Source organism: Hakea prostrata, chromosome 8 (assembly GCF_041222555.1).
Source record: "Hakea prostrata isolate BN-2017 chromosome 8, UWA_Hpros_2, whole genome shotgun sequence".
In the NCBI taxonomy this organism is placed as follows: domain Eukaryota; kingdom Viridiplantae; phylum Streptophyta; class Magnoliopsida; order Proteales; family Proteaceae; genus Hakea; species Hakea prostrata.
The window spans coordinates 45,368,183-45,438,873 of record NC_142607.1 but is presented as its reverse complement, the minus strand read 5'-3'; the positions used below and the strand labels follow the sequence as shown (position 1 = coordinate 45,438,873).

At 36.8% G+C, this 70,691-nt stretch overlaps 5 protein-coding genes across 10 annotated transcripts; 2 read left to right on the top strand and 3 right to left on the bottom strand.

The window, feature by feature from the left end:
• Positions 1-16,700: 16,700 nt before the first annotated feature.
• Positions 16,701-24,568, top strand: LOC149008162 (F-box protein PP2-A15-like). 2 transcript variants are annotated; one of them, XM_089165767.1, is made up of 3 exons: positions 16,701-17,592; positions 17,719-17,837; positions 23,410-23,555. In XM_089165767.1, exons 1-3 carry the CDS (start codon positions 17,281-17,283, stop codon positions 23,429-23,431), a joined length of 453 nt encoding a protein of 150 aa, XP_089021893.1. In that variant the 5' UTR covers positions 16,701-17,280; the 3' UTR covers positions 23,432-23,555. The 2 variants fall into 2 exon arrangements, with proteins under 2 accessions (XP_089021893.1, XP_089021891.1); XM_089165765.1 differs by having other exon boundaries at positions 16,702-17,592; positions 23,466-24,568.
• A 5,257-nt stretch (positions 24,569-29,825) lies between these two features.
• LOC149008161 (homeobox-leucine zipper protein ATHB-22-like) lies at positions 29,826-31,422 on the top strand. The gene is made up of 3 exons (XM_089167208.1): positions 29,826-29,922; positions 30,048-30,382; positions 31,132-31,422. Exons 1-3 carry the CDS (start codon positions 29,826-29,828, stop codon positions 31,420-31,422), a joined length of 723 nt encoding a protein of 240 aa, XP_089023334.1.
• Positions 31,423-34,036: 2,614 nt separating this feature from the next.
• On the bottom strand, positions 34,037-43,207 carry LOC149008160 (3-phosphoinositide-dependent protein kinase 2-like). The gene is made up of 12 exons (XM_089166904.1): positions 42,270-43,207; positions 41,992-42,201; positions 40,188-40,368; positions 39,921-39,973; positions 39,720-39,821; positions 39,543-39,651; positions 39,381-39,459; positions 39,086-39,251; positions 35,421-35,555; positions 35,136-35,284; positions 34,718-34,949; positions 34,037-34,637 (listed from the first exon to the last, which is right to left on the bottom strand). Exons 1-12 carry the CDS (start codon positions 42,360-42,362, stop codon positions 34,554-34,556), a joined length of 1,593 nt encoding a protein of 530 aa, XP_089023030.1. The 5' UTR covers positions 42,363-43,207; the 3' UTR covers positions 34,037-34,553.
• Positions 43,208-44,374: 1,167 nt separating this feature from the next.
• On the bottom strand, positions 44,375-49,834 carry LOC149008159 (glucosamine inositolphosphorylceramide transferase 1-like). The gene is made up of 4 exons (XM_089166800.1): positions 49,149-49,834; positions 48,876-48,998; positions 46,395-46,562; positions 44,375-46,308 (listed from the first exon to the last, which is right to left on the bottom strand). Exons 1-4 carry the CDS (start codon positions 49,455-49,457, stop codon positions 44,620-44,622), a joined length of 2,289 nt encoding a protein of 762 aa, XP_089022926.1. The 5' UTR covers positions 49,458-49,834; the 3' UTR covers positions 44,375-44,619.
• Positions 49,835-57,856: 8,022 nt separating this feature from the next.
• On the bottom strand, positions 57,857-63,084 carry LOC149008158 (toll/interleukin-1 receptor-like protein). Of its 5 annotated transcripts, none has more exons than XM_089166516.1 (5): positions 62,456-63,084; positions 60,410-62,059; positions 59,272-60,332; positions 58,919-59,150; positions 57,857-58,810 (listed from the first exon to the last, which is right to left on the bottom strand). In XM_089166516.1, exons 1-2 carry the CDS (start codon positions 62,920-62,922, stop codon positions 61,684-61,686), a joined length of 843 nt encoding a protein of 280 aa, XP_089022642.1. In that variant the 5' UTR covers positions 62,923-63,084; the 3' UTR covers positions 57,857-58,810; positions 58,919-59,150; positions 59,272-60,332; positions 60,410-61,683. The 5 variants fall into 5 exon arrangements, with proteins under 5 accessions (XP_089022642.1, XP_089022639.1, XP_089022638.1 ...); XM_089166513.1 differs by having other exon boundaries at positions 57,857-59,150; positions 60,410-60,697; positions 60,963-62,059; XM_089166515.1 differs by having other exon boundaries at positions 57,858-59,150; positions 60,410-60,582; positions 60,963-62,059.
• Between the last annotated feature and the right edge of the window lie 7,607 nt (positions 63,085-70,691).

The window sequence follows — 70,691 nt, the reverse complement described above, 5'->3', positions numbered from 1 at the left end:
GTAGTGCTTTTTCTATCCCAATAGAACCTCCAATTTAAATTTATTTTCTTTATTGGGGGGGGGGGGGGGGAATACAAGGGAGTTGTTGTATAGGATTAGGATTTTCTCCACCCGAATGCACGGTGCACCCAACTTTCTTTTCTCACAGGCCACCTGACATAGGCCACCACTATGAGAGGGAAAGCTAAGTGGATCTAGACTCATTTATATATAGGAGATGGAAATATTACATATGCCATCAGTAAGAATTGAATCTATAGCTTCTTCACTAAGAGGTGTTGATCTTACCAACTAAAACAACCTTGCATTGGAAGAATCCCCAGATTTTCTTTTTGGCAATCATAGAACCACCAGTCGATGTTTAATAGATTCGCACGCGACAAGAACCCAGTAATTCTCAGGAGTGCAACATACTTCCAAATTCCAATGCTTGACCAAATCTGATTGTATGGGTTCAAAAGTCTAGATCCTCTACTCTGACGAGTCAAGGTCTATATTTCCCTCACATCTTTTATTACATAGGAGAGGGACCTACATCTGAATTCTGATAAAGAAAAAAAAAAGAGGTAGGCTCCACAATGGGCCCCGAGTCTTGATCACCTCTCCGTCAGGAGACAACAATGTGTTCTTTGATGCTTTTGAACCACATAATAGAGGGTGGGCCCACTCGTAAATATAAAAAAAAAATATATGGGAATTTTAATGGGTCTCATGCCCTGTTTTGTGGTTCAAAAGCATTATGGAGCATATCATTCTACCCTAGTAGGGAGCTGATATGGATTCATGGCCCTCCTCCTAATGTATGATAAAGAAGTATGAGGCTTTGACTTCTCTTCACCTCCCCGCCTACTTCAACTTTTCTTTTTTCTTTTTGGGTTGGAGGGGGGGGGGGCTGAAACTCATGCCTCAACTTGGTAAGTAGAGATGAACCCCAAAACCGAACTTGTGTGACTTCCTGGGTAGAAGAGTGGATTTCTAAGATGATCCCTCCCCTTCACCCCTCCACCTCTCCCTCCCTATTCCCCTTCCCGTCAAACTTCTGCATTTTTCTTTGTCTTCAGTTTTCTCTTGCAAGTTAAGGGACCCACCTGGGGGTCATGGAGCTGGGGTAAGCCATTGCTGCTCGCCTAAGGGGTGCATGGTAGTAAGTTGTTGTTGGTGACTCGTGCATGGAGATGTAGTGGTATGTGTGGACATCTCATCTACTAGAACTACCAACAACCATTTCACATCAAATGTTTTTAACCATTTAAGTAAAGCTTTTCAAAACCTACCCCCCTACCACTTACCTTGGTTCTCTCTTAATCGAACTCCTTTGAACTCACTGTAATTCCAAAAATTCTCTACTTTCCTCTATTGTCTCTCTTATGAGTTCTATCCCCATCTCTGGTCCCCATCCAAACATTTTTGGCTTTTCTCAGATACTCTCAACTAGCCTCTCAAATAATGAACTGTCAAAATGGTTGTCTTTTGCCTTCAAACCCACCCACTCGTCACACTAATGTGCTAGGCTCCCCTACTGCAAGTGGTTCTTGTCACACTCCACACACCGGTATCGATCTCGCCCGACAACCCGTGGGTGCATTCCACAGTCACGAGATCTATGATTTACCCATCAATGATAATTAATATACAGAGCAAGAATAATCTAAATAATTAAATAATGGGATAATACACGAGTCCAAATACTTAATGAAAGAAGCAAGAAAAAAGAATAACATAATTATGTTCCAAAAATGATAGAGTTTCAGCGGAAGTAAACTAAGATCTCTCATCGACGATGGTATTTTCTTTTAGTTTTTCAATGAAGGGAGTCATCCAGCCTTCTTCCATCGACTTCTCAAAGTGACACACTACCTGCCTCCTCCTACCATCAATGGGTGCTATAAGGCACTTCAAGCATCCGTATGTGGCTTCATGACATACATATCCACTTCCCATTGGCGCCTCTATAGCTTCTTCACTAGGGTCATTCCAGTCACACGAAAATCCTCCTTATCTAACATACCCATATGTATAATATAAATTCAACACACAAAAAGGGATGAGTTATGACAAACTCAGTAAGGAAACACATCTCACATACATATCGACATCGTATCATGGTAAACAACATATATAAAGAATAATATACATGTATATAAATGCAACTATAAATCTAACTATGCAAGTCTCTAATATGGCAAACATTCTTTAAGATATAACACCAGCCCCCTCTTCTAGGTAGATCTAGTCACTCTGATCCCTCACGGACTGATTACCTCTGTTGGGATCTCGGGCAAGGGGTTCAGTCCTTGTCAATCAACCATGGTTGGGGTTTAAGTCCACACTCTTTCACCACAACCATTAGCTTGAATACTAGCGCATGTCAAGGTTTCTAATCCAATACAAGGTCATACAGTGACATTCTACATATAGTCCAAATATTTCCCCTATGGCACCAACCAACTTGGTTCGATATCCTTCTCTACCTGAATGAGTACAAATCTTTTAATATGTTTCAAGGAATCAAGGTAGCGAGAAGAGCACAAAAGATATCTCACCTTTTTTTTCCCGACAATATCTTTCTCTTTTGTCAAGCGGAAAAAAATGATGTATTAGCTTCGAAAGCAGTCATAGAGCTATTTTCTAACATCACAGGACTAGAAATCAACTTTAAAAAAAAAGTGGAGATTTCTTTATTAGAAATGTGAGACAGCAAGACTAGAACATGGTTTTTCCAACCATGCGTCTTGTAAATGAATAAGATGCAGTGTACCTAGGTACAAATTTGTTTCATGGGAGAGCTAAAATAAAGACATTGCAAATAAGATGGCCTCATGGAAAGCATCGAACCTCTCCTTTGCAAGAAGATATGAATTGATGCAATTACTGCTCCAACCCCAATCCTTATATCAAATGCAGTGCTTCAAATTCTCATCTAGAGTATGTAAGAAGATTGACTCCCTTTGCTAAAAATTATAGCTTGGAAATCCAACCAAAAATAAACAACTCACCCTCTAAAAAATAGAAGACATCAATTTGGATGGCATTTACTAAACAATCCAGATGGCCTTTGGGATCAGATATTGAAAGCAAAAAACTTCCCCTCATCTACACCTTTTGCCCCTTAAGTCAAACATAGAAAAGGATCTTGGACATGGAATAGCATTTGCAGTATCCTTCCAACTCTGGAGAAAATGGTCCTATGAATGGTAGGTAATGGTTTGGATACATCCTTATGGTTTGGCTACATCCTTGATATTGAACCACTTGTTGAATCGTGGCAAAGATTGGCAACTGTTGCACAAGTGGCAAACTCTACACTTGTCCATGATAGGGAGTCACTCTCTAACCAAAATCAGCAAAGTGTATGGAATAGGATGATCATTTTACACGTTGAAGCTTTATGATAGTGCATGATATTGAAGGTTCATGATAGTGCCTTAGAAAATATCAAGTAAATGGTAATTTATACTTTTCATGGGGATTTTTTTTTTTTTTTTTTTTTTGGTATCTGCTCATCTAGCCAGCTTGCGCGTACCTTGATTACATCTTCAGGGGAGATGCTTGTCGTCTACAAGGGTCGAACCCATGACCTCTCCACTGAGAAGTATGGATCTTACCACTCTACCAACCCTGCATTGACAGGATTCGTTTTTTTATCGAAAGAGAAATTTTATTAGGCTCTCTAAATGAAGTCTAAAGGCATTAAAACCTGTTTGGACAAAAAATAGTGGTGGAAACTACCACCAAACGTGACTGAACTTGATGAACTTATTCGCATAACAAAAAAATTACTTGGAAACATGTTTTTAAACCTATTAAATCTCTCACAATACTTTCACTTGCCCAATCTAGATGTTGGGGCACCCATTAAGGACATTAGTAGCAGCTAAACTATCAGAGTAAATAACAATGTGAGCGAGATTAGGAAAATTAACTAGTAATAAGGATAAAGCTGAATAACGAAAGCAAGCAACTAATCATGCAATAACAAAACCAGCTATGGGGTCCCAAACAATGCTTCCCTGACATCTTGATTAACAATCATTTACCCTTTCATCATTGAATATAAAAATATAATACCTCTCCCAATCCCATAAAAATGTTTCTCTTTTATTTTAATAAAAACGTGAAACATAAGGAACTAAAAATGTATCTTTCATTCGTAGAAAAAGTATGCTCCTAATTATCTTTTAGAATCTAGATAGAATTCAAAGTGGAAGTTGACATAATAATAACATAAAGTTGGTAAGAAAAGAAAAAAATCACGCAGTATCGACATAAAATATTTGCAAAGCTAGGTAGCTATCCGCTTAGAGATGTAGATATATATATATATATATATATATATATATATATATATATATATATTTAGTTTAAAGCATGACCACTTGGCACTTTAAGAGGAGCCATGTATGTGAATGGGAAAAAAATTCTCTGCTGTGCACATCTCTCTGTTGTGCACAATAGTGCATTTTTGTACTAAATGATTGGTTGAGATTAAAATTTTCATTTTAAATTTTAAAAATCATATATATGTACACTGCTGTGCACAGTAAATGATGTTTTTCTATGTGAATATGCTTCTGATACAATGGTGACAATCTCTTATGTAAAGACAATAAAATTAAGGATAATTTTCATATGGATCTCCTGAGGTTTGGTCTCTGTCATTTTTAGGTCCAAAAAAATTGAGACTTTGCATATTCCTCCCCTGTGCTATAGAAAAAGTCAATTTAAGGACAAATTATCTTTTCTATGACCAATTTACCTTTTTTTTTTTGGAGAAATTTCATTTCGACCCCCTGAGGTTTGGTTTATGTTATTTTTAGTCTAAAAATACTGAAACTTTGCATTTGTCTCCCCTATACTATAGAATATGTCAATTTAAGAACAAATTATCACTTTTATGACCAATTTTGTCCTTATTCTTTTTTTTTTTTTTTTTGAGAAATTTCATTTGGACCTCCTGAGGTTTGGTTTATGTAATTTTTAGTCCAAAAAAGCCGAAACTTTGCATTTGCCTCTCTTGTACCATAGAAAATGTCAATTTAAAGACAAATTATCACTTTTATGACCAATTTGCCCTTATTTTTTTTTTTTTTTTTTTTTAATTTAATTTTTTGCATATACATCTTACCTACCATGAAACTCATGACTCCCCCTTTTAGTCCAAAAATTATAGAAAATGCTTAAAATTTAAATAAATTTTAAAATATGGCTAAAATACATTTATGTATTAAAATCACTCAAGTACCCTTAGCTTAAACCCTATTTTTGGACTAAAAGGGAGTCACGAGTTTCATGGTAGGTAGGATGTATATGTAAAAAATTTAAATTAAAAAAATAATAAGGGAAACTGTTTATAAAAGTGATAATTTGTCTTTCAATTGATCTTTCTATAATACATTTCTATAATACAGGGGAGGCAAATGCAAAGTCTCAGCTTTTTTGGATTAAAAATGACATAAACCAAACCTCAAGGGGTTCAAACGAAATTTGTCAAAAAAAAAAAAAAGAATAAAAACAAATTGATCATAGAAATGATAATTTGTCTTTAAATTATTTTTTTTATAGTACAGGAGAGGCATATGCAAAGTCTCAATTTTTTAGTAATTTTTTTGAACTAAAAATGACATTAACCAAATCTCAGGGGTCCATATGAAAATTACCCTAAAATTAAAAAGGCCTCATATTTGAATCTCCATAATTTAAAAACCTTCCCCCAACCCAAAACCCCAATTCCTTGGGCGTATAGGCCTTCCATTTGTAATTGACAAAAAAACAACAAAAGGCCTTGTAATTGAGGATATATATATTGAATATTTTTCCTATTATAAAAATGCCTTGAAAATGAAAAGACCTTACAATAATTTGTGTCCAAAGTCCAAACTCCAAACTCCAAATCTGACACGCCAGAAGAAAATAATAACAAGAACTTCCGTCCAAAAAACAGTGTTTTAAACACATTATATAATCTACCAAAAAAAAACAAAAAAACAAAAAAACAAAAACATTATATAATGCTCATTTTGAGCAACTCACATTTTAAAGGCGGTTGATAGAACTTGAAAGCAATTGATTTCACAGCTCAAATCTTAAATATCGAAAAATTAAGTTTGAGATAAAAAAAAAAAATCATCTTTTTCTTTTTGGAAAAAGGTAGCTGTGTATTAGAAAGAAAAGAAAAAGTTACAATCCGAAATAAGTCTTCCCTTCAGCGTCATCTTTTATAATACGAGACAACGCTTCAGGTAAAGAATGAGGAGAGAAAGAAATTTCATGACGATGGGTAAAGCCCAACCAAAAATCAGCTCCAAGATTAAGCCACGGACAACAGATGAAGCCCAATTGGCAAACCATCTCAATGAGTCTCGGATATCACGGATATCCTCGGCTACCATGGTATGGTAAACCGACCTAAAATTATCGCAATAGCACTCGATGAATCGGGAACGGACCTCGGATAGAATGTCCAAAGCTAGTACTAGTCCTCGACGAATGGTCGTGAGCTCCATGCAAATAACATTTGTTTCCGGACATCTACCAGCAGAAGCGAACGCACCCATCTCATTTCTCGCAAGAATCCCATATCCTCCTTGATTCCCCATGCGAGCCGTCACAATTGAGAGAAACCCATTCGCATGTGGTTTATTCCAAGTTAGAGCATGTGGTCTTGAAATCCTATATTGCACCTTGATCTTCCAACGATGAAACAAAGACCGATTGCGATCATTATCTATGCGGAATCTCTGTCCCAAGGAATCTCAACCTCGTATCATAAATGATACGGTTTAAAACACGGTGAGTCTCGACTTCCCCGAAAAATGCGATTATTCCTCTCTATCCAAAGACGACGAGAAAGCAACAAAAACCGAACCGAAATAGTTTACCCATCAAATCCGGTTGTTGAAATGAGAAGCCGCCGCCGTCAACCTCTCGCCACTAGATCTATCACTTGGCTTAAAACCATGTAATCGAAGAATCGAATTCCGGATCCGCTTTGAATATACGCGACAAAAAATAAATGGTCATGGCGCGCAAGAAGAAAAGGGGAGCAACACAAAAAGACCCAGGAGCCGAGATGAGTAGCCACCAAGTAACAAACATAAACAGTGGGAGGACCACACAGAGACACCAAACGGGAGCAGAGGGGAAACAACACGCAAGAAAAAAGAAAGAAACCAAGAGGAACAAGGCCATTTTGACCCCCACACACAAAAAAGGACATGCAAGGGTGAACAGCGAAAGATTTAGATCGCATCATGATGTCCACGACCAATGGCTTCCACAATAAAAAATCATCTTATTAGAACTTGTATTACTTAAAAAGTTCACGTGCCTTTAATTTTTGACCAAATCACACGTCGACTCCTTTTAGTTAGATAATATCATTTACCGCTCCTCTTAAATGGCAAAGTTATCAAACACCTCATTTTGTTAATTTTTTTTTTTCGTTAAATTTTACTTTTACCCTTTAACCATTTGTTTAAAAACCACAAATTATCCTCATTGAGAATAATTTTAATTTAATTGTAAATTACTTTTAATTACTACACTAGTTAAAATCTTAAATACTCTCAGTTAATATTATTATTAAAACATAAAAATACGCTCAATTATTTTAGTAGTTAAAATCTTAAATTACCCTCAATTAGTTTTAAACGTCTTTCTTATGTTTCATTTTCCTTTTTCTTTTTCTTTCATAATAAAAGAAATGTATCTAGATTAAAAGACATGGGGATATTTGTGAGTCTTGGAATAAAATTAATTAAGGGCAATTTAATGTATTTTTTGTTGGATACAAAATGGGGTCAAATGACCTAAAAAACATAACCAAACGAAATCAAACTAAAGTACCACTCTTTAGAAAATCCTCTCTAAGGATGTCTGTCATTTCTGCAGGAGAGCATTGAAAAATATCAGACCCTCTCTTCCATTTAGCCCCTTCTTAAACAGTCAATCAGCAGCCATATTATTTTGACACCTTACATGACCAAATTTAACATGGGCCTCGAGAAGCATATAGCAGGTTACGAATTTCAACAATTAATGTTTTAACTACTAAAGTAATTAAGGATATTTTGAAATTTTAATAATAATATTACTTAGGGGTAATTTGGAATTTAAATTTAAATATTTTTTTTTAATTTAAGGTAGTTTGAAATTTTGTAAAAATATTTAACGGTAGAGTTAGAACTTAATGAAAAAAAACCTAACAAAAAGGAAGCATTTGATAACTTTAATAGGTAAAAGAGGAAGTAAGTGATATTATCCAACTAAGAGGGGGTTCAAATGTCATTTGGTCAACTAAGAGGGAAGGTAGTAATATTTCCGTCTATTTCAATTGTTTTAAGAATCTAAAAAAAAAAAAAAAAAAAAAGGGATTGTTTCACCCTCTTGACAAATAATATGCATAAATTTCAATTCCCTGTCTTCAAAATAACGAAAAACTAAACATGCTTATCAAATGGCATTGGAGCAAAATTTATGTTTTTCCCAGAGCAAGAAACACTAAAATAGTCATCAAACAGGTCTCTTGAGAGAAAAAATGACTATTTTCATGTCTAATGTGAAATCAACCAAATACAGCTTTATATTCTGAACTCTCAATCTGGAATCCATTATCAGTTTAAGCCCGGCCCAACTGCTTGGGCTTCTACTGATCATTTCAAAGGGCTTTAACAAGGCCGAGAAGAAGCCTTAAATATTTAAGCCCAAATACTAATCCTGTTCAGAATGGTGACGCGGACTAGATGGAATGGGTACTTTGAAATTTGAATATTATAGAACTTGAATCTTGGGGACTAATATCCTGTCCATTTCTGACAAGAAAATAGATGGACTTGTATCCTAACATCACATCAAAAGGTTAATGTCTATTTACAAGTTATATAATTTTTTTTTAATTTAATCACAATTATTTGATGTGACTTATAAATATACTTCAACTATTTGATGTGATGTTGGGACACATGTCATACATTTACAATTAAATTGATGGTCCATTTCTAACTAGGTAATGGCACTAGATAAATATTCGTATCATGGGACCATCAATCGGATCACAGTTGTGTGGCGAGTCTTGGTTGGTCAAGCAAAATTTGTTCCCAAGAGTAAACAATCAGAGTGGGCCGACAAATATGGTTGGGTTGGTAGTCGCCTCCAATGTTCAAGTCAGATTAGAAAACCCAAATAATGCTTTATCAACTCAAGCCTTGTGATCAGTCTCGATCGGTCTCTCTTGGGGGCAACAATTGTAATGGTTGGTGCTCAAAATGAGACACATTCCCGAGCATTTGGACAAGTGTTTTTTTTTTTATTGATTCTCATGGTCTACTTGAACCATGTCTTGAACTTGTACTTCGATCCGAGGTCAAGCACCCCAGCTAGGTGTTTACCTGATTAGACATGAACCCTTAAGTCCAATCACTGATTTAAAATCGACCTCAATGTCTTGTAAAAATACAACAAGTTAGAAAATAATAGACATAATTTATTGCCGAAGCTATGTTGAGCATTAAAAGAAATGAAATATAGAAGCATTGGAAATGGAAGTTGGAAAATATTAAAGGGCCATGAATAGATCTTCTACTTGTCAAAGTAGAGGTTTGTGCTTCTCTCACGTCTCTTCACATTTTAGGAGAGGGGTTCACTTTCTAGTTATGATAAAACTAATTAATGGTGGGACCTACAATAAATTTCTGTGACTCTCCTTTTAATGTATGGTGGAAAAAAAATGAAAAGAAAAGTCAGAAAAACAATGAGAAGAGCACCCACCTCTCCCCTTACAGATATATAAAAAATCCACACTCCAAGAACATTCACATATAGTTGAAGTACTTTATTGAGAATTGATAACATAAGGTCCACCACCAACCAAGTTAATGTCAAAAGACTGGCTTCAAGGACCACAGAGTGATGGGATGTTTATAGAAACGAAGTTACTGATTTCTAGAATGGTTGGTTACAACTTACAACTTTTTTATTTGGTAAATGGTTGGTTACAACTTACAAGCTCTCTTTTCTTGGGTTCAGGGTTATACTTGATGGGATGTTTATAATTGCAAAAGTTACTGAATTTTAGAATAGTTGGTTAAAGCTCTCTTTCCTTGGGTTCAGGGTTTACCTGATGGGATGTTTATAATCGCGATAGTTACTGAATTTTAGAATAGTTGGTTAAAGCTCTCTTTTCTAAGTCCAGCTCATCTCCAACGGCTTTACAATCACAAGCTACTGGGGTCCACAAGATAAGGTGATAAGAATTTTTTTTTAAAATTTTATTATTTTTTACTTGTGGGCCTCACATAATTTGTAGTTGTAAAATCGTCAGAGTCTGTGCTTCTTGGATAGGAAAATGATCCGGACTCTTTTCTTAGGTTCAAGATTTTTTTTTTTAAATTTTATTATTTTTTAATTGTAGGCCCCACATAATTTGTGGTTGTAAAATTGTCGAAGTCTATGCTTCCCCGACAGGAAAATGATCCGGACCCATTTATTAGGTTTAAGCTTGTACCAACTCTATATCAATGGTTTTAGAGATCTATGCTTCCCCGACAGGAAAATGATCCGGACTCATTTCTTAGGTTCAAGCTTGTACCAACTCTATATCAATGGTTTTAGAGATTTATTTATTTATTATTATTATTTTCCCCGAGGCATCTGGACTAGAAAATGATCCGATTACATCTTTTAGGAGCTTTTTATATTAATGCCGCCAAATGGGTGCGAACCCAAGACCTCTCCTAGGGAAGTTGGGCCTTTAACCGCTTTAACATTCCATCATTGACAAGTTGACAATAGTTATAATTTTTTTTTGTGTGTCTACAATTTAACTATATTAAGAGTTGGTTTTTTCATATTAATAATAATAATAAAAAAGGCTTCATTTATCTACAAAATCTATTAATCTAAAAAAGTCTTTAAATAATTAAATTCTTTTTAAGGATATCCAAAACTATGTCAAATTAGCAATACTTCTCAAAATGATTCTTAAATTTGCATAGTGATGTATTCCATTAGTAAATTGTGTTAAGTTATGGTTAGCTAATTTCATAATTTGTAAATCGCCCTTAATCTCTCCTGACTTACAATGTTACCTTTAGTAAAATAAAATCAAAGATTTCACCATCTTTTTTTCATGAATTCTTTCTTCTTCTTTTGTTTGTTATTTTATATTATGAGATTATAATTATACAAATATGAGTATATTAACCATATGCTTTAAGAAACCCATGGTTCTAATGGAAGAAGGGACGATTATTACTTTAGTATCCTTCTAAGATGTCTATGTCTTTTGAAATTAGCTTGGGGGCATTCTTGAAAAATTTCCTCAAATAATTTGAGCCAAAAAAAAAGAAAAGGAAAAAAAATAGAAAGATGAAGTGATTAGTAGCATTCACCAACACATCCTTATACTTTTTCAAGCTCTCTAGCTGCCATGTTTTAGGTATCTGTAGAAGATACTTCCCAGTTCCCACTCTTGTTTCCAATCTCAAACGTAGATTCACGGTAATAATGATAGAGAATAAATCACAACATGAACACCAATGATTTGCTTTGTTTGCGTCTTTGGATCCCAAATCCAATGCAGAGGTATAACCTCTAGTCATCCACTCAAACAAGAATAAGTACACCTTAAACTCGCACACAATACGAAGCTCTCTTTACAAGGATTACAAACCATAAACCTAGAGACACTAATAAGAGAATAAACAAAGAGAAAATTACATGTCTTAGCAGACCAACAGAGGCTTGCAACACTACAGTCGAGAGAGATGAAGAATAACAAATTGTAAAAACCCCTCAACATGGCAGCCTAAAACCATATGTTAAAAGCCCGAAACATTAAACCTGGTAAAATGATCAATATGCTCTCACTCTAATGCACACGGTTTTTAGGCCATATTATAATAAGTATTCATATTGAACTCAAGTCAATATTGTATTCATGTACTATATCACGGTAAAACATATCGTCGAAATTCGACAACCATCGATATTTATGTGGATCGAAATCGAAACAGCCCACTTTTTGATGATATATCACAAAAAATTGTCGATTTTCAGGCAAACTGGCTGGAAATCTTCCAAATTTCACAAAACTTCGCGCGTGACGACATCTTCAGTGGTGAACTTCCCCTTGCGACGGTGGATCTGTTAACCTTCTCCCTTGTGAATGCTTTACAAGAATGATTCACTGTGACGGTAGACCTAAACCACCTTACCTTCTCTTCCTCTATTAGTTCCCTCACTACCTGCACCTCGTCGTATTTTCTCATGGGAACGGACCTCACGTTATACTTGTTTCTTAAGTCCGATGAGAGAAGAACCTTTATCAGCAGCTAGCGGAGGCTAGAAAGGGTGGTGAAGGGTGCCTTTTGGCACTTGCACCTGGAGCATTCAACGGAAGAGAAGAATAGAAGTGAAGGTTGTGAAGCAGTTGACCAAAATAAAAAAAACATAAATGTTATTAATAACCCAGTTCCCTCATTGAACCCAAGAATTTCTCCCCCACACCCGTGACACCCTCATCCACAATATCAAAGTAAGTGATGATGTGATTCATGGGAATATGGCATCTTCAAACTTAGATGTCCGTAGAGGGTGGGTGAAAATTAATACACAACACCTACAACAAAGTTGATCTCAATTGTCTATTTTCGAAAGTTGTTAAACACATTTTTGCGAAATGATCCCAACCGTATGCAATGCAATGTTGTGTATTAATTGTACAACACTGAAACACGACCCAAAAGAGCATGCGTGTCGATTAGGGGACCAATTTTATTCTGTGTTGTCACGAAATGTCCAGCTAACCATGCTGTCCAAAGAAAGGACGATATTTTGGCCTTAGATGGCGGAGCAGGCCCGCCGTCATTTCGGGGCTGTGTCACCGCGCACATGAGAGTATGAGACATGACAAATGCTGCGCTCGCCTCTCCCAAACACTGATGATGGCCTTTCTCCAACTTTGTGATGCTATCCTGCTATTGTTGATGTGGTGTTGGCAATTGGCATTAACTCATTGTCAAACAGAGAGCTTGTCAATGCTTTCACACTTTCTTCAAAGACAAATGAACGTACAATCCGCCCCTGAATCTGGTTGTCAAGAATGAAACTTCATGTTTCCATAAATGCAGAAAGAGCAAATGCACCCTTAAATGGAGAAACATTATCCGTTGTTCATTGGTTATGCACATTTCTCTGCCTTGCACGGCAATGCACTTTTGTATCAAATGGTTGGCTGAAAAAGCAAAGCAAATACAAGAATATTGAAAATTTTAAAATTTTAAAATTAAGCTTTTAATCTCAGCCAACCATTTGGTACAAAAGTGCACATTTTTCTGACACTCCCACTTTATGTTTAAAAAATACAAAAATATCAATTTATTAAACACATTAGTCTGTTAGTGAAACAATTAACCCACTATTTATTTTTCTTTAATTCCAAAAATGCTCTTACCAAAATCTGAGGAGAAAAAACAAAAAAATTCAAAAACAATGTCTTCATCAAGTAAGATTCGTAGGTGGAAGAATGTCTTTTATTATAAGAGTATAACAGTCTTTGTGACAATATAACTAACCATTCTAACAGAATAGGACCTATGCATTTTTTAAACATAAAGTGGGGTGTCAGTGCCAGTGCAATTTGCTCATGCAAAAAAGAGTTCAAGCATATACATTGCAAGAGGGAGATTGAGTTGCAAATCGGTTTGCCATGAATTATAGGGTTCAATTTTAGTGCTTAATGCATAGCATTGTGCTGCCAATGGTCGAGATCGAAATCTAAACCTAGATTTTGATCTCAACCATCAACAAGAGGTGCTACTCATTTAATGTGTATCATTCAAGTCTACCTTGGAATTTTATTAGGTCCATTTTTGAAATAGATCATCCATTTTTCTCTAGATGAATGACATGTGTCCATTAATCACATTCAAAAATTCATATTAAATTAATCTTCTAAATCTTACTTGAACCTTTGGATGTGACTGATAGACACATGTCCTTCATCTAGAGGAAATAGATGGTCTATTTCTTTATTAGAAATTGACCTGATAAAATTTCAATTGTATTATTGGATAACTTGGGATGTTGTAAACAATATAATAGTTTTTATGTTGAAATAAATTCATATTTTACCAAAGAATGGAAAGGAAAAATGAGGGAATATAATTCTTGTTAGTAGCCAACACAGAGTTGTTCTAGCAGTTAAACCCATGCTTTTTAGTGAAGAGGTTGTGGGTTCGATTCTCAACGAGGCATCTCCTCTGAGGATGTAGTCGAGATGTGCACAAGTTGGCCTAGATGAACCTTGGCTCAAAAAAAAAAAAAAATTTGTTCTTATTATATTACAAGAGGGTTTAGATGTCATTAGGTTAAATGTTACTGACATTTGTATGAAAGCATTTCTCCATATTGAGCCTATACTAAATACATGTTAGTATAATATAATAGAGAAGTTTGACATGAAGAGTAGATTTACTAAATGCATTTTTCCTTCCTATTGATAAGGAGGAGATTATTAAAATTCAGTTGGTTTTTTTTTCTCAAGTTGACTAGTTGGAGTGGGGAGTTTCTCTATTAGATCAGTGATCATATTCTAAAACATAGGAATAATTTTATTTCCAGTAGCCGGCTTTCTTTTCACATAATCACTCTTTCGATTATTTGATGATAAATTCTTATTGGAAGAGAATATAGAATGCCTATATTTTACCTAAAATTAGAATGTTTATACTTTATACGGAAGACTTGTGTAAATGGAATTGCATCTGGTGAAAATTTGTTTATCAGTGAAATTCATTTCTTTAAATATTTTTTGTGTGAGGTGTGGTTGTGAACTTCAGACTGCTAAGCATATTTTCCTCGGATGTTATTTCTCCAAGACTGTTTGATTTGAATTGTTACTTTCCTTTTTCTCCTCAAGGCAAAGCATTAATAAATTTTTGTTTGGTGGGATCCAATTTAGGGCTGATGAAAAGAAGCCAGTAATCAGTTTTTTCTGACATTTTTTTTTGGGTGTTGAAGCATTCAGATGCGTTCAGAAAATGTTAAGCCTCCAGATTCCTTGACAATGGCTTGCAAAATAGAGTTAGATGTGGCCCGACTGTGGGGGTCGAGAGGCCACCTTCGAAGCTTAAGTCAGTTACTGAACTAATCACCAAGTCTCTAGCAAGTTGCAGAGCATAATAATGAATACGTAATTGAGGAACGATTTAGATACCTCTGGAGTAAGTTGATCATTTGTTTATATAGACCTTACCTCCAATTCTCGACCGTTGAGTTAAGTCTCGATCTCTTTCGATGGCCGTTCGATCGAGGGTTTCCTTCTAGATATTTGGAATTGCAAATAGTTATCAATCTCGGCATGATTCCCTCATTGCTTTGCTGATAGTTGCCTCCTACAAGTCAGTTTCGTCTACCGGAAGGTTCGGGAGATCTTACCGAACTGATAACCGAAATGCGGCACCTTTATGATCATTAAATTAGGTTTTGGTGGGTCCCGACTACGGTCTAACCTAGAGGAAGATTATAAACCCGGTCCAAAGGTTTGGTGCAATTTTCAGGCTTGTACTTGTCCACCCGGTCTCGTATTGGTTGACTCAGGCTTGTACTTGTCCACCCTCATTTGATCAACATTCCATGAATAAATCTTTAGTTAAGAAATATATAAATATATAAATAAATAAATAAATAAATAAATAAAAGCAATGATTCCTCTTGGTTGGAAGAGGAAAAAGAAGGGAACTTCATTTCAAGTTACTCTTGTAGAATTGTTGTAGATTAAACCATTCTAGGAGAAGCTTTAGTAATAAAAGCAGCAAGTTTACTTCATGTAGTGAATTTGAAATTGAACAATATTATTTGTTGAATTAGATTGCTTGCAGCTATCTATCAAATTAATCATGGTCATGCTGATATGTTGGCGCTGAATACTATAATCTTTAACATTTCTCAGATATAATAATTATTTTCTTTTCTCTCATGTTATAACTTATAAGTAACAAAATTTTTAGCCCTCTAGATTTGGTGGTATGAGACACTAATTTAAGACTTTTATTTTGACCATTTTCTTATGGATGAATGACACTATGTTCATGAGAGAGGGTTTGATGTAAGATTTAAAAGATAAAATATATTTTATTTTAATTCAATCTTAATCTTTTGATGTGATTTATATACCGATGTCATTTATCCATTCTTGATCGGAAATGGATAGGATAAAATTCCCACCAATTGAGAATTCGGAACAGCACATGTGACCGCTTTACCACCACAAAACATGTGGAGCCCACAGGGGTTGAATGATGTTTTTTTAAATTTTTTATTGTTTTTAACCTATGGGCCCCACATGTTTTGTGTTGGTAAAGTTGTCGGGGAGCACAAAGTGCTCTCCTGACGGGGTACTGATCCTGATTCACCAGTTGATGCCTCCAAAAAATCTATTTGAAGAGGATATCATTACTTGTAGTGAAATTGCTTGGGTCATGCGTGTTAAATGCGTATGATTCTCAACTCGAGATTTCAGACTATTAGATCCAAAATTTCGGTCGAAATTAAATCTCAACCATTGAATTTTAATGGTCTGAGATCGAAAATTTAGATCTAAAAAGTCCAAAATCTCGGGTTGACAATGATAGGCATTTAATGTGGAGGACCCAAGCAAGACCTATTTGTAATGCCTTATTAGAGAATGCATCTTGAAATATGATATGCTATCTGTCCGATAAACTATTCCGGTATGTTGAAACTTTCCCTAGATGGCGAAAAACTGAAAACTCTGGTTCGCTCGACGGCTGAACTACCCCACTTCACTTCACCCCTTCCAAACACGACAGTTGGAAAATGGAAACAGTGAATGAGACTGTGAGACCAGTCACGCTAAGATGCCGGTCTCAAACGGCAAGTGGGACCCGCAAAACAATGGGCGCCTGAGTTGGGAATGTTAAAGCCGGTCTCGTCTCGCCTCCACTTCGTCTGTCTTTGTTTTGTTCTTCGCTTATTTTCTACGGCCGAGAAGACACGAAATCGAATAAATAGCTTTTCTGTCTCACGCGGCTTCATACGGTTTTACGAGACTCTGAAGATCCAACGATGAAATTCTCCAGTGGAAAAGAACAAAATCTTTCATTCAGTTCAGGTGACGTCTTACTTCCGTAATCATCGCAACCTTCCGCTACAACCAGTGATACTAGCGCCGCCGCCTCTGCAACCACCACCTGAAGCTGGGATTTACAGAGTTTGTAGTGCAGCGATGGAGGTGAAGGTGAAGTGAAAGGGAAGAATAAAATGGGGGCAACGCTCTCCAACCTAACGGAAGGGGCGAATTGTTGCACCGACCGTCCAGGTTTAGGGGATATACCAGAGAATTGTGTGGCTTGTGTATTCATGCACTTGACGCCACCAGAAATATGCAATCTTGCTCGCCTTAACTGGGCTTTTCGTGGTGCTGCTTCTTCTGATTTAGTCTGGGAAGCTAAATTGCCCCCTAGGTACCACAGCCTGCTCGATTTGTTTCCCCCTGAAAGATACCAGAATCTATGCAAGAAAGATATCTTTGCCCTCATCTCTCGTCCCATCCCTTTCGACAATGGAAACAAGGTTCTATTTCTCTTCTTTCTTCACTTTCTATTCGGTCCATCCTATTTTTTTTTTCAGCTTAGGGTTGGAAGCAACAAGAATGTTTTTTTTTTTTTATATATTTTTTTATGTGGGATTCTTCTGCAGGAGGTTTGGGTGGACAGGGTTACTGGGGGTGTTTGTATGTCGATCTCGGCCAAAGCCCTGTCGATTACTGGAATCGAAGATCGGAGATACTGGAACTGGATTCCTACTGAAGAATCTAGGTTTGTTTATGTCTATAAATTCGGTGGCAATGAACTTTTAAGTTCACCCGTAGAGTGCATTTTGTAAATTGTTGCCGTGGAAATTCCATTTTCGTATGTGCTACCCTGTCTTTCTGTTTTGTGGAATGTTACTTCCCCGCCCCCCCCCCCCCCTGTGTCCCCCCTTCTCCCCTTCCTTTTTGGTAGTTTGTGGCCCCTCTCTCTTTTCCTGACGGGCAGTGTGATGCTAGTTTCTAAGTTTTTATGGTCCCTCTATCGGCTTTTCCCGTTAAGTTGTCTTATCCCATTGTGTCCTGTGGTAGTTTTTGATAAGTGCTGTATGCTGAGAATTCTGGGAAAAGGTTATTGCTAGCAAATTGTGGTGGCCTTAATGCCTATATGACGGTTATTCTTTTATGGGAAGAACTTTGTGACGAATATAGCTTGCACGCCCTGCAAGGAGTAAGATGAAGTGTAGTTTATTTTGTTCTTCATTCTATGTCATAGTGGAAAGGACGGGATTAGGTTCAGGTGTTAATATCCTGTTTTCTTTTGGGCATGGGCCGAGCTACTTGAGTTTTTATTTTTTCTTTTTGTTTTTCAAAATAATGAGAGAGGGATCAAAGGATAGGAAGGGTTTATGGGCATTTTACATGCCTAGCTCTTTATTTATTTATTTATTTTTGGGGGAGGGGGGGGGGGGGGGAGAAGGGGGAGAGGAAACAGGAGAAGAAGACAGGGCATTTCTTTCTGGGTTTGTGTACATTATGTAGATTTATACTTCCTAATTATTAAGGAGAAAGAGGAAAGTGAATGTCAGTGTCTATGAGAGGGCATGTAGTGTACAATGTTTCTCTTCTTCTTCTTCTTTTTTTAATAAATAAATCCCTTAAGTTTGTAAAGGGGAATTATTTTGAGACAGTAATATTGTGTTGTGGAACCTTGCTTTTACTGTTTGTGAGGCAGTGTGGAAGAAAAATGCATATTTTGCTTCAAATGATTGCAGATCATGTAAGGCTCATTGTGTTGGTGGGAGGCAGGGTGAGATTGATAGTAAACCTTTCCCTTCCAGGGGAAGGGGTTGTGGTTAGGATGGGTCAATCACATGGCAGCATGTATTACCTATCTTTTTTTTTCCTCTCCCCCCCCCCCCCCCCACCAACCGGTAATGGCGTGCAATACCTATCTTATTCCAACTTTCTTGTCTCCAAATTGTTCACTATTGCTCCTGATTGACATAATGACATTAATGATCATTGATTCCAGGCTTTCAAGTCTACTCTTTTAGGTTGGTCAGATGATCTTCTTTGCTTGAAGAGGTCATTAGACATTTACCCCTCCTACAGTTTATTGATAGTTGTTGTGAGGGACTCGAACTTGTCCTGTGCTAGCTTGTGCTGGCGCAAGTAATTGGGGAGAGTCCTAATTGAATTAGGACTCCCTCTCCTTATCCTTTTAGGACTTTTTAAGTTCTTTCTTCATTTCCTAATAATAATCTGTTTTATACTACTATTCCTTCTCTAAGTTAGTTCTAAATTATAAATAGTTCTAAACTATGAAGTGTAAATCTATTAATACCCTATTAGGTTGAATCATCTATGGAGTGCAATCTTCTCTCTGTTTTCTAGAATAGTCTTCTGCGGTGAATTCACTCAATTAAGATGCTAATAAAAGTAGCCAAAAGCTAATGTTATTCAGTTTATGGAAGGATACTGGTTGGCGAAAGAATGCATGCTTCTCCATCCCCACAGGTTTTCTCTGTAAAGATTATCGGTAAATGAACCCGTCTAATTGCAAGCTGCTGAATGTAGACTTAGGGAAGATAAAAAGGAGTTTTTGGATACCTGCCATTTCAGTTAGTATGAAGTACATATGGTAGGCAAGATAGTCCAGAGGTGATGATGGTCCATGAAGTGGTTGCTGCTTGTTTTTCTATGAGGTGCTTAAAGGTGGATTAGGGTTCTGCTGTTTCAGCCAAAATACATCAACGAGAAGGCCAACAAAAAAAAAAAACAACAACAGGTGGATTTGCAAGTCGGGTTAAGATTTAAAATTGCCACCTTGACAAATTTCCCTGCTACAAGCTATCTAGTTGTGGGCATCCCAATGTGATTGTTTTGTATTTCTTCCAATGGATGATTGTCTTTCAGTTCCCATGGTGGGTCATTTGTTGTTGGTTATGCAGCTTATAAATATGTGTTTCATTGTTCTGGGGTGGTGTTCAGTTTTTTGTTGGTTTTCTGTAGGAGGTTCTTTCTGTTTCAGATGCTAAATGCATGAGCATTGCAAGCATAGCCTTTTAATACGCTTGAATTATATGTCATTCATAAGCAATTTAGACAGTCAAAGATCACATATGAAATAAAACAAATAATATGTGAAGAGATACATGATAGCTGAGGGGCTCTGTTAATGATTTTAGAAGATAAATTTGAAGTCTTACCATGATGGCAATGGCATTATTTTGGGTTATACAGCATTTCCCCATCTTTTCATAGTTTTAGGCATCCTCATCATGTGCCTGTGGATGGGCTTCATAACCCAAAATATATCCTTTGGGTAAGAGTAATGATATGATGATACATGCACATCATGGACTTGAAATCTTTGGTGTGTACCCCAAGCCTCTATTTGTATTCTTTAATGCTTGTCTTGAGGCATCAGAGCAGAAACGATGCAGTATCTAGGCACGGGTGGCAATATTAGTGAAAGAAGAGTAGTTTGTGGTTATACAAATTTCAGAATTCCTGTTTTGTATGGTAATCCTATACTTATTTTACTCTGAATTTCTATTTACATGGACTTATATATATTTTCAGTTTCTTTACCAATTTCTATTATTTTTTGCATATCCTAGTTGAAGCTAACTTGGAAATCTACCAGTCCAGTCCTTTTATGCATAATTTTTGTTTCATTATATCAACTCTTGGTTGGGTTAGGACTCCAAAGAAGCTAGAGGTTGTTGAGTTGGTTTCAGAGTTTTATTAAGTCTTTATTTGTCAATTCTATTAAGGCTGTTTTGGTATGATTTTTTTTTTTTGGGGGGGGGGGGGGGGGGGTTGGGGGTAAGAGCTGTTTTGGTATGGTTGCTGTTAAAATCTTAGGGAAGACTACCGAAAATTGCTTGCTTTAAATTTTGGACCCTATTGTTTGGTCTGATGTTGCTGTTGCTTATACGATATTTTAGATTGCTGATGGTGACTTTTTATTGCATATGTTGTTTGTTTTTGTTGGTTTTTTTTGACAGTATTTCAGCTACTGATGTTTCTGATGATTGTTGTGCTTGAGTTGATATTTATGCCTAAAGGAAATTCTCTCCATCTTCCTTGATGTCTCTATTAAGCTAGACAGGGAGTATTAAGATATTTGTCATGATTAGGGGGTTATTCTCAATCATGATTAGTTATCTTTGGTTTTATTCTTCCCTAGTGACTACTGTTTACTTTCCCTTTTTCTTTTTTTTGGGATGAATGAAATAATCACTAACCAAAACCTTGAAAGGGGAAATATATGTGGACTACAATTTGGATTTCCTTCTGTAATTTGTTCTGATATTGTAAATATATCAAGATGGGGACTGCATCCTGACCTATCGCTTGTTATTTTTAGCAGTCCCTTCTCTTTTTCTTGCTCAGTATTTTCCCCCCATTCTCTTCTCTCTTCAACTTGCAGGTACTGGTTCCAGTTTTTGGGTTTGTCACAGTTACATTATGTTTCCTCATATATGGATATTTATACTTACCCTGTATCGATGACTGACCTGGAGTACCACCAAAGTTAAGCTTATTTGTTATTTGCATCAAGATCCATGAGCTACAATCGGAGATGACATTAGGAAGACGAAATGTTTGCTTCATTTCCAGCCTTCGCATCATTAACAATAGGTATACTGCTCTATTAAGAATAAACTGTGAGTTAACACTTCAATGTTCCACTTTATTAACCAAATATATCGTTTTAATAATGATTTTGTCAATGAGGCATGGACTAGATATTTAGATGTCTCTCAACAACCTTGCCTCTCTTTGCCTTCCATATGTTCGAAAGAATGACCTGAATCAATACCCACAGGAACTTCCCAGTCCAGCAAAATTGGTGGATGTTTGCCTGTATAAACCATTGTCACTTTTCTATCAACAAACTAGTAGAACCGCCTCCACCCCAACCAATGCATGTACATGCATGCATACACAAACACAAACACACACACACACATACACAAAAAGAGCCTGAGAATAATGGGTATAGAATGAGAAGTTCACATTGATATCAGGAATTCACACTGGGTGAGGAGCTGGTTGGCGAACTCCTGTGTCAACCCATGCACACCGACTATAGACATGGAGACAGACAGTTGTACTTTCACCTTTTCTGTTGCATTCTCCTGGTTAACTTACTATAAACCATCTGCAAAGTGCTCCAACTGAGGGTGGTACAATGAAATTCAGAGGATCTAATATAGAAAGAAGTACTCCTCTTGAGGGTTTGAAAATAGGATGTCGTCTTAACACTTTGCTAGCACCTTGTTGGGTATGCATGTCTAGCAAACTTCATGCAGGGTATTCCATTGTTATGTTCTATATTGTCACTTGACCTCTTTGCTGTCGTTTGTAAGTAATCTGCACAAAACTAATGATTTGCTTTGGCAAGAATAGTGGGCTTCCATGTGATGTTTAGACATTTCCTTTTAGGGTTTGAGTTCAGAATTTTAGGTAATATATTTAGATAAGAAAAGAACCATTACATTCGAAAGCAACACTTCTTTTTCTTGTTACATGCTGGTTCTGAAGCATGAAGTAGAATTTGACAATGCACAAGAGGATGAACTAAAAATCCAGCGCTGGCCTATCCTCCAATTCCATGAGCAATTGGTATATGTTCTTTGAAGATTTAATCTAGCAGTCCAATAGGCCACTTCAGGTCTTTAGCTATAGTGGTAGTGTCTTTGAATAATCTCATGTGAAGTCTAGAGAATTGCCATTCATTGGTTTTTCTATTTTCTACGAGTTTCTCCAGGGAGGACCAAATATATGTAGTTTCACTTAAGATCATGTCTCATGGTTGGGAAAATAGGACCTATAGATGCTATGAAGACAAATTTTTGTGCACATGATGCAAAATATATTGTAAAGGCATTGTGTAGATGAATCTCTAGACTATATAGAACATGACACATTGTTTTCGTTGCCCTTAGTTTTAATCCCAGCAAGTTCTTTAAGTTGAGGGTGCAGTAGGGTTCTAAAATAATTTGAAAGTACTTCTAACATTATGTGATTACCAAATGCTGTCCATGTCTTTCCTGTAAGGTAAGGTTACAGATTATTTGACACCCAAGGGGGGTGCCAATAAGAAACTCCCTTTTGAAGAGACATTTCTGGGCCAATCAATAAGAGATCCTTTTGAAAAAAGATCTCATTTTTTTATTGACCTTGTTATTATTGAGTAATATCTGACAGTAATCACCTTGACTGATGGTTTCTTTATATGTGCATGTATTCCTTCAGTAGCTTATTCCTTTTGGATTTAGTGACCAACAGTATTTATAGTTTGATATATATTAATTTTTTCCCCCGTGTGTTGCTCTGGATTGCAGGAGACTAGGAGTTATTACATGACTGACTTGTCATAGTATTGCCATATCATTTTCAGGTTCCATGAAGTGGCCTTTTTGCAGCAAATATGGTGGTTTGAAGTGGATGGCTTGGTTAAGTTTCCTTTCCCACCCGGTGTGTATACCCTCTCATTCAGAATTCATCTGGGAAAATTTTTCAAACGACTGGGTCGACGGGCCTGTAGTTTTGAACACACTCACGGTTGGGATATAAAGCCTGTACGTTTTGAATTGTCTACTTCAGATGGTCAGCAAGCATCATGTAATTGCTTTTTAGATGAATCTGAAATGGATGATGCAAATGCCAACCGCAAACGTGGGCATTGGATAGAGTACAAAGTAGGAGAGTTCACTGTCAACGATTCAGAAGATGCAACAGAAGTTAGATTTTCCATGAAACAGATTGATTGTACACATTCTAAAGGTGGGCTTTGTGTAGATTCTGTGTTTATTTTCCCTAGTAATCGAAGAGAGAAGAAGAAGAAGAAAAGCTTTGATGTAGCAGCAGCCGGTACATGATGTATCGGCTAGATCCTAATGTGGATGTGTTAACATAACTCATACATGTGAAGGTTTTGGTGTTTGGAGGATGTCCTGTGCGTCTTCACTGCCACTTTTTCAAATATGCTTGTTCTTCTGGTCTTTTTGACATGTTTTTCTTCTCACTGTATTTTGTCAATTCCTGTTTGTTCTGTAAGTGTCCCAGACAGGTTAAATAGAATGTGCTCAGTTAATGAGTTAGTTAGCTATGCTCCAGTATTGCATTAATGTTCTATTAAGTTCTATATGTATTGCTGTAGTTTGATTGCAGGTATGTTTCAGTTCATTAATTTGGGATAATTTTGGGCAAGGTTCAGAAGAACATGGTATAACTTAGGATATACACAATTGAGTTTTGTTTAATTAATTTGGGGTGATTTTGCTGAAGGTTCAGGGATTACATGGTATGATCGGAACAAGGAGCAGCAATGCTACGGGGCAATTGGTGTAGATGGGAAAGTAGTATTAAAACCCATTTAGTTCTAATGGGAGAATACAAGAGACTTCTACCACACTGGCAGCTTCGAGTGCTCTTATTTTTATGTAGGGTTTAAAGTATCGGTATCAAGTATCATATTGGCCAGATGATTTTAGGAGACGTATTTTCTTGTATTGAGTATTATATCACATTGGTCACATTGGGTTTGATTAAAAATAAGAAATGCAAAAAATTGTTTTTTTTTTTTTTAATAATTTAATCTTAAAACAGAAAGGTAAGAACAGAAAGCAAAGATGAAATTCATATATAAAACGATCAAGCCTTTGATTTTATCAATTCAAATCAATACATGTTAAGCATTGTATTTGACTCCAATCATTGATGGATTCTAGAATGCTAAACCTAAACCTACATTATATGCAATAGTATGTAGAATTATTACTGGAAAAATATAAAAATATATAAAAAATCTTGGTTAAATTCTTTTCTTTCTCCTATTGTTTAGGAGATGTAAGATATGAATCATGGTGTGTGGGGGTGTATTGGAGTTGTGGGTTGTGGAGAATTGTCCGTGTGACTAAATTTTATTTTCACAGTGATTTTCTTTGGTTGTTTTAGTTGTTTTTGGACAACGGCTGTGGTTTTTCTCTTGTTTAGAGTTTTTTGCGTAAATTTTCATGTTTAGTCATTTTTCTTCTTCGAAGTTGTGCATCCATTGTTCAACACTTCAATACATTTTAGTGTAATTCAATATGTCCTTTGTATTGTATGGATTGTATCCAATTTGATATGTATTATATCATAAAATACTTCAAACTTTGTTTTTATGATAGTTATAATGAATCATCATATTTTCCAAGACTGGACCTCTTCTTCAGAGCACCCAAGAAGGAAAAAGAAACATATGGAAAAGTTGTTGCTTTTCAGGAATGCCTGTCTATGTCCGTTTTTATGGCGTGTTAGTTGTAATAGAGGATACGTATGTCGTATTCTTTGAGCTTAAATGTTATTGTGGTTATCACAACCACCTTCCTAAGGGTTTGGGCTCGACCCATTCTTTAGCCAGGATGACCGTGTCTATTGCATGTATGACATTTGGTCAATTTCCACTCCTTGGTTCGGATCGAACCTTGTGTTTCATGCAGTTATCTTTTGTATTTTTTTCCTTTCTTTGCTGTGTCTGTAGTTTCTTTCAAGTTCATGAATGAAGCTCTTCAGTTTCGTTAAAAAAAAAATGAAGGAAGGGCAGCAACAGAAGGTAGAAGGAATTTGCCTTCCTTTCTTAGAAGGATTAAGGGGAAACGTTGATGATCTTTTGTTCCAAGGGAATGCACGGGCACTTTTTCGTTTTCCTTTTTGCTTTATGGTTGAGCTTTTAGCAGATTGTCTCCTCCTTTTTGAAGAGGAGTTCCTCTACCAGCAAAGGAAAGGCAGACAAGCAACTTCCACCTTTTGCTTGTTGTTCAGTTCGATTTCAAAAGAAAGGGAAATTAGCAGAAGATAATTAGAAGTTATGTCTAATTCTTGAAAGCATTATTAACATGGAGGATAATGTTCCTCATGACATTTTGCATTTGCGAGTTCAAAGCAGCTCTATGTATACTTGAGAGTAATCACTTCTATATTTTGTTGATAATCAAATTAGTTACAAGGACTCGGACCTCAAAGGTTTAGGGGATGGAAAGAGGTGGAGGGAGGGAGACAAAGATGTACATGAATAGAGTTTTGAATCCAAAACATCTTTGGTCCTATGCTTATACATAAGAACCCCCATTATGTTAGAACCACAATCAAAAATACCAAATAATTTACAGTCTAGATCATCTTCTAGTCAAGGGAGAACAATGGCTCACTTGATGCGTATCCATCACAAAATAGGGATGGGGCCCACATGAGACTTATTGGGAATCTCACTTTTGATTTATTTAATTAATATTCACTCATAAACCCCATCACTATTTTTTTTTTTTGGTATGAAGCTGAAAAACTTCATTCATGAATTTGAAAGGAAATACAGACACACATCAAAGAAAAGAAAGAAATATAAAGATAAATGCATGAAAACACAAGGTTGGGTCCAAACGAAGGAAATGAAATTGATCAAATGTCATACATGCAATAGACAAGGTCATTTTGGCTAAGGAATGGGTCGAGCTCAATAAGCCCTTAGAATAATGGTTGTAACAACCACAACAACAATTAAGCACAAGGAATACGACATACGTATTCTCTATCACAAACGCCCAAAGAGGCGATATGCCACAAAGGCGGACATAGACACACCACAAGGATGGAAATACACGCCATAAGGGCGGAGAGATAACACACCTCAATGGTGAAAACGACAGCCACAACGGCGAAGACACATCGATGGCGACTAGCAACACAAGACTCTCGCAGCAGCAAAGCTTCCAGATCCAGGGAAGGCACTTTCAGCTCCAATATAAAACCTTTAGATCTGTGGAATGCATGGCTGGATCTCGCATCTACTTGAGTTTTTTATTTTTTTTTCTTCGATAACCATAAACTTCCACCGGTTGGGGAAAAAGAGAAACTAGAGAGAGAGACGGAGAGAAAGATAAATTGAGAACAATTTTTTTCCCATTGAGAAAAGTTTTCCCCCCCCCCCCCCTAATTTGAAACTTCACAAGCGTGGGAAAGACAGAGAACAAGAGAAGCAGAGAGATAGAGACACTGAGAAAGGAGAGGATCGGGGAGAAAGATGCGAAGAGGAACGAAGTGGAGAAAGAAACAAAGGGGAAATAAGAGAGAGAGAGAGGACGAGACATATTAAGAATAGAGCCAAAAAAAAAAAAAACACTAGAGAAAGCAAGAAGAAAAGGCAGAGAGAGGGAGAAAGGAGGCAAGGAAGCAGAAGCAGGGGTGGAGGTGGAGAGACAGAGGCTCTCCACCTCAAAGCACGACGACAGTCGGTTTCCTCAGAGCGGCGCTTTCACTAGGGTTTTTCCTCAGTTTGTTTTCTCAATCACTATTGTGTAATGAAAAACGTCGGAGGAATACAATGTTCTATCATGATAGCAAGGTTTAAAGTATCCCATGATACGATTATTCTACCCTGACAACAAGGTCTAAAGTATCCCATAATACAACTCAATACTATCTGATACATATTGATATCTATAGCTACGTCTCTATATTGAATTGCACTAAAATACATTACATAATAAGATACAATACTTTGCTATAAAATGATGTCTCTTAAAACCACCTAATCCATATATAGAATACCAACATTTTAAACCTTACCTGACAACAAGGTGGTCCAAACTCAATAATTAATTTACTACTACGTGTTTGTAACTAAAGATATGATCTTTCATGACTGATAAGGAAAGAACACCTTCACCAAGGTCAAATGAGTTGGAAACTGGGTTGAGCCTAAATTCGTAATAGGTTCATTTTCTTTTGTTTGCAAAGAAAGTTTGATTAGGCAGATTTTTATTAGATCTGGCACCCCAAAATACTCTCCCAGTAAAATTAGATCTGGAGATGTCGAGATGTGAATGTGCCAGCAGGAAGTTAATGCAATGTAATTGATTAGGTCGTTGCAGCTAGGAACCATGTATTAATGGTCCCTGAACCCTAAAATAAAAATATGTAGGAATGGTCCCAATTTTGTCACATTACGCCCAGAATGGAAAATTGGTTCCCAATTTTGCATCTGATTCAACTTCCCTTTTTTGCTTTTTGGGGAAAAGAGAGTGGTGTTGATTGACACATTTTGTCCCATACCATTTTGTGTTGTGCAATTATTCTGCAACACCTTCTCGAATGTTTGAGATCTCAATCTTGACTGTTCGCAGCACAGTGTTGCACAATTAATTAATGCGCAATACTGAAGTTGAACCCCTATTGTATCTTATCAAAGAAAATCCAAAAATAACTTTTTTCTTTCAACTCATTTTTGTGTTTGAGTGAGAGAGGGATTCACATTAATTAGTCAAGATTTAAAGTATTGGTATCGAGTATTGTATCAGTCAGGTTATTTTAAGAGATGTATCGTCTCATATCAAGTATTATATTGACCAATAGATTTTAGAGCAATTCAATAGAGAGATAAAGTGATATGTATCATATCAGTTGTATCCAATATGAATACTTGTCAGCTAATATAGTATGGTACATGAAACCATCCTCTGCTGTGCACAACAGTACACTTATATGCTAAATGTTGAGGCTTTTTTCAATTTAAATCAAGTCTTTAATCACAGAGTTCTATTTAAGGGTGTCAATTGCTTACCGAAACCATTTAACCATACCGAACTGCGCCGTCTAAAACCGCACCGTTCAAAATTCGATACGGTACGTACCGAAACCGAATTTCTTCGGTATGATTCGGTTTTAGGTACTCATACCGTCGATATATATCGAAACCATACCGAATTGGTACCATACCAAATTAAGGGATATAAATATGATTTTACAATTAAAACACTTTACATTTACCCTATCCCTAATTCCTTTATTCAATTTTTTGTTTTGTCCTTCATTCCTCTTTGTAGATTTACTTGCTTTGTCTCTATTAATTAAATTTACTTACTTTTTGTCTCAGTTAACATTAGATTCTATCGATTGTTTGATCGTAATTTCATTATGATCTTAATGAACTAATAACAAAAGTGGCATGGATACCAAATTTTTGCCGCACTAAATACCGTGTTTAAACATTTTTCCCGTAGCGATTTAATACCAAAACCATAATGAATCGTTTTTGCGAGTTGCGACACTAAAACAGTACTGTACCGTGTAAGGTTATAGTTTTAAGTACTAAAGTTGATACCATATTAAATTACCGAAATTGTACTGATTGACACCCTTAGTTCTATTTAGCATATAAATGCACTACTCTGCACAATAGAGAAATGTGCACAACACAACAAAGGATTTTTTCCCGTATGATATCGTGAAATACTTTAAACTTTGACGTAGTTATTGAAACTAGAGATAGAGAGAGAAATCCCCATCTGCTCCCCTCCCCACAACGCTCCAAGCTCCAATGGACCCAGCAACATGCGTCTTTTCCCTTCTGGAGTACTTTTTTTTGGCTAAACCCTTCTGGAGTACTGAAAACTGAATTTCTGACTACTGCTTCTCTCTCCAGAAATGGTTCTCACCCGGTTATGTTACAGTGCCAACGTCTTCTCAGAAACCATACACTTTTATTGCTCCCTAAACCCTGAACAGTTTACTGGGTTTTTCCTCCTTTCCCGTGTCTCCGTGTCTTTACTCTCCATGTATATTATGTCATCATCTCACTCCCTCATCTAGTAATTCTTAACGTTTAAAACCTGTGCCTCTCCTTAGGCTTACTATGAAGAGCATACACACAGAGCTGAAACTTTTGGTGTTAATTTTGTTGTAATAGGGAGACAGATCGACCAAGGAAGACCATACAGAAATGGCATGGAGTGGAAGCTTTAAACCCTTTACATCCCAACCCCCACAGCTTCCCACTTTCTCTTTTTTATACAACTGTGACTATGTTCCATTTCCTGGTGGGTCATGCAATATCCTCTCTCTCTCTCTCTCTCTCTCTCTCTCTCTCTCTCTCTCTCTCTCTCCTCCCCCCTCTTGTGTGCATGTGTCTCTAGTATATAACTTTGTTTTTTTGACCTGTTAGGAGAAGAGGGAGTGAAGTTTGGTTCAGAAGCAGATCAGTTGGGGAATGAGAAGAGTAGTTGTGAAGAAAAGACTTACATGGGGAATAAGAATAAGAGAAGGTTGAGGAATGATCAGACAGAGATGTTAGAGAGAAGCTTCCAGGAAGAGATAAAGCTGGAACCTGAGAGGAAGATGAAGTTGGCAAAGGAGCTTGACTTACATCCTCGTCAGGTGGCTGTTTGGTTCCAAAACAGGCGTTCCAGGTGGAAGACTCAACAGATGCACCAAGTCTATGATGCTCTTAAGCTGGATTATGAAGCCATCTCAGCAGAAAACCAGAAGCTCCAAGAAGAGGTTCTCTCCAACTCTCTCTCTCTCTCTCGCATGGAGTTTCACTATACGTTACTATTGAAGATTCCTTCTATGTATGCAACATATAGAAGTGTGAAGATAAGCAACTGCAACCCTATTTTCAAACAATCTTGTCAAACCACATACCTTGGTAGTTTTCGATTGTGTAATTATTTGTTTTTATTTTTATTTTTTATTACTGTTCATTTCCTCATCCATCACCTAAGTTCTCTTCTATCTACATTTTTTTTTTCTAACCAGTGAAACTCTGTAGGTTATTAAACCGAAAGCTAGATAATAACTGTTCCTTGTTTTTCTTCATTGTGTTACGTTCTTACTCTGAGTTCTTGTACCCGACTTGAAAGATAAAGCCACACCGATATATTTTGGTGGGCAACTGGATTCATAAGGTCTTTGGTGAAAGCAGAGGGTTTGGGTCGACCTTATATATTATCCAATTAAAATTTATAAATATGTTTCTTATGTTAACCCATTAGATCGTTGTAAAATTTGAGATTTTTGCCCTAGGATTTTGGGTGATAGTTTTTATAATGCCATTTTGACAATTGATTGAGATATCTTTATATTATCTTCTTCTACATAGAAAAAAAAAAAAAATTCTTTTTTGCTCATGAATGTAGAGCACAACATTTGTGTGCGACCCCATTAAACCTCTGCACCTTTTCGTTTTGTTGTTTCCTCAGTATCCGTTGTAACATTATTGTTTTGGTATTTGTTTCTAAAATATGTAGGTAGTAAGACTAAAAGCTAAGCTAGCAGCGGCATTGAAGCAAGGCTCCACAGGTTCTCCAGAAGTCTCCCTTGAAGAAACAGTCGAAAGTACAGCGGCTGTGAATCGCAAATTGAGCGAAAACAAGAACAGCACCGCCACTATATCAGATGGCATAGCGACAGCTGAAACAACAAGAACAGATTTTTGCGAAGACCATCAAGAGATACCAGAGTGCAACGATCTCTTCAACATAGATGATTACAATCCAGCTTTGCCACCTTACTGGGCTGTCTTTCCTGGTTATCCTTAGAACTTGAAAGCAGTTTCCTTGTTCATAGTATCATCAAATGGAGCAGAACACTCAATTGAAAACAATTTGAACTGTTCATTCTTGAAGATTGATTAGAGGTTTAGATCTACCCATTTTAGCATTCCTTTGACATCATTCTCCTTCTCCTTTGTTCTTTAGATACAATGTGTCAGCCAAGCCATATCAGATTGGTGGTCCCAAATACTTTTTCTTCTGTAGTCATTATACTGAAAAATTGCAGTGCTAGTGGTCATACATCTGAGATTTTTGGTTGGTTGTCCATATGTTATTAAGCTACACAAAGTCCAATACATGTCCTGAGCTTAAACGGCTGCCCCTTTAATTGGCTCTCTGCAACAGTGTACGGAATTGCTGCTCCAAAGATAGGTAGAGGTCCTCACTGGGATTTTTGTTATCCGCAGCCTCAGATTTTTGACATCTGTTGAGCTATTCATCTAATAGTTTCAATTAACTACATTTTTTGTTTTAGGTTGGAAACTTTTACAAATTTACACTCACAAACCCTTCATGCAAAGAAAATTCACAAAAAAAACCAAGCAAGTTTTGGGATGGTAAAAAATGATTTAGATTCAACCAAACCCTAACCCAACTATCCTCCTCTCTACTGTCTCCGATAATCTAATCCATCTTCTCCGTCAGGTGAAGCTCTAACCTACTCTGGTGACTCTTTCTAACCAGAAGAACCTCTCTGCTTGAGCCATTTTCGGAGCAAATTTAGCAGAAGCTATTTGATATAGATTCTTGAGTTCTTCCTGAGTTTGACACAGTTCGGGTTTCACAAGCCAAGAACGCGAGTTCCCGACTTCTTTTGTTGCAACAAATCCGACTTCTTTTGTTGCAACAAATCAGGCTCAAACCCTATGGGTAATCGCCATTGAAACTCCCATTTTGGATTTCGATTAACAATGAGTCAATAATGACGATAATATTGGAAATCAGAGACAATGCTTGAGAGTTAAGGAAATAAAAATGATAGATAAAGAAAAAGAAACTGTAGATGCAAATTTCGGTTCATTCATGGTCACTGAAATAACTGAAAATTTGGATATTTCAAGTCTTGGTCCATTTTGTTCATCAACATCAAATTGAAGCAGAGTTGTGTAGGTGTTTAGTGATATACTGAAAGAGAAAATATATTGTTGAGATTCACGATCGGGTTTAGGGTTTGATATTGATTTTCTTCTTCATTCCATGTTCTCTGTTCTGTTGGAAAATTTGGTTAAGATTTGAAGCTTTGGTAGAGCTCGCCATTTGCGGGGCTTGATAACATCTGGTTTTTGTGGAAATGGCACATCTTTTTTTTTTTGGTAGAAAACAAGACTATATTGAAGGAGACATAGGCTCTGGCTGAGGAATAGGCTCCTTCAGCCAGACAATGGAATTTTGCCAAACCAGTGCAATCTCAAGCACTAGGGCTTCCTGAGCCAAGGAATGAGCCACAGAGTTGGCTTCTCTTGGAGTAAAACAAAAAACACATGTACTCCTTCTCTTGGAAATGGCACATCTTGGTACCGTTTATGCAAGTTGAGGGTTTTGTCTATTTGGAAAAAAAAAAGATTGATATTGTAAATTTGAAAACTTTCAGGGGTAGGTAATTGTAATATTTAAGACTTTTTAAATGTTAAATTCAATCAAGTAAATCGGAGTCGTTAGTTGTCTCCACAGCTACGTGTCCAAATCTCGCAAACGCGAACAAAAATCCGTTCTCACTGAGTCTCGATCTTTATCCTGATAGGGGTCCGTATTCTCTTCATACTTATCTATCACACATTAGAAAGGAGTACAGTTGGAAATCCAACTCTAATTCCTCTACCTTGTTAGGCTGCGTTTGTTTGCAAAGTTGGGGTGGAAAAAGAGGTGGAAAAAAAAAACGTGCGGACCCATATGTAATGGGATGAAGGAGAAGGACATGAAAGGAATGGATTTTGTAGAAAAGTGTTAACTGTGAGTCCCACTTGTTGATTTTTTATACTTTTCCACAAAATTCCACATATTTTATGGAGTTAAAAAAAAACATGGAGTAAAAAAGTTAACTTACCACCTCACTAGACAAGTTTCTAACTTCTCTTCCCCAAGCAACCAAACAAATTACACTTTTAGGATCTAAAGGGAAAATTTGTTTTTTCAAAAATTTTCAAAACAAAAATTTTCCCACCCCACCTTTATTCCAGCAAACAAGCGCAGCGTTAGAGACTCGCCTCCACTTCCCTATCACCAACTGCAAAGTTGTAACAATATATTGTTCATGAATGCCCCATTGCCCACCATTGGTTTACCATTACCATTAATATTTGTGCAACAAATTTAGGTGTTTACAGCCATGTCAGAAGTTTTTCAGACTCGGCAGGATGGCCATCCGAATTCATAATCCCAATCAAACTAAGGCTGTGTTGCTACCTTCTAAGCAGATCATGGTCTCTAACCAACCCGACAACAGAAGATTGACATGAACCAGTAGCTGCTAAAACTAGACAGAAATCAAATAATGGTTAAAAAAAAGTGCAAACTAACACAACACCACCCAAATAGGCCTGCTCCAAATTCCTATTGCAAAAAACGTGATAACCAGTTCAGTAAGGGATGAATTAAGACACTATTAGATTAGCCTTGAGATGGAGCACTTTTCAGGCTGAAGATTTTAAGACACTAGTCCATATTACAGGATTAATGGTAAGCAAATGGAATGATGTATCCTAGAGTAGACCCCCAAAATTTCTATAACAGATGAATGGAAAACTCATCTTGTATCACACGAATGTTTCACAAGGTAATGAAAATTTGACAGATGCTAAACAATTTAATACTACAATAGTTGATGAGCCACCTGGATGTACAAACCCTCCACCCCTACACAGACTCAACGCATGATGAGTGCTTCTGGTGACATAACCATACATGAGGGATTCTTGCAAAGCTGTCATGGGCCTTGAAACAATTCGGAGAGTGAAAGGAGGGGTGCACCCTAAAATGGTGGCACTGCAATAACTCTATTTCTCTTTACATGAAAAAAGGAGGAAAATTATCTGAAGCACCTGATCCTTTTTTTCGATCCTAGGTTCCTCAGTCTCCCGACATCCAAAGAATATGTTCTTAAAGACACCAACCAGATATTACCGGTTCTGAAGTCCCTCGATTGCTCTCTTCCACATATAAGCTCTTTGTTTTGAATCTTCAAATGTCATCATCTTCTTTGGCTGAACATTCAACAAACCTAATTCAGATGAAGTGAAAAGGAAGTTCATAGGAAGAAAGACAGACATAAGAGGAATCTTACTGTACAAATCTTGAAGCTTGACACACTTGATACTTGGATACTGAGGTCATTAGGGTTATCAGACCAAAGTATGGTCCCTTTGACCCCCTTTACTGTCATCTTTGAAGGATCCACATAAATCAATTTTGGTTTGTCAGTGAGGATAAGTTGCACCTTCTTGTTTGTTAGCTTCCGTATTTTCTTCACCATTGAAATCATAATGACAGACTCCCCAGGCTCCAGAAACTGCTGCCTGTTAACAAAATAAAGGAAATGATTGCATTTAAGCAAGGCTGGATTTTGTAACTAGATAAAAGACAATGAATGCACATCAACAAAGTTTGAAATTTCACACAAAAAGAATAACAATAATTATTCATTTTGCTTTTTTTTTTTTTTTGGGGGGGGGGGGGGGAGTAGGAAACATATGTGGAAATACCATCTGGAATCAAAAGAGTCAATAGAAGCAAGTCTGGTCACATGACCAGTTGATTCAGAAGATGATGTTGCTCCAATCCCCTCATAAGCTCTCGTAGAACCTTCCTGCAAAGGTTTCCATGAAGAATCCTGAACATCAGCCTGAGCAGCCTTGAAACCAACAAGAAATGCGAGCATAGACTTTCTGATCACTTTCGAACACCTGGCAATAGCTAGGTGCCCAAAGTACAAGAAAGGTAAACTTGTACCCCTTTTCAAATTATTTGTTTGGAAAACAGTATCATACATTAGACTCCAAAGTAAGATTTGGAGGAGTCTGATTTCTTAAATTTTTCCAGTCTATTCCCCTGAAAAATGGATGCATTTTGAGTGCAGTGTAGCCATCAGGTGCAGCACCAGGTCTTTTGCTTGGGTTTATATCCTGTATCACAGAAGCAAAGTTCATTAAACCTTATAGTTTATCAAACAATGTTGGCTTACGGCCTAAGCAGGAAGTTCTTTGAAATTAACGCTAGTGTACCATAAGGCAAGAAACAAAATGCTTAGATCAAAATACCCTAAGCCGGAAAAAAGGTAGATCATTGCAAATAATGGAGGATATTGAGATAGATTAGTAGCAAAACTAGTAAGGATGAAGTAAGAAATAATCACATTAAGCTGGGTTGGGAGTTGCTCCAATACACAGCAAGCTACAACAAAGTAATCTGAGGTGGAATGGGCATTGTTCGATGGAGGCCTTTAGATGCTACAATATGGAGGAGTGATTTAATCCAGATTGAAGGAACTATAAGAGATAGTGGTAGACATAAAATAGTCTTAGGATAAGCGATGAGAAAAAGCATGCATGGCTTAGGGCTAGCATCCAATATGACCTTGAATAGAACTGACTGGAAAGCAAGGATCCATGTAGGCAATCTAATTTAGTTGGGATAAGTCTGAGTAGTTGTTTTGTTGTATTGCACATAATGGAGGACCAAGCACCAACTTCAAGAAATACAAAGCAAGTTAAGGTTACTTTTATATAAGAGGTGAGACTTAAAGAAGGGAAACAAACCTTGATGGAAACCCCATGAAGATTCCACTATTTCAAGGCTAAAAAAATAATGCAAGGTCTTTCATTTGTAACTTAAGAAATTCAGGATAGAAGGACAAAGAAAACCTAAATTCCAAATCTAATTTGAGACGGAAAGGAAAAGAAAACCTTGACCTTGCACCCACCCCCTGGAAAAAAGGAAAGCAGGGCATAAATGCTATACAGATGTCATGTACGTTTGTTTAGGCATGGGAACCTGGTTAGAAGTCTGACACATAATATATTAGAGTTTCAAAAATGATAGGCAGTCTCAGCTAATGTGGATCCCACAACAAGTTATGAGTGCATGAAAGTTATATTGTCGAAATAGCAAACAACTTAGCAATCTAGCACGCAATATTCGATTTACAACATGGTATTTAGAACTAAAAAGTGGATAGTTTACTTAAAAAAATCATTGTTTAGGGTTAAAACAACAAAACAGAAAAACTCAGCTTTACCCAACTTAATAGGGTTGGCTACATGGAACCTAAAAGAGAAAGAAAATCAATATAGAAGCAAAGTGAAGAGCCCCATAAAATCAAGTATTCTGAGCTATGTACCACTTCTTAACTGCCTGAAATTCTGCTCCAGGCCTTGAAAATGGACTTTATTACACAACAACATGGCAACATGAGTTCAACTGAATGGGGTAACCCAAATGGATCTTGCTCTCCCCTCAACTCTATTTGAAGTTATCCTAGGGGAAAGGCCTAAACTAAGCTTGTCTATTTCATAGTCGAGGGGGTGGATTCATGTGAAGAAGGATTTCCTAAAACAAAAACAGAAGGCCAGGGGGGAGGGAGAAAAGAGACGATGGCTTAGATCAGATCCTGTCACCCTGTACAAGCTTCCCAAGCTTTCCTTGTGCAGGCGGATGCTTGTGGAAGACTATCCCATTGTCAAGGTCAGGATAAAGTGGTCCAAACACAAGAACTAGCAACTGGACTTACTCAACCCCAGACAATCTCTCTCAGAAAGGAAGGCAGCAGCCAACAACAAGATCAAACAAGCAATTTTCAAATTCAACAATCAACGTTGACTTTTCTCTCCTATGATTTTGGTTGATTTTTCTTTTCTTTTTTTTTTTTTTTGGGGGGGGGGGGGGGGGGGAGGAGTGGGGGGTTTTAATAAAAATGCTGTAATCAGCTCTTTACAATCTCACTTTCCTTATGAAATAAAACTCCGACTCTAATCTTACCACAGATTCAGTTGTTGGGGGAAAAAAGTACTAACTAATAGCTGACCAGAACTATTTCCAATTCAATCCCCTTTTGAAAAAGAGTTCCTAATTACTAGCTAGAGGACCCAAACAAACTACCTAACTTTAGGAAGCTAACTCACTCAAAACAAAATTTAACTCTAACCTCAATGACAACCCACTTCATGTGTCTTTTAAGTGGTCGTATGACCTCTAAAGTAAACCAAAATAAAACAGGAAATTCTATATACTGAAATTTGCACTCAGCCATGTACCCATGTTTTAGATCAAACAAGTTGGCTATTACAATGCGTTATGAAGGCCCAACCCATATATACATCAACACTATGTTCACTCCACAGAAAAGCAGGCCCAATTTGGTTCTGTACCTGCAGCAACTTCCTACCTACTGGACCAGAATCCCACTGTCCAGTGGGCTTCACACCATGACTGAATCACACAGCTAGCTGCACAAACTAACTGCAGTTACTCTTCAATCATATGGAGCTCTTGCCTCTCCAAACTAATGTAAAACAAAAATAAATCCATCCTTAATCTGACTAGGAAATAAGATCCTACTCTTACTATGAAAATATTCCTATTGCAAATACCAAATTATAAACCTACCTACCTAATAACTAGGAAATACCAAATACCAAATGAGCATAGTTCAACTAGGAAAAGTAACTTGAAAGTTAAACCTACCTACCTAATAACTACAAAGACAACAAATGAGCTGGAATCCCCTAGCTTGAACTACCCCTTCATCTGGCACTGGGGGCTGGCTTTTCCTTAACTTGCAGTTAGGTAATGTACTCCTGCCCTGCATCAATTATAGTTCATGGAGCAAGGGCTATTCGTCAAACTACCATCCATTATTACTATGAATTTTTCTTTTACCTTTTTTACCTTCCCAACTCTATGTTAATGAGTGGGAATTGATGTAATTTTAGCAAATATAGGGGAGAAATTGATTCTCTCCCCAAGCATTCCTACATACTCTTCACTTCTCTCATCATATTTCCTTTTATAACTTAGAACGGGTACCTGCATTTCGTGTTAATTTGACCATGTTATGATGTGCATGATATAGTTCAGGAGTTGGTTAATACCATCTCTGCATAAATTGTCTTAGACAGTCACTGCCAATCGGCTTTTGTGTGCTTTGATTCTGGTTTCTCTGTTGCTAACTGGATTCTTTATCTAGTAAACTTGTTAACTGCAGTCTGAATGGAACATATGGGCACCAAATCTTCAGACACGGATCTCATATACAGATCAAAAGGAAAGGAAAGAGCATTAAAGGAGGAAGGAAAATTTTGATGTCAGATCAGTAAGTAATAAGACCCTTCAAGGAACATTGCTCAAAGCCTTGAACAGCAGCATATATGGTTGCACATATGATAAACAAGAAGAATACTTCACTTTAACAGTATATTTGAATTTACAGTTAAAAATCCCAATGTACAACAGTTAAGTTGAAGAAAACATGTCCAGGCTATGATTGTCTGTCAACAAAAACAAACTTTCCACAGCAATAGGTGCTTCATCTTCCCTAACTTTTCTCCCCTGTTGGGGGAAGTGAAATGGGGAGTAAATTAGTGGTTCAGGGTAAAAACTCTTGGCTACAAGCTCTGAAACCAAACCAAATCCAATCTGCAGATAACTTATGACTCACCATTAATCCATCAATAAGGTCTTTAGCTTCTACAGAGAAGTAGTCCGGAAATCTAATATCTCTGGCGATAATTCTTTGAAAAATGAGCCATTCACTCGCATCTTTGAATGGAGAAGTTCCTGAAAGCATCTGATATATGGTGCATCCAACAGCCCAAAGATCATTTCTGTTTTTGACATAAGTCAATGCATTATGTCATAATTTGTAATTTCCATATAAAAGAGGATGTCATATATGTTCACTTTCTACATTTTGAAACTTCTGATACATTGTGCACATGTCCGGTGTCCCTTACCCAAAAGTTGCAGGGGAAGAATTAAGGACTTCAGGTGGAACATATGCAGCTGTTCCCACAAAGGTGCAAGCTTTGTCGTCTGCATCGCACAGAAGGAAATATTAAATCTCATCCAACAAGTTCAGTTCAAATGATTGCCTCAGGATAACATCATGAACTCACCTGAGGAAGCATTTGGAAGGACAGTAATTCGGCTGTCTTGCATAGGCTTTACACTACCAAAATCAGCAATTTTGAGATGTCCTTCTGTGGTAAGCAGCAGGTTCTCTGGCTGTCATTAGAAAAATTGTCAGCATGCTTGACATACCATGAGGCAGAACAAAAAGTAACTGGAAGTACCTTAATGTCTCGATGGATCAATCCAACACTGTGTATGTACTCAAGAGCATCCACAACTTCTGCTGCATAAAAGCGAGCTTCATCCTCTGACAGACGACCTTTCTGCATGCAACAAAAATTAATCATATGCCTTGAAAGGACAAAAACAGCAGGCATCAAAATGATAAAAGAAATTAATGTTTCCCCGTATGTGAAATTTACCCTGGTTATCTGATCAAAAAGTTCTCCACCTTCACAAGATTCAAGCGCCATATCTTAAGATAACAATGAATTGGACCATCAGATTACCAAGTAAAGGAAAAACACTAACAAAATATTACAAAGTAAACAAGCTTGTGTTCATTTGGAAGAAAAACGACATCTCTTCAGAAGTAGCCAATAAATCCAGCAAAAAATAAATTAATTATAAACTATTTAAAAAGGGAAAAAGAGGGTAAGGGGGGGGGGGGGAGGAACCAAAATACCTACACAGAGAAAAGGTGTCTTGAAATGTGAAAAATAGCTTGACAATGCCAGAATGGTCTAACTGATCAAGAACAATACGTTCGAGCTTCACATATGATGTCTTATTTTCTTTGGTGATGAATTTTTTGTCCATAATCTTCAAAGCATATACAATTCCTGTGTCCTTCTTCTTTGCCCTGACAACCTGATCATAAATTACTAAATATTCACACTAAATTCATCCCCAAAAAAAAAAAAAAAAATTCACACTCAAATTCTGAACACATTCTATCATAATATATCACAATAAGGGAATCTGACACTCAAGCCAGCATATTTGAGCTGCTGCCAATAACCCAAGATTATGACAAATTTCAGAAGTAACAAGCAATTTACTTTTGGAAATGAGCAACGGAAATTGTAAGCCACCACATATGAAATAGGAAAACAATCAAGTACTCCAAAGTTCAGTGGCCATCAAGGAATTGAGGAATGAGAACAAGAATAGATAAGATTAACTTCACAAGCACAGCAATCATAATAAGGTTCACGATGTTCATATATTTAAAGAGAGAGAAAATGCAGAAAAATAGTTGTCAGTACTTCAGAAGCAGGCAGTTGGAGTGATCTCTCTGGTGATAACATTAGTTTTAAATCTTTGGACGTTAGGCAGATCTCTTTGACAAAGGATGTGGAATTAAATGATCTCTGGTTGGAGTGAGATTCCAAACTTCCTAAGATGGATTTAAGTTACAGTTGAGACCATTGAATACTTTGCCTCATCCTAATCAAATAATTGAATGATATATTTTTTTTTTTTTGGTATTCAGTACTGCATTTCTGATTTTTTGGTGGATCAAATTCACAGTGGAGTAACACTAACTAGAATGTCATCCTTCACATTTAAGGAGATCTTCTCCGCCAAAAAATTGACATACCTAGGTTCTCAATGCATGCTCCAATTTAAGTTAGTGTTCTCTGCCGAATGGTATGATTCACACAGTTTTGAAAGCTTCACAAGGCAGATTTTTAACACATTAGTATCAAGATTGGGAATTGTGGGTAACTCAGACCACAAAACCCTTTATTAACCAATCTAACTATACATCCAAATTTCCTTCCAGGCAGCAACTGTTGAAAATACTCATTAAGAAACAGTTAGTTCCTTCAGTATCCATCTCATTACGAAATTTTATCAGACTTCGCCACTTCGGTGGAAACCTTCCCAACTATTTTATTTCATTCCACAATTCCATGTGATCCAAATGATGTTAAAATGATCATGCATAGCACCAGGAGAGGTGGAATCCCATTTCATACATATGAGAATGGAATGAGCCATGGTTGGCATCCGACACCCACCAGGAGAGCAGTATCCTTATGGATACCTTCTCACTTCATTGCACCTCCATTTATAATTATTAACGGTCTCGGGTCACCATTTGATGTAATGAAAGAAATACAGAGCAATGAAAAAGGCAACTGGTTTGTGGAGTCTCCAGAACTAGGCAAATAATTGATTAGATCAGGGAAATCCTGGAGTGTCTGTCCACCATCCCCAAACCTTTCCCTTGGAAAATAAAAAAAATATAGAGTTGGTCCTCTTCACACACAGTTTCAGGAGCCGGTAATGGATTTTCTAACTAGAACCCTGAATTCATCTCAAACAAAGAGTGGGGTTTTTTCCTCTTATTCATTCCAACCCAATGAAAAGTGGGGGCAAGGACGAAGATAACAATACGATATTTCATCAAGAAAGGGCCATTAAAGACTACCCACAATCGAAGCCAATTATCAAATCAAATAGAGATAGAATCAGAGAGGAAACCTTGGAATAAGAACCAACGCCGTAGATCTTTCCCAATTCAAAGTCATTGATGCTGAAATTCTCTTGAGGGGCCTTAAACTTGAAGCTCTTAGATCGCTGAACGGTAGAATTAGAATTCTGAAGACGAATCTTAGTGTCGGAATCCTTCTCCATTGTTGTCTCAGATGTTCTGCCACCTTCACCAATACCCATTGCCAACATTTCACCACTCTATCAACCTGAACCTCTCTCTCTTTCTCTCGCTCTTTAAATTAGTTACTCTCTAGAAAGGAGAGAACCAGAGAACCTCTTCCTGCTTCTTCGTCACGGCGTCCAACGAAGTGAAGATGGTCAACGAGGACAAGTAAATAACCCATCAGATTCCTTTCCATGTCCGTCTGGTAAAGCCATAAAAAACCTCAATTGCTCCAGCTGCTACTTCTCACTCCGCTTACCCAGAATTTTTTTTTTCTTCCTTCCGTTCATTTATTTTTCATTTTTAAAGCAAGACCACCCTCACCCTACTGAATCTTAGAAGTCGAGAGAATAATAAGAAGCAGAAACATAAGAGGAAAGAACAAAATAAAAAATGGTTACGATGATGACAGAGTAAAAGTAGTTGTTCTCTTCTCCTTTTTCATTAAATCCTAAAAAAAAGATAATGTTTTTCTCTTTCTTATAAATTATCTGTATCTCCTACTACTGGTTCCATCCCAATAATAATCAAAAAATGACTAATGGATATTGATAGACGACATGGATGGTGTTATGGGGAAAGGAAGCACATGGGATTGAATGATGGAGGTCATTTTCCCAACCCTAAAAGCTCGGTCGATCGCTCCAATGCTTGCTGCTAATGATTGGGAAACCGAAGTCCTCGTCCGCCACCTGTGATTCTCTCCATCTTTCACTCTGTTTCTCTCTGTTTCTGGCTCTGGGTAGCAATAGTTTCTTTCCATTTGCTTTTCTTGGTTAAATTCTAGTCAATGCAGAGATGAGAGAAGAAATGATCGCAGTGGATCTGCAACTCAAGTAAATCTGAATCAGATAATAGTAAGGTTTGTTATGCATTTACCTATAGAAAGTACTTGTCTGTTCAACCGACATTTTTGAGCTCTTTGGCTATGGATTACATCCAATCTCCGAGATTTCTGGCCGTGCGTGGAAACCGACCGCTTTGCGCACTTGCGCCTCCTACCTGGCTTCTCAAGATCCCAACTTCCACTCCTGGCGGGGATTTCATACCAACCTGCTAAGTGTTTTTGAAAATGAAAAATATTTTACGGGAAAACATTCTCCGCTGTGCACGTATATACCAAATTTACCAAATGATTGAGTAAGAAAATAAAATAAATTACAGAGAAGATTATTGAGAATTTTTAAAATTTAAAATTAAAATTTTAATTTCAACCAATCATTTGGTTAAAAAATGCAGTGCATATTGCACAGCAGAGGATTTTTTTTTTCTCATTTTCAACACCACCCCTGACTTAACCCTTAAATTAATGCCATTCTTGCGGTTAGAAAAACCCCTGCACGAAAAATCCTATAGTCAACTCGTCTTTTTCTTGATCAATCTTTACCATTTGTGATTTCTCTAATCCCACGATTGTCTTTTCATTTTTCTCCCTTTTATCATCTTTCCTTAAAATATCAGGATAACGTTACAAATGAATAAGTAAAAAGTAATAGGGACTAACACTGTTGTAATAGGGTCTGAGGCTCTGAATCGATATGAAGGTTTTTTTGTTATTAAAGAACAGATAAGTGAGAAAAAATGGTGTGAAGAAATATGTTTTGTCTAGGGAATAAAAAAAATTTAATAAGTTCTTTTTTTTTCAAAGATTGTATACCCATTTGAGAAATATTTTTAAAATGAGCTCATTAAAGTTTTCAAATAAAAATGGTCTCTTAATATAAAAACAGGTGTAATTTACAATGCTAAAACCAACCCCTTTATCACATAGCCCCCGGGGGTTTCTTGGCAAATTTGAAAATCTAGAGGAACATTTGTAATTAAAAAAAATTTAAATAGATATAATAGTTTGTAATTAAATCTAATTTATTCATTATTTTATCATAATTATTTTCATACAAATGTAAATAAACATATTTGACAAAAGATTTTGTATAAGATTCCCTCGTCAAACCAACTAGACATTTTTTTTTTTGGGAATTAGCCTCAACAAGCAAAACCTCTCCAGATATGCTCACCAAGAAGGAAATGAAACCACCCCTGAATCCACATTGGCTGGACTCCATTACAGCAGTTGCTTCTACATCAGTTCTAAATTTTTAAAGATCCTCAAAGAGACCAGTTTTTCTTTTAGAAACAAAACCTCGCCACAAGCAGATCCCCGGGAACTTGTGACATGTGAATATCAACCTAGCCTAATGCAGTCATAGTAGTTACGCCTGAGAACCTGATTTGTATGTCAAGAGTCACAAATTTGCCAAAAGATCCATATATTTTCTTGTTTACACACCTAAGTTACATAGCCCAAATCCACAATCGGCCAGAGACAAGGCTAACTACCCCGGGGGGGGGGGAAGGAAGAACAGTTTGCAAAAGAAAAACTATTTCAAAGCTACAACAGATAAGGTATACAGAACAAAAGTGGTGTTTAATGACCTGCTATTGTAATCTCTCTATACATCCCAACGATCCTTCCGGTGACCAAATTCTTGTTTTCGATCAGCCAGACTCCCATAGATCTCTGAAAACTTGAGAAGACACTTACTTCTTATTTGGTAGTGCACCTGTGTGTTTCGGCTGATTGCAGCCCCAGAGAACTTTGATGTGTCAACTGCCCATGCTGGCTTTACATACTCCACAGTCTGTGATGAACTAGCATTTGCATACAAGAAATTCAGTAGCACATCCTCACAGTTGAAATACTTATCCACCACCTCCCTCCCTGCCCTTGCTGCTTCACTCCAGTACCTCTCAAATGCTACTTTGCTATCAATAAAAGCAGCCCCAGTCAATATCATGTTATACGCCTTGTGAGTTCGAGCATATTTCTCAGACCTGTATTTCAATGGACTACCAGTGATGAGACGTGGGTAATACCCAACTATCCTATCCGAATGTTCCCGCCATAACCGGAAACCTCGTTCAATGTCATTACATGTCATCATGATGTCATCATCAAGCTCAAGAACAGCACGTGTTTTTATCAGTGGATCCACCTTGAATCGGTTGTTCAGTGAATTGTGCTTCTCTACCCTGATTCTAATTGGTACAACAGAGTCTAATTCACTTTGTTCAGGAGGTTGCCCTTTGTTCCACACCACGACAATCTCTTTAACTGATGGACACCTCGAATAATGTTGTACATACATCTTCAGATTCCATAGACGAGCATCATAAGTCATTGTTAGTAGTGTAAACTGCGAATAGGAACCCTTGTATGGGTAGGCTGCTTCTGCACCATTCCCACCAAATATATAGCTGACCCCAAGGCACATTAGTGCCACTCCTACTACAAATATTAAGGAGAGAACAAATTTTCCAGCACAAGTGTTGGGCTTTATCCGGCCTCTTATAATTATACTTGCTCTGTTCACATGAGTAAAGAGTCGCCCCAGCTTGGCAGAGAATAAATGTGAGCGCTCCCAATCCCAGGCTGAGAAAGCATCACTTCTCTTCATTGAGCTATGGGGACACCAGCTGAGGGGTAAAATACACTTAACAGCACCCAACAACAGTCCAACTAGTAGAATGAGTAAAACTACAAAACCCACTGCAACAGAACCAAGTATTAATCTCCGAAAAGAATCTCCTGAAGGAACCCGATCTCCATCCATTACCCCAACCCACTCTCCTGAGCTTAGCTGTTGCACATCTAGGTGATGGTAACGAGCACCATTCCAAGCATTTCGACCCTTCTTGGCCTCTTCTATGCCCAGTGGAACTTCAACCTCTTTGTATTCATCCTTATTAAGAACCTCCACCTTGAAGACACGCACTCGCCGCCCATATGTTTCACCACAATCTTGACCAACACGGTAAAGGTTTCCATCGTAAACAAATGGCCTGCCCCCATTCCGAGCACCCAAGCTCTTACCGGTGTTGTAAATAGGGTTCTGTTTGTGCGGTTTCCAAGGTCCCAATGGCGAGTTACTATACCAGATTTCCAACTCTCCATTCTTCTTGGCACCAAAGCCACTGTGATCTGATCCAAAGAGCCAGTAATTACCATTATGGTTTATAATGAAGGAATCCACTAGGGGCTTCTTCATGATAACCCTTTCTAGTGTCCACTGCAGAGGAAAGTTAACAGCTCTATACAGGCGCAGTTCCTCTTTCTGACTGCTCTCAGGCATCATGTATATCTGCCAATACAAAACTTAGTATTGTCAAGAGTTGAAAAACAAGAACCAGGCAACTAAGACAAATAATCCAAAGGCTCTCATCTTACTTGACCATGGTAGCTGAAAATATAAGGATAAGAAAGATGCCAATCCTCATCCAAGGCAATACCTAATTGCTGCCATGTTGCACCATTATCGATACTTTTTGCAACACCGATGTCTCCTTGCATGGTGACAGAGTTCTTTGTCTCATAAAACAAATAGAGTGCATCTTCCTGAATAACATTGACAGTTCGGTTGCAAGAGTTGTTAAGAAATTTATGAGGAAAAAGACCAAGAGCTAATTCTTTCATAAGATTAAATTGCTTAAGATATTTAAACATAAGCAAGGACTGCAAACGTGAGGAAGAAAGAAGAGCATATTCATTTAAGACTTTAAGATTTTATAGAAATGAAATTTCTTTCCATAATCTTTCAACTAATTCATTTATATATATGATTATGGAATTCTACATCAATCCCAGATACCATCCTAAAGGCACTAAAATTTATCATAAAGAATTCATGGCATGAAAACCTTGTCACGTTTCTTTTTCCTTTCAATAAACTTTTTGCCCATGAACTATTTCTGATTAGGGAAAAGTACACAATCAAAAATGGATTAATACTTTCTTCTCTTTTTTTTTTTTTGGGGGGGGGGGGGTTGTCTGGTAGGAAAGTGAATTGACAATTTGATTCAAAAAATTTAGCACCAATGGTGCAGGGGAGGGGGGTGTTTAGGAAAGTGGATTAACAATTTGATTCAAAAAATTTAGCACCAGTGGCACTCTCTTCCCCTATTTCATCCCCCCTACCCTCAAAAAAAAAAAAAGAGTTTAGCTTCATTTCTTTCTTTCTTATTTTCTTTCCATGGGGTGGGGATGTTGGGGGGGAGAGAGAGAGAGAGAGAGAGAGAGGAAGCAACAAATTTATCCAATTTGATTTTCTGTAAGTGCACATAATCCGAACTGACATCCTTACTAATAGAAGGAGAATCTCCTAGAGAAGTGGCCTCTATATGTTTTAGTAGTTCAAATATATGGAAATGCACGGAAAATTTAAAGGAAGTGAAGCAGCTCAGAAAAACAATAACGCCAGCAGCAAACCAAGCCATCAAGCTTAACTAAGAAAGAGCTAACATGTTCAATTTAGAGTGAGGATCAATATCTCGGTTCTGAAGCTGGTTTTGACGGCCAAAAACTGAGATGTGACCATGATGTGATGAAACCATGTTGAAACCAGGGATCCTGTCATGAGTATGAAGGTGTACAAGCGGTGTAATGGTGTGACATGGCAGCACAGGTGATATGACATAATCACGGGTGTTCTAGCAAAGTTGGTTGATGGTGCAAACTTCAGGACATATGGCAGCATGGCAATGATACAGACGGTTCAAGACTCATGCTATGTGTATGAAGACAATTGGCAATACCAACAGCATCATTAACTGGTTGGCAGCATGTCACTGCATTGGATACAATGCGCATACAACTTCCGTGGTACCTTGACAAGTTCATGTTACGGGATAAACTATGAAGCCAATTTGGGCATGCCAAGTAGCTGTACTAGGAGAGGACATCTAACAGAGCAGTGTAGCGTTTAAGGTACACTTTCCAGTGCAACTGAGATTGTTGGATTTTGAGGTCAGGTGAAGAAGGTTTGCAGTTTTCCATACCATCGCAAAAAAGAAGCAGAATGGGGGGGGGGGGGGATCAAGTGCTAGTCCCCAGTACTGATGATGTGGCAATGTACAGGGACCATACAAGGTCACATGTTGCATGTAGGTGGAAGCCTTGGTGGCAACTCTAGCTTGATGGCAGCCAAGGCATGAGGGGCCCCATGAGCTTGGCAGCTAGGCCATTCTGTGTTGGTCCAGCAGCTTCATGGAACTTCTTAAATCCCTTCTAGTCAGAATCTAAAGGGGTGTGAAACACAAAAAGTGAAGATACCTAAGTCAGCTTTCGGGAAATTTGAATCAGAACACACTGAGATCGGAGTGGGAAGTTACTACATGATCTTGAAGTCCTCTTCCCCCCACCCCTCTCTTCCTCCCTCTTCCAGTGCTCATGAAATCCTAAGACAAGATTGTTTACACCCAGAAATCCAGATCAAAACGTTTGGGAAACAAGAAAGTTCTAGATATTTTCTTTTCTACTCCATACTGGTTGGTGAGGTGGAAATTTGGGACACTTCAAAAACCAACAATACCAAAGAAACTTATGAGGCTTGAAAATCAGAAAATTCTACCACTCATGAGGAAGTGGGTCGATTCAAGAAACTAAAAGAAAAATAATTGTACTCTCTATCTAGACTGACACCCCTGGCTCCTTGATTACTTGACGAGGGAGACATTCTCCCAACCAGCAAAATTTCATTTTTAAATGTTACAGAAAATAACTAAACCTTCAAATCCGCTCCACAGATTGATCAGTTGCAGTATCTTCTGGGAAAACATGCCCTAATCAAAATTTAAATAGGCAAGATTGACAATTAAGGGGCCAACGAAAGGAAAGGAAAGTGCGAGCCCTGATGAGGGAAAAAAAGAATACCTGAACATACAGAAAAGGATCAGCCACAAAATTGCTGGGGAAACCAGCATCTGTCAAAGATGCGCATGTAACTACAGGGTTTGCAATAGGCCAAGCCGTGCTCTCATCTTTAAACACATTCTTCTGTTACCACACAAAGAAGCCAATGAACAAAACCCAGAGAGAAAAAAGAACGAAAATTCAATCAACCCCAGAAAAAAAAAGCAAACAAATAAATAGAAATGAAGGAAAACCAAACACAGTAGAGTAAAGAAAAAAACAGAGAGGACTTACAGACTCAATGGGTTTCAAAGAGAAGGGTGAGTCACCATAGTAAATGCCGATCGACCATGATCCTTCATTATCTTCTTGACAACCGAGCGAATAGAGAGCAGGGCGTTCATAAGGTGAGAAAGTAAGCCAAGCGAAGAAGGTGGCAGCAGAACCTAGTAGTAAAAATGAACAGAGGAAGAAGATAAAAGTGGAGGAAAGGAAACACTGATCCCATTTCCATCTGCACCAACACTTCAGGGTCATGTCGCAACAACTACGACTGTTGCTGCTGATAATACTGCTACTACCCACAACAGGACTGAAACCCATAAGAAGAACCCAACTATATATAACTTCAACAAGACGACCTCAAGAGCATGAGCGTAAAACTACATCATTAAAGGGTATGTAATATCAGCATTGGAGAGGAAGACTTCCAAATGCAGGTCAGATTGAGATTGAGATGGGTTTGATTCTTCCCCGGTTGCACCTTTTTTCTTCACTCTCTGAAAGTGATTCTCGCTCTGCCCTGCCGTGGGTAAAACGTTTCTGCCGTGTGCTCCAAGGCTTCTTTCCCTGGTTGAATCGAAAGAAGATATGGTAGTTTTTTTCTGTCTTGTTATATTTGATCTTTCTTCGTTGTGGAATTATTCAATTTGCTGTTTTTGTCGATGCTCTCAAGACTTAGCCGTCTAGGGTCATTGTAAAGAAGAAAATTCGAACTGGGGTAGGATTTCGCAAGCACCGCTAAATTGAATACTTTTTGGGTGGTCTTCACTTTTCATTAAAAAAGGAAAAATGTTCTTCTTTTTAAAGTTGTAGTCGAGTCCGTCAGTCTATGTGCCCGGCCAAATGCAAGCTGCTCCTAGATTATCTCAACGAAGATGTAATCATATAATTTATAGTGAAGTTTCTAAAAAATTTCTTATTATGCCAATTTGTGATATTCGTTGCTGGGTTGGTTTGGTCAAATTAGATCAACAAGTTGGAGAAAATGCACCTGGGGAAGATAGTACGTGGGGTAAGGGTTTTCTCACATTCAAATGCTATAAAATTCCTCATTCCAAAGGAAAATAAGTAGACCAGACTATTTAAATTCTATAAAATTTCTTATTTTAAATAAAAATAAGTAAAAAAAAAAAAAAAAGAGTTGAATAAGCCTCAAGAACATGTTCAAACAGATAAACGTGAGAACGAGGTTGACCACAGAGGTTGGGCTCGACAATTAAATCATTCAATTATGATACCACTCTGAAGATGGGATTTTAAAACTTCGAGCTAAGCAAGTAAAGAGCAATAGGGGGGTAAATGAACATTTAAAGTGAAGTAGGGGAGAGGTATTTAATTGTTTTAGTGTAACTTGATCGATTGGGTTTGTCAGATAGTCCAATTGGCTTGGATCTCCTCTAAGTTCGACACATCGGATGCGTGAGTTGGTCTCCTTGACTCATCAGCTACTGTGGGTGACAACAACGGTATGATAGAACAAGCCCTATCATGTGCAATTGATAGTTCAATGGTGCATCACTTGAGACGAATATGTTGTTAGATCAACATATCTCCTGTCTGGCATGGGCTCGAAAACCTCCAATATGGTCAATGTCCTTCTGAGCTATATGTGTATATAGACTTAGTGAGAGTGTTTAAGTGAAGTCTTGGTCTTCGAAGGAAGCATTCGGAAGGTCCGATCACATGATCCCGAATATTGGTCTTCTACCTATTTAGCCTGCATCTTGCGATCCAACTTCAAGCTCCCAAACCTAAGTATCACCGCCATAAACTCATCCATGGTTTTAGAATGCCTCCTTAAACTCATCCATGGTTTTAGGGTCGAGCCCCCCGATTCACTCTTTGATTATTGTGGGTCGAATGATGTCTAGTTTTGTCCAACCACTGATTCACTACCAAACTCTATGTACTTGACACATGTTAAGCTAACACCTTGTCTTAATCATTAAAGCCAACTGGATAATACATTGAAATAAGTCGAGTTATGTAAATTTCACTAAAGCAACAATAATACCAAACCTTCTCTCCCAAAACAAATTCTCTACTCCCACTAAGAAGTTAGATAGAGATGTTTAACCCCAAAAAAAAAAAGTTATATAGGGATGAATCGACATCCTTTGTAAATCGAAATATATAATATAATTTTTTTTTTGGGTAGTAAACATAATAAGGCAATTGAAAACTACAAAATGGCACACCACTTTTGATTGTAACCCACTAAGAAACAACAGAAAGCTATCCAAGTTCCAAGTTCTTGGAATAAATAATAACTTAGAAATGTTAACCAACTACATCTTATTTATATGGGTGACAAAATGCTATTCGATTATATTGTAGCTTAGAATCAAGGCATTGAAACAACCTTTTAGCAAAAGGTTATTAGAGTAAGGTTGCATAGAAAAGTTACTTTAGGTTTCTATTTCTATGAAACTCTTTGTCATCAAGTTTGCTCTTTTTTAAAGTAGTATTCGATTGTGAATAAGATGTAATAATTTTTAATAAATAATCGTCCAAGTATTCTAAAATTTCCTTGAACGAGGGGTTTAGCATTAAGAATAAGTTTGACTTGGGAACGACAACAGAGTATTAATAATTGGCTTGCATCAACTAACCTGGCCTAGCGGAAGAATGCCAGGCCCGCCAATTGGTGTCGATCGAGACAGATTTACTTGGGCCCATCCAAAAACATACAAGAATGATCCATGGGCATATGGTGTCGAAGTTTGTTTAACCATATTTTTACCATTTAAACAAGAAGAAGATGAGAAATTTGTTTAACAAATGGCAAATAGATGAATTCTTTTGCATGGAAAAATCTTGATAGTGAACGTTTTTGAGATTGAAGAGCCTTTTTGAAGCCTAATTGATGTGATCTTCCGTTCATGTTTCACATGCTTTTTATTTATTCATCTTCAGTGAACATGTTTTTTCAGTGATGAAGACACACTTGTAACTAAATATCATATTACATTAGAGAAAATGAAAATTTGTTGCTGACATGGAGAAAATGAAAATCTACATAATCATTTGAAGGGAGATCTTCCATTCTTTTGCAAATATCTTGGTTGGGTGCCTCAATAATCAAGGATGAAGGTAAAATTCTTGCTATGAATGTTATTGGTCATAATACGGACAAAAAGGAAGTACCTGACATTTCTCTTCATGGTATGAGAGGTTTATGAAGACCAAATGAACCAACTTTGTCCCTCTACCTTGGAAGAGTAAGGAGAAAAGAAGAAATATAGAAAATGTATGAAGAACAAAAACTGCAAGACAGAACAGAAGAGAAGAAGAGAGTTCTCCATCTCCAAGCGAATCTAGAAGAGCTGAAGACAGAATAAAACAACGAAAAGCGGACAACAACATGAGTTCTTAGAGGACAATGGATGCAACTAGCATCATTTTTACGCAGTTATTCCTCAATAAAGCTTGCATTAAAGGTGAATACTTCTGTCGGCAATCATTTCATTATGCCGAAGCATTTTTGACCATCTTAAAGATGTGCATATTGCTCTCGTCCAACACTATAGAAGTGATTTCCAAAAGGATGGAGAATTCCTGTCGAATGGTTGTCCTTGAAGAACATCTATCAAAGAACAACACACAAATTCAGTGCACTGACTGTCCCTTTGACGAATCACTATCTAGAATCCCAATATGAAGCAATAAAACAATTTTAGAAGGTGAGAGATGAAAATAGAGAGCTGTTGTGAATCCAAAAAAGAGTAATTCAACAATATCTTTTAGCATTTTTCATTATTATGTGTTTTTATTCGGAGTTCTCTGTCTTTGTATTATTTTCTATTGGTGGGTCAAAATTTGACAGAGTTCTGTATTCAAAAGATGGGAAATAAATGTTATAAAAGAGTAATTCAATCTCGAAAAGAGGGGAAGTTTGAGTTTCCAGATTAAAGAATATCATAGACAACAGAAGACCAATCAGAGGCAAATAAGATTGTTACAGGCCTGAGATTTTTTTTCGTTTGATTTACTAAAATTAGTTTGGGTCATTGGAAATCAATCCAAGAAAAATTAATTTAACATTCTCTCTGTGCTATTCTACATTAATACTTATTTTCATCTACATTATCATTATATTATGTGACAAGTTATTTTCATCTACATTACCATTATATTGTATGACGAGTTATTCCAATACCCTAGGGGTCTGAAATTCTGACTTTGACCAATAGATCAGCTTAAAAATGATCTAAAATTATGTTTAAGGGACTCAATTTCTAACTTTGACCAATAAAAAGTGATCTATAAGGTCAAATTCAAAACCTTATTAATATAATTTCATTGTAAAAATTGCTGAAGTAAGACTATGTAGGAATATTATCTTCCGGACTCTAGTTGTGTGGAAACTTTCAACAATTCATGAACTATGAAACTTAACCATGTTTTTTAAATATTAATAATAAATTTTTGCATTGACTTTACTTTTCATTTTTTTTTGTGTGGTCAAATTAGATCAACAAATTGGAGAAAATGCAGCTGGGGAAGAAAGTATGTGGGGGTATTAGGTTTTCTCATATTCTAGACCAGGACTTTTTAAATACTATAAAATTCTTCATTATTAAATAAAAATAAGTAAAAAAAAAAAAAAATTTGAATAAGCATCAAGAAACCATGGAATAGTAAGGGAAATACAAGTCTTAGATTTGCCACGGATTGTACTAATCTTGCTAGAGAATCAACTAGATTTTTTGCCTCTTTAAAAATACAAGTAAAAGCAATACCCTTCGCTGCAATCCTTATCATGGATGAGACAATGCTGTCATGTTGCGATCAAATCTAAACATGTTTACACAGATAAAAGTGAGAGTGGACCGACCATGGGTGGTTGGGTGGCCACCTTTGACAATCAAGTCATTCAATTACAATACCATCCCAAAAATGGGGTTTTAGAACTTTGATAGCTAAGCAAGTAAGGAGCAATGGGGGGAGTAAACAAAGATTATAAAGTGAAGTAGGGGAGAGGTACTTAATTGTTTTGGTGTAACATGATCAATTGGGTTTGTTGGATAGTCCAATTGGCTTTGATCTCCTCTAAGTTTGCACATCGGATGCGTGAGTTGGTCTCCTTGACTCTTCAACTCCCGCAGGTGTCAGCAATGGTATGATAGGACAACCCATATCATGTGCAACTAGTAGTTTGATGGGGCATCGCTCGAGACGGATATGTTGTTAGGTCATATGTCCTATCCTAGCATTGGGGTGGGTCAAAGATCTCCAATATGGTCAATGTCCTTCTAAGCTCTCGCTTTGTGTGTATAAACTTAGTGAGAGTGGCTAAGCGAAGTCTTGGTCTTCGAAGGAGATGTTCGGAAGGTCTGATCACATGATACCAAATATTGTGTTTTCTGCCTATCTAGCCTACATCCCTAGATCCAAAGTCGAGGCCCCCAATTTGAGTATCACCACCAAAATTAGGATGCCTCCCAAAACCCATCCATGGTTTTAGGGTCGAGCCCCCAATATAGAACATAATAGGACAATTGAAAACTACAAAATGGCACACCTCCATTGACTATAACCCTCTAATTAAGAAACAACAAAAACCCATCCAAGTTCCAAGTTTTTTTTTTGGGTAAGGGTTTAGGGATGCATCATCATCTCTTTGTAAATCGAAATATAAAACATAATAGGGCAATTGAAAACTACAAAATGGCACACCTCTGTTGACTGTAACCCTCTAATTAATAAACAACAAAACCACCAAGTTCCAAGTTGGAAGGGTAGGGAGCACAAACCGAACGAAAAAGAACAAAAGGGCAAGAAAACACAAAGGCACACCCAGCAACCCCAATCGAACACAAAACCCACAGTCCAAGTTTTTTTTGGAGGGTGGGAGCATCTCTCCTTGAACGAATTACAACATAAAGGGCATGAAAACTACAAATGGCCCCTCTGTTGGCTGTAACCCTTTAATTAAGAAACAACAAAAACCTATCTAAGTTCCAAGTTGTACAAATAAACTATAACCTGAAATGTTTACGGACTACATGATATTCGATCACTACTGTAGCTTGAGATCAAAGCATTGAAACAGTCGGGTGAAACTCTTTGTCATCAAGTTCGCTCTTTCTTTAAAGTGCTATTTGATTGTATTCAAGATATAATGATTTTTAATTAATAATTGTCTAGGTGTTCTAAATTCCCTTGAACGAGTACGAGGGGCTCAATATTAAGGAGAAGTTCGGATTGACAATGGCAGTAGGATAGGCTTGCATCAACTAACCCAACCTAGCCGACGAATGCGTGGAGCCCACCAATTGGTGTCTACCGAGACAGATTTACTTAGGCCCGTCCAAAAACATATAGGAATGATCCATGGGCATATGGTGTTTGAAGTTTATTTAGCCAGATTTTTACCATTAAAAAAAGCTGAAGGAAAAACAGAAGAAGAATAAATTTGTTTCACCGGATTATTTATCTGGTAATTCACTGATAAAATTGGGTGATCACGGTTCAAATTTTCAGAATTGGAGTGGTTCAGTCAGTTCAGGCCAAACTTAACGAACTGGTATGTATCACAACACTGATACTTATCTTTTAAATATGAAATCTTGATTTTTTTTTAAATTTTTTTTGGCCATTCGGTTGGGGTGGGGTGAGAGGATTAAGAGTTGGAAGATCAGGTTTTGATTCGTGTGGGATTCAAAATTCAAATAAACTGATTAAGAGTCATTTAGACTAGATTCAAGTAAAAAAATAACAAGATTGAGTCATCAATCATGCTAGTCAAATACGCGATAAATTCGACAAGTTTAATTAATTTTTTTGAGACATTTAAGGCTCATATCATTTTTTACGATACAACAATAAAAAATCTGTCAATGCAGGGTTGATAGAGTGGTAAGATCCATACTTTTCAGTGGAGAGGTCATGGGTTAAACCCTTCGGAACAACAAAGCTCTCTTTGAGGATGGAATCGAGTGCACGCAAGTTGGTCCGGATGAACCTCAAGCACAAAACAAATAATAACCAACTTTATCTATTCATTCTCTCCCTTCTCAAACTCAATTTCAAGGGTATAAACTCAAAATGGATTCGTATTGATTATTTATTTTCTAACATTTTCATATCTTATTAAAGCTTGATCTTCCAGGAAATGAAAATTCTAAAAACATGAGTGAAATATAAATTTTTATTTTTTTATTTTTTTTATAATAAATGGCAAATAGATGAATTCACTTGCACGGAAAAATCCTGATAGTGAAATGTTATTGAGATTGAAAAGCCTTTTTGAAGTCTAATTGATGTGATCTTTCATTCATGTTTTACGTGCTTATGATTTATTCATCTTCAGTGAACATGTTTTTTCAGTGATAAAAACACCTTTGTAAAACTAATTATCATGTTGCACTAGAGAAAATGAAAATTTGTTGTCAATAGTGGTTGAACCTTTTATTTATAGTCGTTTCAAAAATTTGTAGAGTCATTTGAAGGGAGATTTTTCATTTTACTGCAACCATCTTGGTTGAATGCCTCAATAATCATGGATGAAGCTAAAATCTAGCTATGATGTATCAAATCTGTAACATTTCCACTCATGGTATGGGAGGTATAGGAAGACCTAATGAACCAGTTTTGTCCCTCTACCTTGAAAGGATAAGGAGAAAAGAAGAAACATAAAGAAGGACATGAAAAATAAAAACCACAAAACAGAATGGAAAAGAATAAGAGAGAGATGGGTTCTCTGTTTTCAAGCAAATCTTCAAGAGATGAAGACAGAATAAAACGAAAAAAGTTGTATAAAACTGTTTTTCAAATGACTAGATGTAACTAGCATCAATTTTACATTTATTTCTCAGCTACATTAATGGTGAATACTTCTTTCCGCAATTATTCCGTTATTTTGAAGCATTTTCGACCATCTTAAAGATGTGCATATTGCTCTTGTCCGATGTCAAAGAAGTGATTTCTAAAAGGATGGAGAATTACCATAAGACGATTGTCTTTGAAGAACATCTATCGAAGAATCACACATGAATTCAATTCAAGAATTGTCTCTTTAAGACAAAAAATAACGTGAACAGTTTTGAATCTAAAAAGGAGTAATTCAACTGTATCTTTTAGCATTTTTCTTTATTAAGTGTTGAAGTTCTCTGTTTTTATAGTGTTTTTTTGTTGGTGGGTTCGAATTTGACAGAGAAGGATAATAAATGTTATAGAAGAGTAGCAATTCAATCTTTAAAAAGAGTGGGAAAAGAAAAGGACTGTTTTACAAATTAAAGGATATATCAGACGGAGAAGACATTTAATTCACAGGCAAAAATAAGTATTTGTTTTTACTTTCTAGTGCCTGTTGAATTTTTTTCCCATTTCACTTACTAAAATAATTTGATTCATTGCAAACCAATGCAAAAAAAATTACTGATTGACCATTGAAAAAATAAATCTCTGATTTAATATTCTCTTTTTTTTGGGTACAAAAAGAAATTTATTTGAAAGAAAAACCGCCAGGGTAAGTACAACCAGTAGCATCAAAATATTAAAACCAGTATATGAGAGGGGGACGGTAGAATAAGCTAATACGGTAGATTGATTGGTAGCAGCAGAAGACTCTAATCTATCAGTTAGACAGTTTCCTTCTCTCAAAGTAAATGAAATCAAATATTAGTAATAAATCTTTGCATTGGTTTTACTTTTTGCTTCTTTCTTCCTTTTTTTTTTTTTGTGATCATCATCAATCCAGTCATACAATGGCCAAAAGCTCAAACCTGAGACCTCCTTCGTTCACTGCCTTTATGTAAGAAGACTATCACTTCTCTGCCAGAACATAGTCTCAATCAAAGCACATTGATCATCCCTCCACATTTTTAAAGCATTGGCCTGCTTTAACACAGCAATTTGCAGTTTAGCATACCACACTCAATCAAGCCCAAATGGACTAGTAATTTGTTACACTAATACCACTGATCATTCCTTCACGTTTTTAATCCTCTCACCAGATACCTGAAGAAGATAATTACCAAACGCTCATTTGTTCCAATTGTTATTTTTAAGCATTGATCTGCTTCATACAGAGAACGGGTATACAGTTTCCTTTTCCTCTTTTTGCAACTTGGTTTACCTTTTTTTTTCTTCATTTTATTATATTTAGTTTAGTAGATTATCAAGAAATAAAGTAACATTATCTTAAGACTTATTTGATTACAAAAACAAGAAAACAAAGTCCAACAAGATAATCTAATGCCACAAGTAATGGAACAGAGGAATTATCATATCTATATTTGAAATGGATACAGACATGCAGATTTCAACTTAGTAACACGCTTAACAAATCTTGAGGAATTTCCACTCCCCTCACTCTCTCACTGTCATTTGCTTGTTTCACAATCTTGCTGGTCCATCCGCCTCTTGATTTTTGCCTCAATTTCTCCAAAGCCAAATGCTCCAGAATTCATACAGGAATTACAACATCTCTTCCTCTGCCCCAACTTCAGAAGCAGGGCCAAATTCCAAACATTTCAGGAAGTCCATTGTAGTATTTATTCCAACTCTAAATCATCATCTTTTTCTTCTTCAGTTTGTTCGTCGTACCCAGCTGAAGAAATCTGCTACCATTACGGCGCTTGAGTATTGAACAATAGGCTTTTGAAGGTGAGGTTCCCTGCCCTCAAATAATAACTTGCTGAATTACACCTCTAAACAGTGTCCTGAACCTGGTTTCAAATCATTTAACCACATGTTTTGAATCAATAATAGAATCTTTCCTTGCAAAGGAATCCCAAACCAGCCGATGCCTTTGAAAAGGAAAAGGCAGATTGTACCTTGTCTACTAATACCCAACTTCTTCAAATCTACTGTACGTTCACACTTAGTTGCTTTATCTTTCTAGTGTATTGTAGCAGAAATACAAAAATCGTTGGATACTAGCTGACCCTCTTTAATCTGCATATCATCCACAAATCTAAAAACAATGCACAAAATTAGACCCTCATTATCAACACACAAGCAATAATCCCTTGTATGTGAACTTTCTAGTAGAAGTAGCATTCCCTCCTGCAAAACAGAAAGGACAGCAACTAGACTCAAAATTTAAGTAAATGGAACTATCCTGCCCAATGGCAATTCCATTAGAATAAATGATTCGTGAAGAAGACAAGACTGAAATAATAAGTACCTGCCTACTGATGTATATTCCTCTTTGTATCTGTCATGTTATGACACTTCAAGACCTCAATATGATCTAAGGATTCTGTACCCTCAAGCCCTTGAATCACCTTCAGCTTTTCACAGTGGCAAGCGAAGCTTTAATATCTTCCAAGTATTTCAGCTTTGAGATGTCGAATGTTTGTACCAGCCAGTGAATTGCAACGGACACATAAAAGTTCAACTAAACCTAAGGAAACCTCTGGGAGCTCTTCCAACAGCTTGCATTGTCCAAGCTCTAATATCCTCAACTTCTTCAAGTGGGACAGACTCTTGGGAAAGACTTCAAATTCCAAGACATTTTCAACACCTCTAGACTTTAGAGCATTGAAATATCATCCGGCAGTTTTGAAATATTGGCTTCCAACAGATTAAGGATATGGAAATACCTCATTTTCCCCATTGATCTTGGTAGCTTCACTAATCTACAGAAACCTTCAGTATTTAATACCTCAAGATTCTCCAGAAGTCAAACACAGTCAGGAAATACTTTGAATCCTTTAACATCTTCAAAAACATGTTCAAAATTATATTCAACATCAAACTCATCTTCATTATTTTCACCATATGCATTAAAATTGAGCTCAACCAGATTTTTCAGATCACCAATGACCTCGGGCAACTTCTTGAGAGAAGCAACCCATGAGCCTAAGATTCTTCAATGAACTCATTGTGGAAATATTGTCTGGAAGCACTTCTATTGGTGTAAATGACAAGTTAAGCTCAACTAGAGATTTCAAATTACAAGTCAAGCTCAACTAGAGATTTCAAATTACCAATGGAATTAGGAAAGTCAAGCTTAAGTGGATATTTCAGATTGCCAGTGGAATCAGACAACTCCGTGATTCACGAACAACTTTTAAGATTAAGACTTTTGACCTGACTCAATTGCCCAATGGATTCATCCAAAATTTCCAACTTTCGACAGCATGAGAGATCCAATTGCTCCAAATAAGGAAACCATGAAAAGTTTTGGGACTTGGATAGATTGTCACCATACCTAAGACTAAGAACTTCCAACTTTTGGAACCGCTGTCATACAAAAAGAAAACATACACCTAATCAATAAAACATAATAATCAAATAAAGGAAAAACTCAAAAATTTTACCTTATTTTCATCTTGAGGGACAACACTCCAGGCTTGTTCAATCATGGAATATGATATTTCGAGATGAACTAGACCCTTGTGATAAAAATTGGTCGATATAATTTCCCACGGGCAGTCTCTCCACCTGAACCATCTCAAAGTTGAATGAAGGCTCCAAAAGTTTCCTTTGACACCTTTCAAAATAATGTCAAGAAATTTCAGATTGGACATCATCTCAAAGTGTTTTTTTATGTACATAAACATCTGACAAGCCACAAGGAAGGACCATACTTTTACAATGCTAGTTCCCTACAATGAAAATATTGTCCATGTAAATAGAAATCAGTAGATATCAGCAAATAAATAAATGAATAATTGCCAATTACAAGGATGCATAAGGAAGGATCATGCCTTTTAACATGTTGATTCCCTACAATAGATAAATAATCCATGAAAATAGAAATTAGTGGATACTAGTAGAGGGGGTCCAAGTCAATGTCCAAGTGTTGATTTTAAAATATAGTGTTACTCATGGCATAAGCATAAACAAAAGAAGCAAATGCTCTAGTCTTACCTTGCTACTTTCTAATACTTGCAAGATATGATCATGAGACCATAAGCTAATGTGCTTACTGAATCCACAAGATTTTCTCCTAGGACAATTCTTCTTTCCATATCTCGAATTTGATCATGCATCTTCAAAACCAAATAACCACCTTCATCTTCAAATTGGATGAGTGATCGTTGAATTAATATGTGTATTGCACACCTTGGATGATAGCCACATGGTTCCCATATGGAAGTTACTTCTTCTTTTTGCCGTCCAATAAAAAGGAATCAGTATCAAGGAAAATTTCTTTTTGATAATGATCTAGCTTATCATAGTTTAACCTCAACCTTTCCTGGAATTTTTTAGGTAGGATTCCTTTTAAATATGGCAATGTACTTTCCCACTCTTTTATGTTTGTTGTTTTTGATAGCAAAGACCCAAACACCTCTAGAGTTAGAGGTAATCCTCCGGAATAGCTTGCCACATCATTTGAAAGTTGAATATAGTCGTCTGGAGGTAGCTCACTTGAAAAGGCATGCAAACTAAAAAGTTAAAAAGATCAGTCATGATCTACCTCTAGAGGCCTGTATATTTTATCTTTATCAACTTTAGCCTTCCTCAAAATTTCATCATCTCTAGTTGTTATTATAACCCTGCTTCCTTGACCAAACCAATTGATTTCACCAGCCAAAGCATCTACATATACCATTCTATTGACATTATTGAGAACTATAAGTACTCTTTCTTATATCAACCTTTTCTCTCTATCATAATCAGGTATGTCAATGCCTAGTTTGAGGATATCTTCAAGAAGTCCTTGCTGCAAAGACACCAAGCTCATGCTTTGCATTTCTTGTTCGCTAACATCTGAAATAAAACTATGCTTGTTGAAGGTTAAAATATTGCTATTGTAGATAGCCTTGGCAATAATTTTCTTTCCAATACCACCCAAACCACGCATTCCCATAAATTGAACATCATTAGAATCAAAATCTAATAAAGATAGCAGATCATTCACAGGGGAATCAACCATCGGGTGTTTACATACAGCCAAGTTGGTGTTGCTGTTCAATTCACCAAGAACCCTTTTCACAACCAAATCGACTAGTTCTGCTTGATCCCTGCAAATTTCATATGCTTATCAAAACTAGAAACAAGATAGCAATAATTGAGAACAAATAAATTTAGGGCAAAAGAAATCTAATTCAATAGAATGGAAAGCAATAAAAAATAGAAAAATCTAATATAATTAAATAACGAAAATAAGTATCCTTGTCACATTAACATAAAATGTCATCGGAGTGAAAACAGAGAACAACCTCAGTAACTAGATTATTTCCAATATAAAGTGAATGCATAATAGGAGGAAAATAAGAAAACCCTATTATTCAACCACCCAAATCATGGGATTCAAAATAATATATAGACAATCTGTTCTTCAAAAACCATGACCCACTTTAGATCCAAAGGAAGTGTCTAATACATAGTTGAGAAGCGATAATTTGCAGAAGACTTACGTGGTATCATGAACAACTTCTCCTTTCAAATTTCCTATCTCTTTCAAAGCATCCCTCCAGCCTTCTACGATATGGGGCTTGACATTCACTTCCTGTTCCTGAAATGTTTCTGCAAAATTTCGTTTCTGATTCCGAACATTTGATGGGTTAACGTTGAAGAAACTAGGCGAGACCAATTGACCAACAGATTTCTGAGATTCAACAATCTCAGCAAGCTCGATCAAGCACCATCCACTATCCGCATAACGTTCAGGGAACGCAGGGATCGAAATTTTGGACCCTCTGATTGCTGCAAGTACCGTCGGGCCAATGGATTCTCCGGCCCATAAACTTCTACTATCGATTCCTGTGTCTTTCAGAGCTCTGTCAAGAAAACCAATGAAACTACTGCGAGTTTCTTCCCCCCTAAAACTGAAAAACGCTTGGTAGGTTGAAGATCCAGTTGTAGCGGAAGAAGTTGAAGCCATGAAGGATTTTGTTGGTTCTGAGTGAGAAGATGTCAACTGCAAAGCTTTCTTCTCAAGAATGCTAACTCACTAGATCCTCTTACATACATTTAGCAGATCGGATCTAAAACTAGGGTTCAATTCAATTTATATCACTTAGGTCAAGAAGTTCCTTTTCTATTTGCTTACAGGGTTTTCTTTTTCTTTTTCTTTTCAATATTTGGCTTTCAAGTTGATCACTAGAAATAAGTGGAAGGGAACTTCCGCGTGCTCCATTCAAAATTGTAATGGTAATTCTACCCAAAAAAAAATGTTATGATAATAACTTTACAGGTCAGTGATGACTGATGATGTAGGTTTTGTGAATTTGTGAATTATGGAGGTGAAGGCAATGATTTGAGGGGATAGAGGCATAGAGCTTGAATACTGCATAATTAATATGCAATATTGAACTGCATACGATGAAGACATAACAAGTGATCGAGGTCAAAATCTCAACCATTCGTTTCATATGTTATTTTTTCTTTTAACTTTTTCAACCATACATTCATATAACAAAAAATATATATATATGCAAAATGAGTGGTCGAGATTTGGACCTCGACTTCTCCTTCGATCATTGCCATATGCAGTTCAATTCTGCGCATTAAATGTGCAATACTGAAGTTGAACCCTATTCAATGCATAGGTCTATGCTTTGGGATCTGAGTGGCTCTTTGGTGGTGGTGGGTCAGTTTAAGAAGAATTGCTTCGATCATTTGGCGGCTACTAAGATGGTCGCTTTGTGGTTGGGTTTAAATCGTGAGTCAGATAATTACTACTGTTTGAATACTAGAGCTTAATTACTAAAGGGTTTTATCTCTTTATGAAATTACTATTGTCTCCTTCACTTATAAGTTATGGTCGAATATTTAATCTTCATTTGTTATTTTATAATTAAGAAGCTAAAAGACAATACCATTGGGATACTAATTTCATCATTGTATTGTTGACAATTTAAATTCCGAGAAATCAGATCTGATGAGATGAAATTGGCTCTAAAAAAAATGAAACCAAAAAGAAAAAAAGAAAGACCTTTTATGCCCTAGGTAGATAAGAGAGGAAGAAAATTTTCCCTCATTTTTATTTATTTATTTTACAAGAGAAGAAGATCATTTAGCAATTAGCACTTTAGGTTTAAGGGTTTTTTTTTTCATAATTATTAAGAACAATAATGTAATTTATATATATAAAGTGTAAATAAAAAATTAAGAGTTTGAAGGTTATTTTGCGATCTTTGAATAAATCAATGATGTCATGTCATCACTTAATTAACAGAGCTTAACAATAAAGGGTATCAATAATTACAAGTACTTGAAGTAAAGTCTAAATTTTGGATTAATAACTTTAAAAAATAGAGAGGATAAAATAGTAATTAACCTATAATAGGGGAGCAACAGTAATTACCCCAAAAAGAAAAACAACTTCTCTTGTTTCTATCCCGGTCCAATTTGAAGATTTTTGGCTTCCTCAAACCAAGGTTTCATAATTATAAAAAGAAGTATATTTGATGAGCAAAAATAACAACGACAGTCTAACCAGGTTGAACCAGAATCTACGGGTCAATTGGATCGAAAGTGATCGGTTAACATCGAACGAAAACGCATTGAACGAGTAACCTTAGGATTACTTGGGTGTAAAGGGATTCATCCGTTAAGGAAAGAAGCGTGGTACCGTTGAATTTGAGATGGGTGATCAAGCCTAAGAAGGAAACAACAACCAACTCGGATGAGAGAATTAAGCCATACGATCATGTGGCTATGGAGAAGACCCAACAACCAAACTAACATCGAGAAGAGAAAGTGAGATCAATATAAACTAACGGCGAGGACTAGTGAAAGGTAATTGAATCGTTTCCCACCATTTCTTCTTTTAATTTAGCTTTGAAACTCGACGAAGCTCTTTGGTGGTGCTCTTATTGATTCAATTGTCGGAGGCCGCATCCCGATTGAAGAGTTAGCCCACACCTAACTCTTGTTTTGCAAACTCCCGACAGTTGGATAATTCTCACACACATCCAGATTAAAAAAAGAAAAAGAAAAAATAAATTCACACAACACCAAGCTTTGACGAGAATACATGCTCTAAATATGTTCATACCAAGTTACTCTCCCATTTATATTTCACTGACCATTGTTTATTTTCTTTCAACTCCAAAAATATCCCTATCAAAATATGAAGGGGAAAATAAATAAACAATGATTTAATAGTTTTCAATGATAAATTGGACTAATGTGTCCAATGAAAATTAAATTTTGGGGTGCCTGTATTTTTCAAACATCAAGTAGGGGTGTTAGTGCTTTAACACCTCCATTTTGGGGTGCCAGAGCAATTTGTTCTAAATTTAAAATTTTATAGGTTATAAGTTAAGGTTATAACCTACTTTTTAATGTTTCTCAAGTTGATTTTTTTTTAAGTGAAAATTCTTGAGGAAAATTTCATATGAAATTTTACACCGAAACAATTGAGACTCAAGTGGGAAAAATAAACTTGATTATTTCATAAAAATGATGAGAAATGAAGAGCTATTAGAAGTTCATTTATTTATTACATACTTTAAGGCTTAATTAATCACTAGCTGCGGCATGGCTAGCACCTTCTACTTCATCATATTGTTGAGTTTATTGCTCTTCGTGTCCCCCCTCACAATGTCGCTGGCATTGTTGTTGCTTATGTGGATCTCTTTCTTGGTGTACACAACGTCTCACACATTGTTGATATTCTTTGCGAGGATCTTGCTGGCGTTGGTTATCTACATTATGTTGTATGTTCTCTTCAAATCTCTCATCACAATGTCTTTGGCATTGTTGTTGTTGCATTGGATCTCTCACTTGTTGCTGACACCGACTCTTGCATTGTTGATATTGTCTACGAGGATCACGTTGGTTGTCTTCATTGTCATTCCAACTTCTCCCCTCAAACCTTTCCTCACAGTGTCGCTGGCATTGTTGCTGTTGGTGCGGATCTCTTTCTTGTTGTTGGCAATGTCTCTCACATTTTCGATATTCTCTATGAGGATCTCGGCTACGTCGAGTATCTTCATTATGATGCCTGCTCTCTTCAAATATCTCCTCACAACGTCTTTGACATTGTTGTTGTTGCATTGGACTTCTTTCCTGCTGATGACACTGCCTCTTGCATTGTTGATATTGTTTATGAGGATTATGCTTGTTGTTTTCATTTTCATCCAAACTTCTCCCTTCAGACCTCTCCTCACAGCTTTGCTGGCATTGTTGTTGCTTACGTGAATCTCTTTCTTGTTTTTGGCAACGTCTTTCACACTGTTGGTATTGTCTGCGTGGATCTCGTTGGCATCGATTATCTTTATTAAGTTGTTTGCTCTCTTCAAATCTCTCCTCACAACGTCTTTGGCATTGTTGTTGCTGCATTGGGTCTCTCTCTTGTTGCTGGCATTGGCTCCTGCATTGCTGATACTGTCTATGAGGATCATGTTGGTTGTTTTCATCTTCTTCCCAACTTCTCCTATCATATTTCTCCTCACAGTCGCTCTTGCATTGTTGTTGCTGTCGTGGGTCTCTCTCCTGCTGCTGACAACGCCTTTCACATTGTTGGTGTTGTCTTTGAGGATTGCGTTGGTTATCTCCATTCTTCTCCCAACCACCCTCCTCAGATCTCTCCTTGCAGTGTCTCATACATTGTCGTAGTTGGTGTGAGTCAGCCTCCTGCTGCTGGCAACGCCTTTGGCATTTTTGGTATTCTCTTTGTGGATTGTGTTCATTGTTTTCATCTTCATGCCAACCCGCTTGCTCAAATCTGTCCTCACAGCGACTTCGACATTGTTGTTGTTGTCGTGGATCCTGCTCCTGTTGTTGGCAACGCCTCTTACATTGTCTTTGTGCACCACTTTGGTTGTCAAGTTCCTCATTGCCCCCACTCTCTTCACAATGTTGTTGGCATTGTTGTAGTTGACTTGGGTCTCGCTCTTGCCGCTGGCAACGACGTTGGCATTCCTGATGTTCTCTCCTCGGTGCGTCAAGCCTATTTGCTTTCTTAATTTCTCCTTCAGCAGAAGAGGGTGCAGTATAAAAAAGGAAGAGGGAAAGGATTAAGAAAAGGGAACATAACTTTATTGCTTTAATCACCATGTTCATAATAAAGTAGGCTTTGTTGGGTGAAGAGAAAGGGTGAAGGTGTGGCTCTATTTATAATGGCAAAAAGGTTCTTGGCATATTAACATTTGGCAACTTTATATTACATATAACTCAACTCGTAGTGTCAGAATTTGCGTGTCTATCTCACATGACCATGATGCCTCATCTTGAAGAACTATTCGTATGGCATTAGCTACGAAATAGGAAACCCAAGCAATTAGGGCACAAAGTGATGATTACTAGGACAGTAATGAACCATGTAGGAATCCGAACACAATAAGTGTTCCTTTCTTTCTATTTAGGAGACAATTGACCAAGAAGATGGCGATTTTGGATCCTCTCGAGGATTGTTGAAAGGGATTTGTATTCAATTGCCAAGTGTCCTATGTATTAATTGAAGAAAAAAAAAACTCCTTTATTTTCTTTTTCTTTTTATTTATTTTTTATTCCCCCCCCCCTTTAATAGGAGCTCATTTATTTCGATTATATTTGATTCTTTCTATCTTTCTTTTACCGGTTTTATTGAAATCCATTAACTAATTGGGATTATTTGTATTTTCTTATAGCTTCTTTTTTTTTTTTTTTTTTTTTTTTTTTGTACTTGTGCTTTTTTTAAATACCGGAAATGATATGCCGTCCTCAAGGGTTAAACCCACAACCTCTCCATTGAGAAGTATGGATCTTTACCACTCAACCACTGAGAAGGCGATCTTGCCCTTTAGTTTCTTGTTTTGAGTTTGATGTTTTTCACTATATTCCTAGATCAAATAATATTTAACAGACTCTTTAATTAGAGGAGCTCGGCCTTATGCTTTAAATACGGTATCGTGGTACATTCCACCCCTTATCATTGTAAATAACTCTTTGATTTATTCTAGAAATAGCCTTGTTGCTCCGCAATCCTATTCACCCTCCCAACCGGATTTACCTACAAGAATGAGCTCGACCGTGGAGGTCGAGTATCACCTCCGACGATCTAGTTAGAATTCTCTCCGATCAAGGAAGATAAGAATGTAGCAAACAATAATGATTCGAATAGTAATTGTTCTAATCAGCATACCTTTCCCTCATGACTACCTACCTTTTTATAAGGTTCTTTGGTGTTTGAGTTTGTCTCAAATTAGTACTTTACTTAGACTCCGATATTGACTCTAATTGTTGAGTCCTTCTCAAATATGTATTCCTTGATTAAGAGTCCAATAAAATAAGTAGTCGTGATATTCTGCATTCCTATTTGTTGACCGACCATAACATGGTCGGTGAGTTGGTCCGATTATGGGTTTGGTATCCTTGTAAATATAGTTATACTTCTCATTGATTGGCTTGGATGATATTGATTCAAATGAAAAAAATGGGGAAAAAGAGAGAGGAAATAATTACTATTGCTTCAATAGAGCTTAATTAGTAAAGGGTTTCCTCTCTTTATGAAATTACTATTGTCTCCTTCACTTATAAGTTATGGTCGAATATTTAATGTTCATTTGTTATTTTATAATTAAGAAGCTAAAAGACAATACCGTAGGAGACACTAATTTCACCCTTGTATTGTTGACATTTTAAAATCCAAAAAATTAGATCATGATGAGATGAAATGGGCTCTGAAAGAAAAAATGAAACAAACAAAAGGAAAAAAGAAAGACATTTTTTTTCCTAGGTAGTTAAGAGAGGAAGATATTTTTTTTTCCCCTCATTTTATTTATTTATTTTACAAGAGAAGAAGATCATTTAGCAATTAGCACTTAAGGTTTAAGGTTTTTTTTTTCATAATTATTTAGGACAATAATGTAATTTATATATATAAAGTGTAAATAAAAAATTAAAAGATTGAAGGTTATTTTGGGGTTTTTGAATAAATCAATGATGTCATGTCATCACTTAACTAACAAAGCTTAACAATAAAGAGTATCAATAATTACAAGTAATTGAAATAAAGTCTAAATGTTGGATTAGTAACTTTAAGAAATAGAGAGGATAAAATAATAATTAACATATAATACGGGGAGCAACAATAATTACCACAAAAAGAAAAACAACTTCTCTTGTTTCCTATCCCGGTCCAATTTGAAGATTTTTGGCTCCTTAAACCAAGGTTTCATAATTATAAAAATAAATATATTTGATGAGTAAAAATAACAACGACAGTTTAACTAGGTTGAACCGGAATCCTGGGTCAATTGGATCCAAAGAGAACGGTTCACATCGAATGGAACTGCACCGAACGAGTAACCCCAGGATTACTTGGGATTCATCTGTTAAGGAAAGAAGTGTGGTACCGTTGAATTTGAGATGGACGATCAAGCTTAAGAAGGAAACCGCAACCAACTCAAACGAGGGAATTAAGTCGATACGACCGTGTGGCTACGGAGAAGACCCAACAACCAAACTAACGATCGAGAAGAGAAAGTGAGATCAATATAAACTAATGACTAGGACTCGTGAAAGGTAACTAAATCATTTCCCACCATTTCTTCTTTTAATTTAGCTTAGAAACTTGATGAAGCTCTTTGGTGGTGGTCTTATGACTTAATCGTTAGAGGCAGCTTCCCGATTAAAGAGCTGGCCCACACCTGACTCTTGTTTTGCAAACTCCCGACAATTGGACAATTCTCACACGCATCCGGATTTAAAAAAAGTAAACAAAAAAAAAAAAAAAAAAAGAAAAAGGAAATTCACACAACACCAAGCTTTGACGAGAATACATGCTCTAAAAGTGTTCATACCAAGTTACTTTCCAACTTATATTTCACTGACCATTGTTTATTTTCTTTCAACTCCAAAAATATTCCTATCAAAATATGAAGGGGAGAAGAAATAAATAGTGATTTAATGGTTTTCAGTAATAAATTGGACTAATGTGTCCAACGAAAATTCAATTTTGGGGTGTTTGTGTTTTTCAAACATCAAGTAGGGGTGTTAGTGCTTTAACACCTCCATTTTGGGGTGCCGAGCAATTTGTTCTAAATTTAAAATTTTATAGGTTATAAGTTAAGGTTATAACCTACTTTTTAATGTTTCTCAAGTTGATTTTTTTTTAAGTGAAAATTCTTGAGGAAAATTTCATATGAAATTTTACACCGAAACAATTGAGACTCAAGTGGGAAAAATAAACTTGATTATTTCATAAAAATGATGAGAAATGAAGAGCTATTAGAAGTTCATTTATTTATTACATACTTTAAGGCTTAATTAATCACTAGCTGCGGCATGGCTAGCACCTTCTACTTCATCATATTGTTGAGTTTATTGCTCTTCGTGTCCCCCCTCACAATGTCGCTGGCATTGTTGTTGCTTATGTGGATCTCTTTCTTGGTGTACACAACGTCTCACACATTGTTGATATTCTTTGCGAGGATCTTGCTGGCGTTGGTTATCTACATTATGTTGTATGTTCTCTTCAAATCTCTCATCACAATGTCTTTGGCATTGTTGTTGTTGCATTGGATCTCTCACTTGTTGCTGACACCGACTCTTGCATTGTTGATATTGTCTACGAGGATCACGTTGGTTGTCTTCATTGTCATTCCAACTTCTCCCCTCAAACCTTTCCTCACAGTGTCGCTGGCATTGTTGCTTGCTTGGTGCGGATCTCTTTCTTGTTGTTGGCAATGTCTCTCACATTTTCGATATTCTCTATGAGGA

What these genes read in the sequence shown, in the direction of transcription:
- LOC149008161 (XM_089167208.1), top strand. Translation starts at nt 29,826, where the DNA reads ATGGCATGGAGTGGAAGCTTTAAACCCTTTACATCCCAACCCCCACAG. An exon ending in TGACTATGTTCCATTTCCTG is followed by an intron (nt 29,923 to 30,047) that starts GTGGGTCATGCA and finishes TTGACCTGTTAG; the next exon opens with GAGAAGAGGGAGTGAAGTTT. An exon ending in ACCAGAAGCTCCAAGAAGAG is followed by an intron (nt 30,383 to 31,131) that starts GTTCTCTCCAAC and finishes TAAAATATGTAG; the next exon opens with GTAGTAAGACTAAAAGCTAA.
- LOC149008158 (XM_089166512.1), bottom strand. Translation starts at nt 62,922, where the DNA reads ATGGCTTCAACTTCTTCCGCTACAACTGGATCTTCAACCTACCAAGCG. An exon ending in GAAGTTGTTCATGATACCAC is followed by an intron (nt 62,060 to 62,455) that starts GTAAGTCTTCTG and finishes TGAAATTTGCAG; the next exon opens with GGATCAAGCAGAACTAGTCG.
- LOC149008159 (XM_089166800.1), bottom strand. Translation starts at nt 49,457, where the DNA reads ATGGGTTTCAGTCCTGTTGTGGGTAGTAGCAGTATTATCAGCAGCAAC. An exon ending in ATCCTTTTCTGTATGTTCAG is followed by an intron (nt 46,563 to 48,875) that starts GTATTCTTTTTT and finishes AATGTTATTCAG; the next exon opens with GAAGATGCACTCTATTTGTT. An exon ending in TTTTCAGCTACCATGGTCAA is followed by an intron (nt 46,309 to 46,394) that starts GTAAGATGAGAG and finishes TTGTATTGGCAG; the next exon opens with ATATACATGATGCCTGAGAG.
- LOC149008162 (XM_089165765.1), top strand. Translation starts at nt 17,281, where the DNA reads ATGGGGGCAACGCTCTCCAACCTAACGGAAGGGGCGAATTGTTGCACC. An exon ending in CTTTCGACAATGGAAACAAG is followed by an intron (nt 17,593 to 17,718) that starts GTTCTATTTCTC and finishes ATTCTTCTGCAG; the next exon opens with GAGGTTTGGGTGGACAGGGT. An exon ending in ATTCCTACTGAAGAATCTAG is followed by an intron (nt 17,838 to 23,465) that starts GTTTGTTTATGT and finishes TATCATTTTCAG; the next exon opens with GTTCCATGAAGTGGCCTTTT.
- LOC149008160 (XM_089166904.1), bottom strand. Translation starts at nt 42,362, where the DNA reads ATGGAAAGGAATCTGATGGGTTATTTACTTGTCCTCGTTGACCATCTT. An exon ending in CCTTCCAAATGCTTCCTCAG is followed by an intron (nt 39,460 to 39,542) that starts GTGAGTTCATGA and finishes TGTGCGATGCAG; the next exon opens with ACGACAAAGCTTGCACCTTT. An exon ending in TCTTCCCCTGCAACTTTTGG is followed by an intron (nt 39,252 to 39,380) that starts GTAAGGGACACC and finishes TGTCAAAAACAG; the next exon opens with AAATGATCTTTGGGCTGTTG.